This window comes from Ictalurus furcatus, chromosome 11, assembly GCF_023375685.1.
Source record: "Ictalurus furcatus strain D&B chromosome 11, Billie_1.0, whole genome shotgun sequence".
In the NCBI taxonomy this organism is placed as follows: Eukaryota; Metazoa; Chordata; class Actinopteri; order Siluriformes; family Ictaluridae; genus Ictalurus; species Ictalurus furcatus.
This window is the reverse complement of record NC_071265.1, coordinates 19,399,472-19,471,560: the sequence shown is the minus strand read 5'-3', so window position 1 is coordinate 19,471,560 and position 72,089 is coordinate 19,399,472. Positions and strand designations below refer to the sequence as shown.

Here is a 72,089-nt window from a genome sequence, read left to right as displayed (position 1 = left end):
GGGATGGAGGGAGAATCGGTCTAGCAATATAAATATTGGAGCACTAAAAATATTGGAGGGAAAACAAACAAACAGTGAATCGGTAAACATCACAACGGCAGTCTAACATGTATAGTGGCTCACAAAGAAAAAAGTCTGCACTAATACAACGGAAACTAGGGGAGTGTTCTGGACCTTAAAGAGAGAGAGAGCGGGAGAGAGAGAGAGAGAGAGAGAGAGAGAGAGAGCTTGAGATCATATCCCTTGAGACAATAGCTGCTCCAGCCAATCTAATCATGAAGAAAACCCTGATATATACTCTATACCTGCCTAGGCCTGTCACTGAGAGACACGCAGTTAGAGAGAGAGAGAGAGAGAGAGAGAGAGAGAGAGTATATCATCATATCATAGACACATGCTCTCTAACACTTCGATAATAGAATTCTACTCCAATATGCATTTGCGATTTCATCATAAGTACAATCACTGCCGTTTATTTCACATCTCATCAGGTTTACACTGTAATGAAGATGAGCGAGCAGTACCAGAGGGCTGAGATCATTTGGAAGTGAATCAGACCAACACTGCTAAGCAATAACAGGTAGGCCTATACCCCAGCATCCTAATGCTCTCCATTTCCCTCACATTAACAGTTCATAGTCTCACAATTAGCCTAATCTGTATGCCATCTTCAAAACAACTCATATTCTTGACTTTAAGCAATCCAGTTACTTTTATTAAATAACGTTTTGTATGTTGGCTGGTTATGCAACAACTCAGCACCTTACTTTGTTACAAAGATAATATGTACATTCAGGATGGCTCCACATGGACAGCCTAAAGCCTGGGTTTACTGTGGATGGTGCCACTCAGGCACCCTAAACATGGCTGTAGGCATTCTACCTTGGATAGCTTAAAGACTGCAATTCCTAAGAAGGGTTTACACTCAAATCTCCACAATTGAGCAGTTGATAACTTCAGTTTGATACAATAGACTTAAATTTAGAACAATAATGATGCCATACTCAAGTATGGGGGGTATGGTGGCTTAGGGCTGAGCACATTTGCCTCACACCTTCAGGGTTTGGGTGTGCGATTCCCACCTGTGTGTATGGAGTTTGCTTGTTCTCACTGTGCTTCAGGGGTTTCCTCCCCCAGTCCAATAGTGTGTGAATGTGCATGTGTGTGTGTGTGTGTGTGTGTGTGTGATTGTGCCCTGCAACGGATTGGCACCCCAGTCAGGGTGTCCCCTGCCTTGTACACCGAGTTCCCCAGAATACGCTCCAGGCCCTACATCCCTGTGTGGGATAAGAGGTACGAAAAATGGATGGACTCTATAGTATACATTTATAGAAGAGAAATTTTTTATTATTATTTATATATATATATATTATAATTTTATTTTAATCATACAATCCGGTGTCACCCAGAAAAGGATGGGATCCATTCTGAGTCTCTCAATGTTTCTTCCTCATGAAATCTCAGGATATTTTTCCTTGCCACTGTTGCTTGCTCTGGCTTGCTCACTAGAGATAAATGTAATATGAGATTTCTGTAAAGCTGCTTTCTGACGATCTTAATTGTTAAAAATGTTTTAGAAATGAAATTGAATTGAATTCTCTGATATTGTTATTATTGCATTTCCACTGGATGTGAAGGATATGCCCTTCTAAACAGTCTCAAACACCATCACTCATACCTACAAGGTATTTTCCTATTTGTTTAATAATATTTTTTTTTTGTTAAATCTTTTAAAATGTGTTTTGTCTCAGTGTAAATTCTAGTTTTTGTTCCTTTCCTCAATAACATATTGACTAGGCAAATACTATGCATGTTGTTTTATTAGACCTATGCAGGAAAGTCATATAATTTATGGATTATTATTTATCAGCATGAGTTTTAAGTGTAATGATTATGTTACTGTGCATATGAAGGGCTACTGATATACAGGAGCCAGGAGATTGATCACACTACACTCTATATTGGATGTTCAATTTCCACCAGAAAACAAGCATACTTAGGTTTATTGCACATTAAAACCTACAATATTTATCGGCTTGTCGTATGAAATCAATTTAATGCCGAATGATGCACTGCACAGCTGCATACTGGATGTTAATCAGAGGTTTCAGTACAGAAGGACCTTGGGGGTGACATCATAGATGACTTTTGTTGTGATAGTGATAAATAATGCATGTGTGGATGGTATTTTTCTACCGAGAGGCATGGAAGCAGAAGAACAGGATGGAGGCTAGCCTTTCATCTGTTCATCCAGGCGTTTCCATGACAACAGCCCAGTGAACAATAAGCCAGTTTTTATGTGTACCTCCACTCAGGATCCCCAGTGCAGAGACTGAAATGATTGATTAACTAAAGAAAAAAAAAAAACAGAAAATGGACATTTATAATCATAATCATAAATTTATTGATAATTCCATTTTATTCTGACATTTATCCAGAACATAAAAAAAAAGAGAGAAGTGTTCTATGTAAGGAAACCGACGTTTTATGTTATAGATGCACTAAAAGAAATACCATAAGAATAGCATTTGACTTTATACATAGTGTAATTGACCCTACTGGTATAAACTGGTTTCTACTAATAGTTGATAAAATCTCCCAGTTTGGAACAGCTCAGCTGAATTTGATAAAAGAAACCATTAGCAACCATTTCATCTCTGGATAATGAAATTACTTTACTCTGAAAGAGCCTGATGGAATTTCACCTAGTGAAATATTTTGAATTACTAATCCACTGTTTAAGCTAGGATAAAGATCATATTCATTTTCTTTAACCAACATTTCCCCTGTAACAGTCTAAAATGATTTAATGGACTGCAGACACAACAGGGGGGCTCTTTGTGGGCATAAACATAAAAGCCACTGTGGTTTCCCCAGAAGCAGGAGAGTATGATGATGCACTATGATATCATACATAGAATGCAGTGGCTTATGATCTATCAAAATGGAACCTGTTTCTGGAAGAGGACGTGAACTCGGAGTGATCCGTGACGTTAGGAAACGTGGCTTATTAACCCGAACTAGGTCTCTGCTGTGTGTGTCTGCTTACAAAATGATGTGAACATGTCAAACACTGAGACACGACTGCTCCACATTCAATACCAAATCAGGTTAGGAGCCGTTACCATGACAACTTGGTTCATTTCGTTCCTCCGTGCAAAAGCCAGGTAGAGTCTTCCACGTTCTCATCAGCTTCCTCAAACAGAATGGGTGGGGGATACAGGCAGTTTTAAACAGCTTTGCTTTATGAAGTGTTAGAATAAAAGACTAAGAACTTTCACGGATTAGAAGAGATAATGTGTCATAATGTAAAATAATAAAAATGACTGGAAAATACACACAGCATCCACTTTATTAGGAACACCTGTGCACATGCTTATTCATGCAATTATCTAACCAGCCAATCATATTCTCCACAAAATAAACAAATGAGCTGTGGTTCTGTGAGTGGAAATGACTTGTTGATGAGAGCAGTTGAGGAGTTTTTGAAGATTAGAAAAAGGCCAGGCAAGGCTTGAAAATGCAACCTGAAATTGATTTTTTTAAAGTGATTCTTAATTTGTTATTTATCAGGTATTTATGAGTAACTGAATTTACATTGAAGCATGCTGCATTATGTTTTATGTATGTTTGAGCATGTGTTTATATGTTTAGACATGTCCTTTAATGTATCGGTTGTGTATTGTATTAAGCCCTATGCTAATTGCTCCTTGTGGGATTCCAGGAGATCTAAGCACTTTCTGAAATACTCAAACCAGTCTGGCACCAACAGCTATACCATGTAACTGAAATCACAATTTTCCCCCCATTACTGTTTGATGTGAACATAAACTGAGGCCCTGGACCTGTATCTGCATGACTTTATGCATTGTGCTGCTGTCATATGATTGGCTAATTGCATGAATGTGCAGATGTTCCTAATAAAGTGGACAATAAGTGTAAATTATTATACTGTATTAAATCGTAATAAAATATATTATTATTCCAATCAGACCTTTGGTTGTGGCACACCTTGCATTAGGCACATGTACAATATATTTCTGACTGCATTTTTGTTTCTGCCCTCAAACCCCTAACCAGTTGCACCATGTTAAACTGTACATTCGAAATGGTTTATAATATCTATAACCTATTTTTTTTTAAATATATTTTTATTTGTACTTGCTTTGAAAACATTCAAAACCATGTACTGGCTTGAAATTTTATCCTGGCTATGCTTCGTGGACCCCACTTTGAGAACCATCCCTGCTGAAAAAAACAATAGAAACCCTAATGTAATTTGTAATGTCCATAACTGGATTTGTATTGGTTTTAATGGAAAGTGTAATGGTGCCTGTGTGTCTCTACTGGTAATTTGTTGCCTTGTATTGGTGGCATGTTATGTCTAGTGGATACCATTAAGGACCAATAATAGTAATGGTAATGGTTTCAATGGTTAGCTGATGGTTTGTATTTATAGTGGAAACCATTTGAATTCCTGTGACAGTTTCTATTGGTTTTTTTTTTCAGCAGGGATGGCATGCAAAAGCATGAATCATACTGTTTATGTATTATTAATATGTCTGCATCATTTTTCCCTGAATGCAGCAATGTAAAAATGGATTTTAGCCTCTGTCATACGATATCTCTAATTTAGCCCTGTGGAAATCTGTTCATCACCATGATCCCAACAAATGTAAAGGTGTTTTTGGTTTCTATTCCGTTAAATATTGTTTATGTTGCTAATAGGTGAGATGCGAATAAGATACATTTGGGTGCTTTATTAATAAGCCAACATGCTTACAATTGTTTTCACTCATTTACTCACCGTCTGACCGCTATCCTGGTCAGGGTTCTGGTGGATCGGACACTGGATGCTTCATCGCAGGGCACCATGCACACACATTCACATACTCATTCACAACCAATGGCAATCTGGCATAGCCAATCCATCTATCTGCATGTTTTTGGACAGTGGGAGGAAACTGGAGAACCCAGAGGAAACCTGCATGAACCCTGGGAGAACATGCAAAACACTTGCTATAAAATAAAATAATAAAATTAATAATAATTAATTTTAAAAAACCCCATGGCCTGGCTCAGTGTATATCCAATCTTAAGTAATGTTCTTGTTCCTTTTCTATATAGATCACACCATTTAAAAAAAAAAATAAATCCTGGAATACTTTACATGTCCTCTTCTTGCTTACTTTCTTTGAGGACAGCTGAACAGTAAAGCAGGTTATGCAGGGTATATAGGGAAACCCATTAGTAATACAGATGGCAGGAAAGGGCTTCTGTTCTTCTTCAGAGCATCTGTAGCTCTGGTGATCTTTCAAGAATATACTGTTATGGTATCCAACAGACAGAAGAACATTTTTCAAATGAAATAGGTCTATAAAATGGTGCTACTGTTGATATATGGTTTTGTTTTTATGCTTGATTTTTTTTTTTTTTTGCTTTATATCTATATGAAGGCGTTTAGGCAAAAAAAGTAAGTGATGATAAGTAGCAAAGGATTATATGATAGCTCTATAACAAAATCAACTTAAGGAAATACATAAGCAGGAGTCTAATGAATTTCTCTAAGACACACAAACACACATTCATATGCACATATACACTCCATGGTGACTTCGCAGGTGGTTTTTTTATTTTTTAAATTAATTTGTCCATAACATATGCTGCTTACATGTTTGCTTAGTGGAGGTCAAACAGTTTCAGCCCACGCTGATAGAACACCCTGGGGAATTGTAGAATCACAACGGGGAAAAAAATGACTCATTTTTACCCAAAGCTCTGTCACTAAGAGTTTGTGGATGCTGACGCACAATATGACATCATTAGGCATTATTCAAAATCATCCAGCTGATGTAATCAAATATTGCAACACACTGGTGGTATGGTGATAGAGAGCAGGCTATACTATGGATTTTTTAAAAATGATTTTTTAGAAAGATTTGAGCAGCTGGTTGGAAAATTATTTCTATTGGTATTAATATTATTGTTCAAGCAATAGATCAACTGTCCACAGACCACAATGAGAGATTGGGAAAGGGTAGCATAAGGCATTGGAGAGGCTTCCAGCAGGGTAAGACTTGGGCATGGAAAACTTCCAGAGCCTAACACAGGCACATAGAGTCTGTCAAGGGGCCAAGAGTCAGAGTCTCACTGCAGTCTCACACACACCAAACACACACTTCACAGCATGCTACTGACACAGGCCTTTTTCCTCTGTGTCCCACTCTCAGAATTGTCTCAGCCATGTATTAATATATCAACAAAATCTGTACTTCTGTTAAAATCAACCATTTAGTTTAATGTGCTATAAGAAACCTGAACTCATTTCCACACAGTGCAAAACCTAGAAAATTATTTATGTGCAAAATGTTCTGATAGGTGCTTGAGACAGCAGGGATTATGAAATCTAAGATGAAAATCTAAGGTCAACCATTAGAGGTTCTGGGAAGGTGGCTGGAGGTCTGAAGGGACAAGTTGGTGTGTACACCTATGTGTTTATGCAAATGTGAGGAAGTCACAATGTAATAAATGATGGCCCATTAGAGTGTAAAACATGAGTCATTGGTCATCTCTTATGACCTGTCTATGGACCTACACTGATCAGCCATAACATTAAAACCACTGACAGGTCACGTAAATAACATTAATTATCTCGTTACAGTGGCACCTGTTAAGCGGTGGGATATATTCGGCAGCAAGTGAACAGTCAGCTCTCAAACTTGATGTGTTGGAAGCAGGAAAAATGGGCAAGCGTAAGGATCTGAACGACTTTGCCAAGGGCCAAATTGTGATGGCTAGACGACTGGGTCAGAGCGTCTCCAAAACGGCAGGTCTTGTGGGGTGTTCCTGGTATGCAGTGGTTAGTACCTACCAAAAGTGGTCCACGAAAGGACAACCAAAGGTCCAGTGACAATCAAGGCTCACACTGAAAATATGAGCGAAATCTAACATTCACTTCCAGTACATATATTCTAAGAAAACTCAAAACAATACCATATATGTCACAATTATTGGAATCCTTGCATTTAGTACTTTGTGTCCATTAAACAAGAATACTAAGTCCTTTCTTATAATGCTTGAGAGAAAGGAATCCGAGATCACGCCTCAATACAGAATCTCTCCAGATCCTCCAGGATTCTCCTCTTCAGCTCACCCCACATTTTGGGATGGCTGGATAAAAAGTTTGATTCTGTTATCACTGAACTTTTTTTTTATTTAGTTTTTTGTATATGTTTTGGATCCTTGTCCTGCTGGAAAAAAGTGAACTTCAACGTTAGTGAGCTGAGCATTAAATTTACTAATGCTAAAGCTAACGCTTCCATGCCTACAATTTTCATGACAGGAGTCTCAATATCTATGGAGGTTATAAGGTAAATAACAGCCTATATAAATGGTTTTGATGAAAAGGAATAAATAACTATCAGTTTATAGAAGTGGAATCTATTATTTTACTGTTTTATTAGTGGGGAAAAGTGATCAAATGCTAGGTTATGAAAAAATATTTTGTTATTGCTATCTATATAGAAATGATTTTCTAAGTTAGGCTTTCAGTAGGAGATTTTGCAATTTTATCATTGGACCTGGAGCACTGGTCTTGCAAAGAAGGAGTTGAGTGAAAAGTCTCCTTAAAAATTTTTTTTTTATAAATAAACTAAAATAAATAAAAAGCTTCCACAGAAGACTTTTCTAATTTAGCCCTCCTAATTACCAGGGGTTGTGAGAATCACCAGCATACGCTTGTGTGCATGTGCATAGAATAGTGTGACCTTCCAACAGTCAAAAAGTGATATGATACTGTACTTTCAATAAATATTATTTCAACATATCCATCTTTCCCTTTCCTCTTTTTGCAACGTACATATATATGGCAGACCACATATACAATAGGGAGCTCTTGGCTAAACAGAATGCGAATACAGTCAAGAGCTTCAAGTAACCTATCCTCCAAAAGGTGGACATAGGTGGCAATAAACCCCCCATCATCTAGTGTATTTTTCATACATTGCTAGTGCTTCCTTGGAAATGTTCCTTTTGAGCTTTTTCAGCTTTAGCCTTAGCGATCACTCATCATGGTGTTTGTGAGTAAGCTCTATAAACTTACCCTGTGTTGTTTCTCAGTAGGGGTGAATAACCACAGATTTGAGTTCTCCCTCGTCACTATCTCCTCCAAGCATTTCACATTGCTCAAAGTCTAGCTGTGAATATGTGCTGCTGTCGTGGTTGAGCACTTTTCCCTCACCACTTTCACCCTGAGATTGTTAGCTGGACTCCAATGAAGTGCAAAAGATAGGGCTCCCTTCATTCTACTAGGTGGGTTTTCCCTTGGTATTATCTGCTGAGTTTTCCACACTCCCTGCCACCTACTGACTAGTCGGCCTTTGGCTAAGCACTGCTAAAACGGTTGAGTGGGTTTTCCATGCTATACCACGTGTTGTTCACTGCTGAGCCTGCCATGTTAGATAAATTTACTAATACATAACACTGGAGCTGGAGTCAGCTTTTCTCCATTCACGCCTCAGGATCGCCACTGGCTCGGGTTTTCCATCTGTTTTTCCACTGAGTTTCCATGTGTCCTGCTGTCTGACAGACATGTAGCAACATACTACTAATATTTTTGAGTGGTGTTCCTCCACTGTAACTGGTGCTATTCTTGGTTTATTCTGCTAAGCCAATGATCAATACTGTACTTGTGTGGCCAGTTTCTGAATCCCCTGGAAGCCAAAAATAAGTTGACACATTGACCAATATATACAAGTTTGAGAGGTACACTAAAACTGAGCAGGACTGAAGTTCAATGATCAGTCTTCCTCCCCATTCCTCATCTGAGGAGTGCAAGGATACTATGTCTGCAGCCACGTTTAGGTTATTCCAGACTGATATGGCCCTAGCTTGAGTAGGGTGGCCTGGGGTCACTGATTCCTGCATGAAGTCACATGATGCAAATGGCTTCATCGTCAAAACAGAGACTGGCCCACTGAGTGGTACACGTCATCACCATGACCGATAGGCAGGCCAGACACTCATATACTCATAAGTTATCCAGGTTTCATAGAAACACAGTTAAATACTGTATGTGTTACATAACTGCTAGTGAACCAGAGCCTGAAATATGCTGTCCAAACCAGACACCAGCACAGAGCATTCAATTGCCCAACTATTACCAAAAAAAAAAAAAAGTCAGAACCACAGCCAACTGGAGGATGAATAAAATACTTGAGGGACTTGACTGACACTAGTTTAATAGTTTTATCTTGCTAATTTAATCAATTTTTTTTGCTAATTTAATCACTCAACAGTATTAGACTATGAATACCCATCAAATATACACCGATCACACATAACATTAAAACCACTGACAGGTGAAGTGAGTAACATCAATTATCTCATTACAGTGGCACCTGTCACGAGGTGGGATATATTAGGCTGCAAGTGAACAGTCAGTTCTCAAACTTGATGTGTCGGAAGCAAGAAAAATAGGCAAGCATAAGGATCTGAACGACTTTGACAAGGTCTTGTGGGGTGTTCCCGGTATGCAGTGATTAGTACCTATCAAAAGTGGTCCACGAAAGGACAACCGGTGGTCCAGTGACAGGGTCATCGGCATTCAAGGCTCACTGAGCCAGATGGGGAGCGAAGGATAGCCCTTCTGGTCCGATGCCACAGAAGAGCTACTGTAGCACAAATTGCTGAAAAGTTAAATGCTGGCTATGATAGAAAGGTGTCAGAACACACAGTGCATAGCAACTTGTTGTGTATATAGGGCTGTGTAGCCAGACCCCCGTCCACCACCGAAAGCGCCTACAATGGGCACATTAGCATCAGAACTGGACCATAGAGCAATGGAAGAAGGTGGCCTGATCTGATGAAGCACTTTTTTTTTTACATTATGTGGACGGCCGGGTGCGTATGCGTCTCTTACCTTGGGAAGAGATGGCACCAGGATGCACTATGGCAAGACGGCGAAGGCAGTGTGATGCGCTGTCCAATGTTCTGCTGGGAAACCTCGGGTCCTACACAATATTACTCAGGTGGTTTTAATGTTATGGCTGATTCCCTCAGACTAACTCATCTAGATGTTATGAGTGTTATTACGGCATAGACAAAACAGTGTTGTATTTTGTAAACAATGTAGACCTACTGGCTACGATTCTGAAACTGTGTATGATTAATTTAAAATCTTGTCATTTGAATGTTTAATTGACCAAACTTTTACAGAATTGAATAATGCACAATTTACAATGGAGACCATTTTCTCACAGAAATGCACACACACACACACACACACACACACACACACACACGTATATGACCGAGGGCATGTGAAACAGCACAGCAAATTATGATAAGAAGTTAATTAAAATCTTTATTTCATTATATGTGTTACATTCAATACCCAATGTGTTTCTTTAGGACACATATATGATAGGCATAAATACAAACAAGCGTTTTTTTTTTTTTGTGCCTTTCCTAATAGAATAAGATGAGTGAGCAAAACTTCACACCCTTATATTTACATTTAAAGTCCAACTTTATACAAAGTCGATGCCTTCATTATTTACAGAAATGAGAAGAAGGACGGCTCTAACCAACCAAATAAAGGTGCAAGTCCTGTGTGATGGGAAACATAGCTCAGTGAAGTTGGTGTCGTCTAATAGTAAAACGGATTCATCACGTATTCGTCGTTTCATCGGATGAAATTTGGAGTTTTTCTATTGATATAAAAACTGATATCGTGTAGAACGTGTGTGTACGTTAACGTCAAATTTTTTAATGTTCAAGAATGGGATTTATGATTTTCTAGCACAAGACTTGTCCTTTATTACATAAATATGTTTGTCTTTTCTTAAATGGATTGAAATAAAACATGAAAGAAAAAGAAAAAAAAAAAAAAGGCAGGCTAACCTGAATGAGCATCATGGACCAGTACAGTAACGTTTTAACAGTCAATCCTTTCAGTCAAGTTGTCTGTAGTGACGTGTGTTTTAAAGCTACATGTTAAAACACACCAAGGAAGGCAAGATGACACCACACGCATCTCTCAGTGAATAAGAGATGAAACACGATTGGATCAAATAATCTTTTTAATCTAAAAATAAGGAATGAAAAAAAAATATGTCTAAAAAAAAGACCAGTGTTTCTGACATCCAGCAGAAATTGAAAAAGGAAAGAAAGGAGAAAACAAAAAACAAACAAAAAAACATGGCACCTGCATTTAGCAGGTAACTTAAAAATGAAACCAAAAGATAGCCCTTATGACTTTTAATTGTAAATATGTCTGGATTAAGCTGAAGGGAAAAAAAAAAAAAGTGTGAAATTGACAAAACAAACAAACAAACAAAAAAAAACAAGGTCACAAAGTGTATCACAGGATTATGCAGGATGGTAGCAAGTGTCAAATGTCTGGGATGCTGTACTGGAGAGTTCAGTAGTTTGTTGGTGACTTTAAGTCATTTTCCTAACTGTTACATAAATACATAAAATAGAAAGAGCCAAACATTCTTTGAACGGAGTATCAGCATAAGGACTTCTATGAAGTCAGTCAATGGATAAGGAGAGAGAGAGAGAGAGAGAGAGAGAGAGAGAATATGAATGAAGCTGAGGTCAGCATGTTGGAGTGCATGACCATGACCATGTCAATGCATTTGAAAAATGGTAAAACCACCTGAGTTTGAAAAGAAAAGAGAAGTGTTATGCATCAACACAGACTGGCACTAGTGTGTACGTGTGAATGTGTCTGGAGATGAAAAGCCACGGTCACCCTCCATACTCCACTGCTGACACTCACTTTAGTGTTTATTATGAATAATATATTGGAGTAAATGTTTTTGCATCTATGCTTCTTCTTTTCCGCTCTCACATGACGTAAAAAATAAAAACGCGTGAAATACAGTAATGAGAAAACGGAAGAGCATCCTTTCAGGCGTCAGCGTTTGGACCAGCTAGCAAGCTGTCACATGGGCAATGAACATAGCTTTTGACAGCTGAAAGACTATGGCCATTAGGCAATTAAAAAAAAAAAACAGCAACTCTCCACCATGGAAAAAAAAGAGCTTTGTGCTGTATGCGTGTGTGTGTGTGTGTGTGTTTAGGGGTTTAGGCTTGTCTCTCCAACCTCCTGAAACAGTGACGTGTAGAACTCAGGCTCCAGCTGTTTGTTCCGGTAACGGTTAACAATTTCAGCAATTTTCTGTTTTCGCCTCACATGCGGAGGGCTGTACGAGTCGCTGTCCAGTCTCTTTCTCCGACATGCGTTTATCACCGTCTGTCTCACTAGGAAACCTGGCAAAGATGGACAGAGAGGACACCGATATAACAAAGGAGCATGCTAAAAAGTGTATGGCACGGCGTTTGCTTTGTCCTGCCAAGAATTCTAGCCATTCTAGTAAATGCAGCAAATGTAACTGTACACTCATGGCCACTTTAGTAGGAACACCTGTACACGTGCTTATGGATGTGAACTCAGTGATGGTGACCATGGCATGGTGGATTGGTCTTAGTATTTCAGACAGTGCACGGCTGGTTAGGGATGGGCGATATGGAGTTAAAACTATATCACGATATTTTCTGGTATTTATTGCGATAACGATATAAAATATAATGCGTCAATGTTTTGGGCTATAAGTGACAGCTGCATGCAGTCTTATGAGTCTCAGAAACACAAACATTGATCTAAAAGTAAAAGTGATTTTCTGTAACTAAACCAGTTCCAGATTGTAGAGGTAGCTCCTCGTTTAGTGATAAACTCCTCCTCAGCTTCACGTCCACCTTCCGCCGTACTCGTGTTCGCTCTGCACGTGAGCTGCGAATGGGTCTCGCACTGTCACACACAGAACTAGGCTTTATCGTTATTAACGCGGGAGGACTAATTTTTACTGTGGGGAGAATTTTTCACCGGTACATCACAAATGATAAGATATTGCCCATCCCTACTGCTGATCTCCTGGGATTTTACACGCAAAGCAGTTTTCTTTAGCATGTACATAGAATGGTGCAAAAAAACCCACCAAAAATCATCGTGAGCGGTGGAAACGCCAGAGAACGGCCAGACTGGTTGAGGCGGATGGGGTACAACAGCAGAAGAGCACATCAGGTTCCACTCCTGTCAGCCAAGAACAGGAACCGCTGTCTTTTTCCTCAACCCTAGACTATGTTGTGCATGAAAATCCAAGGAGATTAGCAGCTCCTGAAATACTCAAACCTGCACAACTGGCACCAACAACCATGCCTCACAAAGTTACAAGATAACTTTTTTTTACATTTAGTTTTTTTTTTTTAACCCATTCTGAAGTTTGATGTGAAGCTCTTGATGAGCAGGCGTACGGACGTTTCTAATAAAGTGGTCGGAGAGTGTACATGTCAAGCCAAATCAAAGCGCACACGAGCAGAAACCCAAACCCACCCAGTGATCTCCTGCTGACCACCATGTTGTCCACAAGGGGAATGACCATGCTGAACTTTCCCATGGCTCCGTGCAGCTTGATGCGGAACAGGCCAGTCTTCAGTGGGTGGATGAATATGACTGGTACGTCTTTCTCGGATGAGCTGGGCCTGAGACAGAGAGGGAACAAAATCCAAACGTTCCGTATAGAAATCAGACTATATATCAGCGCACATATTTGACCCGTACTGTCAATAGTTAAGAATTCTAAGTAATCTTATGTGGAGTTATTGACCTGGAAGCACTGCTGTTGACTGCACTTTCCACTCCTGTGCTAGTCTCGGCCAGCAACTCAGACACAGGAAAGTTTTCTGCAAAGAGACGGATCAGGCTTGTTTACGAATGTTATGTAAACAAACATCGACTGTGGTAATAAAGGTTTTTTTTTTTAGTATTTCAGAGAAAGCCAGCTGCTTTTATTTCTGTGGTAGGCTCAGCGGTTAAGATGATGGACTACTGCTCGGAAGGTCATGAGTTCAAATCCCAGCACCACCAAGCTGCCCTTGAGCCGGGCATTTAACCCTCAACTGCTCGGATTTATAAATGAGATCAAAGCAAGTCACTCTGCATAAGGGTTTCTGCCAAATGCCATAAATGTAAATGTACTTCTCTGAAGCTGCAGAGGGAATTGAAGTGAACGGAGAAATGAAATATATTTTCCATTTCATTTGATTACCAATTTAGCTGGCATTGTTAAAAGATTACATCGCTGAATTATGCTGCTAAGCAATAATTCACTGGACAATTAGTCTCTGATTTAGTAAAACATCTAGCAAATTCACAACATGTAATTACGCGATTGTTGGATCAGACAGTATGCAGTACATAGATAAGCACGTAACATACAGTTAGTGCATCATAAACAAATCATTCTTACATGATTCCCCATATCAGAATCAATCACAGGTTTTATACAGTTTTATCAAAATGATGCTCTGTTACACATATATATATATATATATATATATTTTTTAATTACCAATGTCATCATAGCGCTCTACCCAGACCACCAGCACCTTAGTCTCTGGACCCAGAGGCGGTATATTCCTTCCTGATGGCAGCTTCTTACTCTTCGCTGTGGGAGACTGGCCAAAAAAAACCCCCCAAAAAACCACAGTGAACAAATTTGAACATAGCTGTTATATTTAGACGATAAAACTTTTCAGGGTTTGACTCTGACATACTGCTCTCAAAGTACGGCTTTTTTATGTGGACGTGTCAAGGGCAAGCATGTAAAGTGAGAATGTGTTTGCTGTAAAGACATTGTGGCTGTGGGATATGCAATCAGCAAGATCTCCATTTCGCTGCAGGACACACTAGAAAATTCTAGCTCCAATTCACATGGCCTCCAGCTCTGAAATTTCTTTCTGTTAATGTTTACCCTGTACCTATTGTCTCTCCTGGAAAATTGAGTAGGTGTGTATATATTATATATATATATATAAATACATAAATACATAAATAAATATATAAATAAGAGAGAGAGAGAAAGAAAGTGAGGGTGAGACAAAGAGACAGAGAGACAACAGAAAGAGAGAGAGATTTTATGTGGATGTGTTTACCCGTTGTGAAGGTCCCATGTTGTCAGAGTGGTTGGGAAAGAGCTCCAGTGTGAGGTTGGGTTGTTTCAGTAGGCTGGGCATCAGCTCCATCTGGGAATCAGAGTCCGCTGTGGGAAAACTGTTCTCAGGTGACTCTGCTACACACACAAACACACAAACAATTCAAATGTCTATCATCAACAATCTTTAGGAAATATAATATATGAATCAATTTTTTTTAAAGCATCAGACATAGGCATGGCAAGAATAACATATGCCTCAGTAAGCAAGGTTGAGCAATATGACAATACTGTATACTATTGATATTGTAAATAATTGTTACAATATACTATAGAGCATTTTTTTCCCACGGTGGAAGAACTTATATTTATTACTGACATGTTTCAACAAGAATATAAAGCCAAATAACAAATGGCATACTGAGTAATGATTTCTGCTACAAAACGTCCGTCACATTGGGAGGGGGGGGGGGGTGGTGGTATGGGGGGAGTAGGTTTGCATTCAAACAAATATGAAGTATTTCAGTAAGAAATATATGTGACAAGTTAGATTAGTCACTTGCAACCTCAAACCTTGGCATGTGACGATGGTTTGTTTATATCTCCATGGTAACAACCTGGGTATGCGCAAGTGTGTGCGTGTGTGAGTGTGTGAGTGTGTGAGAGAGAGCGAGATCACGCATGCTCTGAGTCAAATCACGTAAGAAAACATCACATTTTTTTTTTAATGCATAAGTAATGGATGCGTTGCTTTAAATATAAAAAAGTAGTGTAATTACTTACTTTAGCTATCAGTCATGCAGTAATGTAAACATGCTTTTTCTGTGTGTGTGTGTGTGTGTGTGTGTGAGTGTGTGTGAGGTACAGAGAGAAATCGGGCGAGAATCCTTGTACTCCTCATAACAAGGAGCCCCTCCTCTTACTCCCCACATAAGCTGACATTAAAGTGCACCGATTATGGTTTTTCAAATATTACCTTTCATGTGGTGTGTTATGGAGCTGTTTGTGAATGTAAAAAGTCTGCAAAGTTTCAAAAATCAAAGCGCACGACAAACGGAGTTATTGACTCCCGAAAGAAGGAAGCGATTCTGAACAGCTGAAACGAGTCGTTAGTGATTCCAGACTTTACTTCCTGTACTAACCTACGTAGGTTTGTAATAAAAAGCCCCGCCTCTGGTCTTCATCGGCTGCCCGAGAACAGACGGAGCCGAAACTCGTTATAGTAGTGGGCGTTTCCTTTTTGAACACGCTGACAGCGGACCAAGCACAACAGACTCGGACGACTGACCAATCAGAGCACATTATGCTCTCTGAAAGGAGGCATTTAGAACGGATCATTGAATGAGTCGTTTGTGATACTGGGGGGAAAAAGGTAATGCTGCAATTCAAATTATGAGCACATTAAAGTGTTTTTTGGCCTTGGATGCCAAATAATAGGTGCGCTTTAAGCAGGTTTAAGAAAATATTGAAAACCCATCTTTTTAAAATAGCTTATACGGATAAATTTGATCTAGCTTTTTTCAATAGGGTGTAGAGTCAATTATTGTTTGTTTTATATTGATTGTCTTATGTAGACAATCAATACTGTATTGTATTAGGTCTGTAGTTTTGTATTTTAACTCTAGTTCCTGTTTAGGTAGCGCTTTGGGTATGAGAAAAGCGTGTAATAAATAAAATGTATTATTATTATTATTATGTAATTGGTTTATCTTAATACTATGTGAACTGATCACGCTCACATAATTCAATCTAATCACTTAATTAATTAATGAACGTTTAAATTAAGTTTAGCGCATAAGCAACGAAATCACGTTTTGATGAGAAACGTAATATTTTTGAGGTAAACCATACGTAGTATTTTTTTTTTTTTTTTTTAAATCTAACCGACCACATATTCCTTTTTTTTTTTTTTACTCAGCGTAATTAACGTAGGGTCTTAGACAACTAGGCTTCCACCCTTAATGCTCCCATGCAGAGTAACCCACCTTTTCTATCATTTTTATTTCATTGCAAGGACAAAATAATGCAAGATACAGTGATATAAATAATAATGCACATCTTTCTAAAGTTGAATCAAATATAATACGGGGTAGTAGTACTACATTAAACAGTACATGTAAAAGTAAGCACAGGGCACAGTCTCGACATTTACTACTCGGCTTGACTTCATTCTAAACAACAAACGCCTACATGGGCTTTTGAGAACTAAATGTGGTTCTGTTAATATGATTCGTTTTTAATTTACAGGAAATACATGTTACTGCCGTAACTGCAGCGGTACCCGCTGATTCTGGTTGAGTACGATCTGTATATATTGTGATGCAGATCATGTATCACAGAAATGCCTTGTAGAATCGTGATATAATATTTATGTCATATCGCTCACCCCTACTAGTAAGAAAAGAATCCAGTGCCAAATTTGTCAGTGTCTCATCTGTTTAATGGATAAAAACTAGACTTACTATTAGCCATCATACAACTGCATATCTTGTCTAGCAACTATTGGGTTGATTGCACAAAAACTTTGAGGTGATCGTTCTGTTTAAGCGCAGTTACAGTCAGCTACAGACTTCTGTAGAGGTTTACCTGAGGAGTCACTGAGTGAGGGCACCACAAAGGCGATTTCTGTGAGAGCATCAGCGTAGTAGAGCACCCTCTTTTCACCGTTAAAAATTCCTCCTCCCGTCTCTCCCACAGCTACAAACTCATCTGTGAAACCAGCAGGAAAAGAGAAAAGAAACCGTTTCATTCGTCCGCGTTCCACTGAACCTAAAACTGAACCTGTGAATTGTCTCATGAAACCAGTGTAAAGTCAATGGTCACTACTGAAGAGAAAATGATACCTGACTACCATTAAGATATTGACAGCATTACACAATGTGCAGTCTAATGCAGACTGTGTGTGTAATGAAGCATGTGTACCTGGTGTGTCTGTGCCATTGGATGTGTTGATAGTCCAACTGGTATACACACTCCCAGTCCAGCCTGGGTGTTGCCCTACTTCGACTGGCCAGCCAAGAGACAACAGCAGCTCCAGAAAATGTGGCTGCACGCTTGCTGAGGACTCCACATTCCTCAGGATCTACACACACACACACACACACACACACACACACACAGCAGATCCTTAAAACAATCTTGATCGATACACACCAATACAATCCTCATATATAGTGCACAGAGGCTGCTCATACCTCTTGGCTACTCTTCTGGCCTGCCCTCATATAGAAGATGAATACTGTGTCACACGGTCGGCACGGCAACAAGTCCAGATAGCCAATGTCATCAAAGAAGCCTGATGTAGCCGAGTCCAGAGCGATGAGGTGAGGAGGCAAACGACTATTACTTGGCTCCTGAGAAAGAGAAAGAAAACAGGCACATATTGATTGCTGCACATGAGATTACGGCTGGTCCGACGCGCACCACATTCGCTAGGTTTTGCGTGAATCCGTATCGTTCTCTCCTTCACTAAGAATTCCTATGACGTTATTCAACAATTCCGCCAGAATAAACACATGAAATATTTAGCACTCGGCCAAAGCTGTAAAAGGCAAAGGAGGGTGATGAGGAAATGGTAAAAAGGATAAAGAAATACAAATAAATAAATAGATAATAAGTAAATACCTAAAGGATGAATAAATAGACACGTATGAGTATACTGTAAGGAACACATGACGATGCGTAAATGACAGAATACGGTGACATATAAATGAGATCATGCTGTATAAATGAGGGAATCCACCTAAAATAATATCTGTAGTTAAGAAGGGCGGAGTTTTCTATTACCTTGAGCGCCTCTAGTGACAGGAAGCCGAAATGTGAGAGAAAGAGGCGAGCGGTCTGGAACTCCTGAGCTGGAGGGGGAGGTCTGCAATCAGTAAGCGGGTCAGGGAAGGGTTTATTCCTCCACAGGTCCTCCGTGTAGTGCTCCAGACTGGTCTCATATTCCATCTGCTTTACCATCACACCACGCAGCTTATCGTGCTGCTGTTCCAGCTGCCACACAGACACACACAACTTGATCAGCTTCCACATACACTTAATTGTTTTACGAGACAGTAATTATTGTTATAATCTCCATCCCTCTATAATATAAACATAAGCACAAATGAAAGCATCCATGAACTGAATAAAACAAGGACGAGTGAGTTTACTTAAGAGTTAAGTTCCTATTTTACTGAAAATCGAAAATTAAGAGTTTTTAGTAGATTTGGTTGTCAGTGTCCCAAAAATAAAAGCGAAACAAGTACTCGTGCACATAGAATGTACAAAATGTTCACTGGTGCACAAACACAGCACCATGTGTCATGACTCGGTATGCTGAACTGTGACAGTGAACCACATACCCACAGATACAAGCTCAAACTCACACAAGCATCCGAGTGCTTCAAGGCCGAAGTACGTGATATTAAGGACTCCTGTCAGTGAAAACAGATTGCACCTCTTTCCTGACTTGTTTACCTTACTTTATAGAGACACAAATGCGTACCAAACATCTTCCATATCAGCCAAGAAGACCTTTCTCACCTCCTTATCTACTATATCATGAAGGTCTGGAATGCTCAGATCAGCTTTGACAAACGGAATCTTGTCCACCTCTTCTGGGAACGGCCTGTGTTTGACACTAAACCGAATCCCGACGTCATTTTTGGGGGTTGGCCGACCCTCTGGAACAAAAACCTGCTGTAGGAGACAGACAATATGGGAAAACAACCAATCAAATAATGGGTATTGGTACTAGATGCTTCTACTGCAATGTGGTCTTCATAGATACAAACTCTCACATTACATTCAGTGCGTTTGTGCTCTGATATGGTTGTTTGTGCTATAGATTACCTTCTGATTGGCCCTGGCTCCTCGAGGCTGGTGGAACAGTTGCATTGTCCAGGCATGGCGACCACACATGCCTCGAACCAGCATTGTGACAGATGGACAGGGGTCTGGATAAAGAGACACAAAACATGTGTAGAAAATGCCTTGGTTGCATAAATGTCCACATGGGCAATGAATATGTAAATAGCAAATGAGTACTAGTGAACACTGCATACAACTATGCTAAACAAAAACAAAATAAAAAAAAAAGTCAAAGCGCAATAAAATGTCACAGGAATATACACTTAATGATCCAAAACCACAATGTATGCAAATATCTTATAGGATGCTGAGATTCATTGGTGTATTTTGCAACAGATATGTTTGGAATAAAGTCATCATTCACCATCTAAAGGACACAGTGCCTAAAACATTGTGTGGCTGCATCTTGTTATGGAGGAGCTTCTATTCAGCTGAGAGAGAGGCTCTGTTTCAAGCAGAGGTCAAATACAGAGCTTGAAATACCAGTATTCTTTGGCACAGGACCTTCGGCCCTCTAGCAAAACGTTTACATTAAAGAAGAAATTCATTTTGTTACTTGAAAATGATTCAAAACACATATCCAAGTGAGCCAAGGAATGGTTTAGGAAAAAATGGTTTTGGAAAAGCAAGATCAAACTCACTCAACTTTCTAAGATGTATTAGTTAAAAGAAGTGAATACATATGCAAAAGACAACGGAAATATAATTGTATGAATAGAATTAGCTTAATTTTAAATATAGTATTTTGTAAGCATTATTGCAGGTACTTACAGTCATGTGAAAAAAGAAAAAAAAAAACCCTTGGAAATTGTTGGCTTTTTTGGACAAGCAAACATTTGATCATCTTTGAAACAGTACCTATTAATAAAGTTGATATACAGTGCCCTCCACTAATATTGGCACCCTCGGGAAATATGAGCAAAGAAGGCTGTGAAAATTTGTCTTTATTGTTTAACCTTTTGATATTTTTCTTAAAAAAAAAAAAATCACAAATACTCTACTCTCATGGATATCAAACAATTGCAAACACAACACAGTTTTATAATATATGTATAAATTAAAAAAAAAAATTGTACACCTGGGTGACTAGGAAGACGAAATTGTTCAAACATAACTTCCTGTTTCATAGGGGTATAAATATGAGGTATCAAATAACAATGGGTTAGACCAAGGAATATAGCTGTGATGTGTGGCAAAAGGTTGTTGAGCTTCACAAAATGGGAAGTGGCTATAAGAAAATAGCACAAGCATTGAAAATGCCCATTTCCACAATCAGGGCAATAATTAAGAAGTTCCAGTCAACTGGAAATGTTATGAATCAACCTGGAAGAGGACGTGTGTCTATATTGTCTCAATGCAATGTGAAGAGGATGGCTCGAGTGACCAAAATATCTCCAAGGATCCAAGTTGCGTCTTGGGGTCAAAAAATCTCCGAAACTACACTCCGAAGTCACCTACATCACCACAAGTTGTTTGGAAGGGTTTTAAGAAAAAAGCCTCTACTCTCATCCAAAAACAAACTCAAGCATCTTCAGTTTGCCAGTTCCTACTGGAACTTCAAATGGGATTGGGTTCTATGGTCAGATGAAACCAAAATAGAGCTCTTTGGCAACAAACACCAGAGGTGGTTTTGGTGCACACAGAGAGGTAGCCATATGGAAAAGTACCTCATGCCCACAGTTAAATATGGTGGTGGCTCTTTAATGTTTTGGGGCTGTTTTTCTACCAGAGGACCTGAATATTTTGTTAGGATACACGGCATCATGGACTCTATCAAATATCAACAGATATTAAATGTAAACCTGACTGCCTCTGCCAGAAAGCTTAAAATGGGCCGTGGTCGGATCTTCCAGCAGGACAAAGATCCAAAAAATACATCAAAATCAACACAAAAATGGTTTCCTGACCACAAAATTAAGGTCCTGCCATGGCCATCCCAATCCCCTGACTTGAAACCCATAGAAAACCTGTGGGGTGAACTGAAGAGGAGAGTCCACCAGCCTGGACCTCGAAATTTGAAGGATCTGGAAACATTCTGTATGGAGGAATGGTCTCAGACCCCTTTCCCTGTATTCTCCAACCTTATCAGGCATTACAGAAGGTAGCACAAAGTATTGACAAAAATGGTGCCAATAACTGTTGTACACCTATATTTAACTAAGATATTTTTTATAAACCTATGTTTTGTTTGCAATTGTTTGATATTCATGAGAGCAGAGTATTTTTGTGAATTTCTTGAACAAAATAGCAAAAGGTTAAACAATAAAGACAATTTTTCACAGACTTCTTTGCTCATTTTTACCAAGGGTGCCAATATTAATGGAGGGCACTGTACCTGAACAAAACCACAAGGAAAATTAGCCTTTTCAATAATTTATTCAACAGAAATAAAAATAGATGTGATGTTCTTCAGTGGAAAATATAAGTACACCACTGGCCTCAGAAGCTAGTATTGCCCCCTTTAGCAGAAATAACTTCTTGTAGGCTTTTTGCTTAATCGTCCACCGGTCTCTTACATCGACTTGCTGGAATTTTTGACCACTCCTCCATGCAATATTCTTTCAGTTGCAAGATGTTTGAGGGTGTTCTTGCATGTACTGCCCATTTCAAATCCCCCTACAACATTTCAACGGGATTCAAATCCGGGCTTTACTAGGCCATTCCATAACCCTCCATTTCTTTGTGGATTTGCTAGTGTGCTTAGGATCATCATCCTGTTGAAAGGTCCACTTCAACTTTCAGACTGATGGCCTCACATGATCCTCAAGAACTCTTTGATGATGCAGAATTCATAGTTGAATCAGTGAATACAAGCTGTCCAGTCCCTGAGGCAGTGAAGCAACCCCAAACCATAACATTTCCACCACCGTGCTTCACAGTTGGTATGAGGTGCTTCTCTTGAAAAGCTGTCTTTGGTCCACGCCAAACATGTCTGCTGTTACTGTGGCCAAACAACTCAATCTTTGATTCGTCTGTCAAGAGCACATTATTCCAAAAGGCCGGGTCTTTGCCTATATGCTCATTGGCAAACTGTACTCTTGCTCTAATGTTCTTTTTAGAAAGCAAAGGCTTTTTCCTGGCACTCCTCCCACGCAGGTCAGATTTGTGCAATCTCTTAATGATTGTAGAAGCATGCACTTTGACACCAACAGTTGCAAGACTTACTAGCAGATCCAGTGATGAAATTTTGGGATTCTTGGAGACTTATTCTTGCATCAGACAGTCTGCTCTTCGGCTGAATTTGCTGGGATGGCCAGTCCTGGACAGTCGTTTGAAATCTGCACCATTTGTAGATGATTTTCCTTATAGTGGAATGAAGTATTTCAAATAATTTGGAGATCTTTTTAAATCCCTTGCCAGGCATTCACACCCATTTTTCTGAAGGCCTTATAGAACTTTTTAGATCTTGGCATGATGACACCACACATCTCAATAACAAAGGGAAAACCAGACACTAGATATGAGAGGAGTATACATCTATACTAATCACTGGCACCCAATCTTTGAACACCTGATTCTAATTTCATGGATTTTTCTTTTGTGAACATTACTACAAAATGTACATTTTATGTGCCATTTGATAGAATACATCACCTTTATTAACAGGCACTGTTTCAAAGAGGATCAAATGTCCAGAAAAACCAAACCCCTATTCCATGGGGTGTACTTGTTTTTTCACTTGATTGTACATTTCTTAAACCTTCAGCGAGTATTTGGATTTGTTTATTGACTTAAGATGGATGTACAAGGAAATTCAATTGGTGCACCAAAAAAATTTAATTTACGGAAAAGCCGTTTAATACGTCATTGAAAATTCCATTATAAATACGAGTAACTCACTCTGTTCATTGCCGAGGGACTGCTCCAGCATGGCCAGTATGACCGAATTGTCAAGGACAAAGTATCTGAAGTTACTGTGAGACGTGGACATCAGCCGAGAGTATTTAATCAGCGTCTCCTCATTCAGCAGACTGCAGGTGGAGGAAGGGCCACTTGGAGATGGGAATGCCCCCAACACCTGCATTATACTTGAAGAGAAGAACACAGGAGTGACTGGCATGTCAAACTAAAAGAGGTTTAATTTGCGATAGCTGCACCTCGTAATAATAGTGATTAAATCAGTTCAGTAATTTTTCCATTCTAAATCAGCAAACTTCCATTAAGCGGAAAAATAATGGTCCACTTGCTTAAATAAACAAATTAAAAAACTTAGCGTTAGGGGTTAGTCACTATGACAACTAACCATGACAATGTGGCTTCGGCTGCGTCCTTCACCCTCATGGAGGCAGGATTATGTTCTTTGTCGCCCTTATACCTCACTTCCTGTTCTCCTGTCTTGGACTTGCTACCCGAGATGCCAAGTTCAACAATCTCCAACACTTCTATCAAGCAATCCTGCAAAATAAACAGAAAGAGACACAAACTCAACATATAAATAGCGAAAGAACACACATACATACATACAAACCAATACTCATCACACTGATATAACCTTCGCTTGCCATATTATGACTGCGTACCTTTTCATTGAGCATGTCAGGATGCTCTGTGAGCCACACGCAGAGGCACTGGAAGGCAGCGACAATCATGGAGTGCAGGTCTCTGGAGTGGTGTGGAGCAGGTCGACTGCACTGGTACACAATGTAACTACAAACTGAACTCACGGCTCGTTTCCGGTCCGAAGACTCCACACTTGCCTTCACCTAATGAAAGAAACAGTTTTAAGAAATGTCTGAAGATTTTTAAGCAGGTTGTGCTACCTCTCTTGGCCATCATAGCAGAACTCATTCCTCTTCTATAATGCCTGAGATTGTATAATGCCATAACACAGCAAGTCATTAATGCAGAATCTCTCCAGATGCACTCTAGAATGAGTCCTCTCTTGTGAAGTCTCCTTTTTAGGTCAATGTCAAGTTTATTTATATAGCACCATTAAAAACAACATAGGTTGATCAAAAGTGCTTTACAACAATAATTACAAAAGTGAAAATAGAAATAAAAATAATATCAATAGAAAACGTAATATTCGAACTGTTTTTACATAACAATCATATCAATTTAAAGCTCTTTATGGCTGGTCAAATGCCAACCCCCCCCCCCCCCCCCCAAAAAAAAAGTTAAAATAGGAGCTGTTCTAATATGTAGAGGGAGGATATTCCAAAGCTTAGGGCCAGCCACAGTGAAAGCTTCCAGCTAGGTCTGGGAACTGTTAGTAGTGCTTGATCACATGACCTGAGAGTTTTAGAGGGATTATAAAAGGACAGAAGCTCTGTAAGGTATGAAGGAGCTAGATTGTTAAGAGATTTGTAAAGTAGTAGGGGTGCTTTGAAATCATTTCTGTAGTGCGCTGGTCGCCAATGTAGTGAAGCAAGAACAAGGGTAATGTGTTTGCGCTTCCGTGGACATGTCAGGAGCCTGGACTAATTGTAATGGGGCCATAGATATCTGAATAATACCAGTGTAGAGAGGACTGCAGTAAACAAGATGAGAAGAGATACAAGCATGGGACACTTTTTGAAGAGCCTTAAAAGTTAGAAAAGACTTGACCTTAGCTAAAAGCCTAAGTTGAAGAAAAAAAACCTGATCTTAAAACCCGCATTAATCTTCTCGTCGAGAAATTTTAACGTGCGGCTTAATATAGGATGCAAATTGATCCAAGTTAGGTATTCAATTTGATGTTGTAGACGCCAGACCAAAAATAGCGATCTCAGGCTTATTCTCATTCAAGTGTAGGAAATCTGAAGACAGCCATGACGTTAGTTCTCTAAAGCAAATCAAAAGTAGTTCACTTTAGCTGTTTCACTCTTTTTCGGTGGGGTTTAAGATCAGGGCACTGGGATGGCCATGTCAAAAAAACTTGATTCTGTGATCACTGAGCACTTTTGTATTGTCTTGCTGGAAGATCCAATGACAATCCAGTTGTAGCTTCTTGGCAGAGGTAGCCATGTAAAATTCTCTGGTACGTTATGGAGTCCATGATGCCAGGTATACCAAAAAGGTTCTTAGGCCACTCATCCTCTACCATACTTAACAGCGGGGATTTAGTTCTTTTCTGCATAACCCGTCCTTTTTACACCAAACCCACCGCTAGTGTTCTATTTCTGTTCATCTAACCAAAAAATCAGTTCCAATCAAAGTTCAAAGTAGCATCTTTGTGAACTCCATGCACTTTTCTTTTCCTAAAATTTTTCGTCAGATGAAAGTAATGGCTTTATTATAGCATGCCTTCCAAATAGTCTCTTCGTGTGGCTGTGGCATCTAATTAATTTGGAGATTTTGGTTGCCCCAAATTTTGCAAATCTCCAACCACGTTCCTTAGAAGAAATGTTTGCCTCTCTAATTGTCTTCCTCTCTCATAAGTTTATAACAGCTCTGGTTGTTTTAAACCTCTTAATTATCACCCTAACATAATCACCCTAATCTTCCCCATGTTAATGTATGACTAAATTGGCCTCTGAGTCACCTCATATTTATACCACAGTGAAACAGGAAGCCATAGACGTGTTTAAGAGTTCTTAAACACTCAACCAAACTTAAAGTAAAATATAAACACGAACACATCTGGATTTGTTAAATGAACATCCTTTTTGAGAAGGGTTTTTATTTCCTCAGAGTAAAATTTTCTTCAATTATAGGTCAGATTTCTCTCACATTTTATCGGAGATTACGCTAATTAACCACAATGTTCTTCATAACCTTTTTAAACCCCTTTTTTTTTTTTTTTAAACACCAGTCTACCAGGTGTTGTGCTGGATGAGAAATCTGTTGGCATGCCCTGCTTAACTGAACATCTGTGTTTCACCACCTTGGAGAGCTCCACTTCTGAGCAAGGCCTCAGCATTGAAGCCAAGAGTAGAAGTAAGTCTTAATTAAAAAAGGAATAAGACAGGTCGCCTGCAGTGCCTAGGCTTTATTGCCAAACCTTGAGTATATAAAAAAAAACCATCAGCTTGAGGCTGAAGGAAGTCTAAGCACTAAGTAAGTAAGTAAGAAAGACAGCACTGTACAGTACTAATGGACCTCTTTCTGTTCATCTTCAATAAGTAATATCCCCTTCCACAAACAATTTTATCCCCATAAAGCAATCATATTAGGGGGCAGAGGTGGCTTAGTGGTTAAGGCTTTGGGTTACTGATCAGAAGGTCGGGGGTGAAAGCCCTGGCGCTGCCAAGCTGCCACTGTTGGGCCCTTGAGTAAGGCCCTTAACCTCTTTGCTCCAGGGGCGCCGTATCATGGCTGACCTTCGCTCTGACCCCAACTTCCAGGCATGCTGGGGTATGCGAAGAAAAGAATTTCACTGTGCTGTGACCAATAAAGACACATTATCATTATTACAAAAGGATTGCGTGTACCTTCGCGAGGCCGGCAAGCAGCTCCAGGGCAGCAAGTGAGATGCTCATGTCAGGCCTCCACTGTGAGTTGAGTCTCTGAGTGACCAGGTGGATGCTTCGGATCAGCAGGCCGGCTGCCGTGTCTGTGTGGAGAGCTGGGATATAAACACACAGCATGCCACAGAGAGCGGGTTAGTCACACACACACACAAGCCAAGCAAAGCAAAGCACTGACACACAGCCAGCAGCCACACGGAACAAGAAAAGTAATGTCAAACACACAAACGCACAAATGCACACGAGCATATATGCATGCACGTTAACTTACACTACTGCTGCGCTTATTACAAAACACTGATTTCTTCTCTTTCACAAAAACGTCCGTCCTCTAAATAACAAGGTGCATTCGATCAATTCTAAAACCATGCATCTAAACATACCCCGAAACACAACGCTGTACATTACACGGTTGTAATTCTTAGGTTTAATTATCCTGCTACATGGAGCATCCAAATAATGACCAACAAACGTGTTGGCACCATGCACTATGATGTCTATGATGATGACATGCCTTGATAAGAAAAAAACGTCACACAGCAATTTAAACAGTTTGCAACACACAGACAAACTTGGATGAAAACAAGGCTGCTGAGACAGACGCTTTATGGGAAATTCCTTATGCTAGACCCATTTTTAACTGCTAAATCTTTTTATCATTTTTGTGGATTTGCAGACAAATTTCCTAAAACGCATCAGCACTGAGTGCCCCTCTGGACTTACCATAGTCTCGCAGAAGGGCCTGGGCAGGTCTCTCGCTGTCTGGAGTAGTGGCCTCAGAGCTGCCGGCACTTGAATTACTGATGCCACTATTATTGCGACTGTGGCTCTTAGCCAAAGAATGACTGCTGTCCACGCTTCCCTGAACATGGCAAGAGGAGAGAAGGCAATGCTCCACTAACAATTTCTCCTGTTGTTGAGTTTTGTATTTTTTTTTTTTTTTAATAATTAACTCCAGAATTATTGGCACACATAATTCGCTAGTCAGTACACATTAACTCAATTTCATAAAGATTGCCAATAATTCTGGAGTTGACTATTTGACTATAATGCCACTGAAGACAGTGTACAAAGCCATGAATGTTCATCAAATTACAGTACAGAAAAAAAAAAAAAATCATATTCAACGTACCACTTCGGTTTGGGCTCCTATAGACTCCAAAAGTGCAGAGTCTTGAACAATATTCAGCATTGCAGCTGTGGACAGAATGCAATATAAGAAAATCAACCCTCGACGCACAAGATGCTGGCGAGAGATCCATCAAACTGACGCACTGTATAAAGTGGTGCGATATATGTTTAAGATCAAATAACCAAACCTAGTATCATCTGTGTATTGAGTGGATCGGTCTCTGTTTGCAGGGCACCGATCAAGATATTGACCAATCGCAGCTTCAGTGAAAGGAAGGACACCGGCTTGTCATGAATCGAACCGTCATCGTTGCTGAATTTCCCTTCCAAAAGAACCTGAATTACAAAAAAAATATCTGATCAGTTCGTTACTTCAGTCACAGTGATTATGGAATTGCTGAGATTCAAGTATGAAGTGTTTACCTCCGATTTAACGTTGCCAAAATGGTGAGGCAGGGGCAGCATGGATAGCAGTATGTTAATGGAAGCTCGTCTCAGTTCAGTGGGGTTGACATAGGATTTAAATTTGGTCAATTCGCTGCAAGATGGAAGGTGGGGGTGAAAAAAATAACAGGTCTCTCAAAACACTTACATTGATGCATGCTTCTATAATAAATGAAGGACAGATAATTATGCTAAACAAACTAAGGCTGTGTCCTCATTGATCCAGGGAGATCAGAACACCGATTTCATTTTCATTTTAAAAACCCTCTCCGTCTACACTGGCGGTTTCAAATGTTTTCCAAACGTTTCTCGTCCAAACTGAACCGTCTGAAAACGCTCACAGCCCTATACTGCGTGTGCGTAAAGACAAAATAAGAAGCTTTGGCCTGCGTCATTTATGTCAGGCGTTTATTTAAAAATGCAACCTGGAGGTTGTATAAAGTGACTTTAAGTAATCTTTAACAAAGATATCAAACTGGAGAGCAGGCACAACATCATCCACCATCTTGTTTGTTTTAAGTTGAATGGATCACATAACTAAATATACGTCATAGTTTTTGAATATCTCTGTTTTCTCAGTAAACACTATGACGTGAAAACAGCAGTTTCGAATTTGTCCACTTGGGAAAATGTTTTCGAAAAGCCCAGTTTCGCTGGACAAAAACGGCGTGTCGGTTTATGCGGAGTAACGTGGGCGTGGCCTAAGAGTACTTTCACGAGGTCTGTTAACTGGCATATCTCCACAATCCTGAACTAGCAGAGTAGCTATAGCGGTGCACCAGATTAAGGTGTTGGATATGCTTCGGTTAGTGTGTGTTTGGTGCACTTACTTCAGAGAACTTGGAAATGAATGTAGGAAAATGGAAGTATTTAGGAAACTTATTAAAAATGTACTTGAAGAAAAATACAGCTTAAGTGTGTTGTAGAAATCGGTTTTTGAGCAGCTTAAAAACCATGAATGTGTCTAAATTGCAACTGCTACGATTTCCAATGATGGAAATGTCTTGAATTTGTGATGAGATGTTATTACGCCTAATAACATTAAAGGGCACATGAATAACATTAATGTTAATGAAGATTTGCATTCTACTGCTGATTTTCTTTCATTAAGACATTAATAGGAAATCCTTCTTGGATGCATAACATTTTTTAAAAACATTTTTTTAGATATTGAGATAATATGTGAATATTACATAAATTCATTTGAAAATATTTAATAACTGCTGCCCTACAGAATAGAAAGACAAAAGGGGCCTGCAGCACAGGCCTCATGTAGCTCCTCACCGGTCAGGTAAAATAATTTCCAGTGCAGATATAAAGTACGGAACCACTACGTTGATCCCTTTCAGATCAGAGCAGAACAGAGCTGAGGAGTTCAAGATAATACTGGCCAGAACTGGCCTACAGATGAAGTCAGAAATTTGAAGGCCTTGGATGAGGACCATGTAGAACCTGTTATGAACAGAGAACAGAAATCCTTTCAGAGAAATAAGCAAATGATCTCCAAAACAAAACTTCTTTTCAATGTTTACATTATGCTTAGAAGTAGAAGTGATCTAAGAATAAGAGTTTGTCTGTCAGATATCTATGGAAAATTGCAGTGTAGTACACAATGCTCTCAAAGAAACCAGACGTTTCAGACAAAAATCTGTAAACCGGTGGGGCTAGGAACTATGATTTGTCCAGCACTGTTTGCTCACACCTGAAACACCCCATCACAGGAAACAGTAGACTATAGGGCAGAAAATAGACTGATTATCATACTAGCAATGCAATTTACAGTCTCCTCCGAAAGTATTGGAACGACAAGGCTGATTCATTTGTTTGTGCTGTACACCAAAGACATTTGGGTTTAAGATCAAAAGATGGATATGGGACGAGAGTCTAGGATTTGAGCTTTTACTCCCTGGTGTTTACATCTAGATGTGTTAAACAACATAAAGCATAGAACCTTTTGTATCAGACCACCCAATTTTTAGGTAAGCAAAATTATCTGAACAGATAAGACTTGAAGTTAACTAAAGTAAAGAACACTTAATATTTGGTTGCAAATCCCTTGCTTATAATAACTGCATAAAGTCTGCGACTTGTTGGTTTCTTCTTTTGTGATGTTGTTCCAGACTTTTACCACAGCCTCTTTCAGCTGTTTGTTTCAGGGTTTTCTCCCTTCAGTTTCCTCTTCAGGAGGTGAAATGCTGCTCAATAGGGTTATGGTTTGGTGATTGAAACTGCCAGTCTAAAACCTTCCACTTTTCCCCTTGATGAAGTCCTTTGTTGAGTTGGCAGTGTGTTTTGGATCATTGTCTTGCTGCATGATAAAGTTCCTCCTGATTAATTTGGATGCATTTCTCTGTAAACTGGCAGACAAAATGTTCCTGTAAACTTCTGAATTTATTCTGCTGCTACCATCATGAGTTACTTGATTATATAAGTAACTCATACATAAAGATTAGTGAACCTGCTCCAGAAGCAGTCATGTAAGCCCAAGCCATGACACTACCAACATCATTTTTCACAGATGAGCTTGTATGTTTTGGATCATGAGCAGGTCCTTTCCTTCTCCACACTTTGGCCTTTCCATCACTTTTGCAGAGGATAATCTTGGCTCCAGAACTTTTGTGGCTGATTTCTGTATTTCTTTTTAAATTCTAATCTAGCCTTCCGATTCTTACATGCTGATGAGTGTTTTGCATCTTGTGATATGGCCTCTATATATCTGCCCTAAATGTCTTCTTTGAACGCTGGATGGTGAGACCTTCACCCCTGCCCTGTGAAGGTTGTTGATGTCACTGACTGTTGTTTTGGGGGTTTTCTTCACAGCTCTCACAATGTTTCTGTCATCAGCTGTTGTTGTTTTTGGCCGTGGCCGACCCATTCAGTCTCTGTTACTCAAGACACCCAAATTGTATTGGCTATACCCAATGCTTGTGCATTGGCTCTGGTAGATTTTCCCTCTTTTCTCAGCTTCAAAATGGCTTGCTTTTCTCCCATAGACAGCTCTCTGATCTTCATGTTGGTTTATCGTTTTTAACAAAAAATGCAGTCTTCACAGGTGAAACTGAAGGCTAAAACCAAGAGTAGATGTTCAGAGATATTTATTGCTTAAACAATCTATCGAACAGGACACACTTGGGTAACAAGAAACATCCGACAGTCACATGTTCCAAAATATCTGCTGGCCTACAAATTGGGTGGTCTGATACAAAATGTGCTATGTTCTATGTCGTTTAACACATATAGATATAAATACTAGGGAAAAAAAGCTGAAATATTGATCTCAAACCCAAATATCTTCAGTCTACAGCAAAAACAAATGAATTGGCCTTGCTGTTCCAATAGTTTCAGAGGGGAACGTACATCAAAGCTTAAAGCTAAACTGATGCCATTAAAACACTTTCATGCAAACCCCATAATTCCTCTACCTGGATAGGTAGACAGGTAGAATTTCCTCTCCAGTTTTTTTGCTGCAGAAGATTCTGCACAGTGTTCCGCAGGCCTCGGCTCGACCAGACTCATAATTATCCGGAAACTCATTGGCATCAAACATAGGGTTCGACACCATGGTGTCGGTGGACATCTGAGAACCTTTTCTCCTTAATTCAACTCCAGCCTGAGTAGCAAGGGCTGAGAGAAAGAGGGAGAGAGGAAGAAAGGCCAAATTTAAGTGACAGCTTTTTTTTTTTACACAAATTAAAACTGGTCTTAACAGGGATTACAGACAAAGAGAACCAAAAAATATCGTATCCTGCAACTACAATGCAGGCTACACTGCATTATAATATAGTCGTATTAATATTCTAAAACTAATATTCATGTACCTATTCTATATTTTACAGAATATTTCCATGTATGAATCCTGTCCCAGTTCAAATGTCAGTTATACTGGATATTATTTTTCATTTGGTGTTTTATCAACTCTGGTATAGAACTACTTTACTGGCACATTAAATAATGCTATGCTATTATAATCTACAAACAACGGCTTGTTTAAACCATGCACAGTTCTTGTACAATAATGGTTCTGGATCTTTGGGGGGGAAATCTGATGCAGAAAGAAAAAAAAAAAAAACAACAAAAAAAAAAGGAAAGAAAAGACAAGCTCTCCTGGTCAGCCTCCCTGTTATTGAACACAGCAGTTCAGAGTTTGCAAATAAATAAATAAAGAAAGAAAGAAAGAAAGAAATCACTGTCAAATCACTGTTGGTCAGCACCTCTTAATAACACAATAAAAGGCACACTATGGCAGAAACAAACTGCACACACATCCACAACATGCAGGAACGTCCATACAAAACGTAACAGTAACTGAAAATTCATATAAGAGTAAAATGAAAAGCTACAAAAACAAAAAACACCAGGCGTAACTAAAGACAATGTTGGTTGTTGTGTTTCTTTGGAGGAGATTGGTTAGTAGAGGTCCTTTAGGTGGATGATATGGGCAACAACACGTTGTGCGATCGTATGTTTAGTTACATCCAAAAAGAAAATAATAATAGTAATACAAAATAAATAAATAAAGGATCAATCACAACAAACATTCTCAGGCCTTCGCTGGTGCTTTGACCATCTGATTATCATTACATACAGGGAAATTACAGAATATTTGTTGCACTTGAGCCTATGACATTTGGGCAGCAGTCAATAAATTTCCCGGACCCCTAATACCAGACTCAAGCAATGTATGATCAAATCTCTTGACCCAAGAAAACAATACTGCAACAACAACAAAACATAAAAAAAAAAAAGTGACAATGTCAAAGCAAAAGAAACAAAGTCAAAAGAAAATGAACCAAATAATTGCAACTGGTAAAGCTTGTGTTCCTACTTACAAGATTTATAAGAAAGAAGAATTTGGAAAAATGTTGCTGCAAGATAACAGAGATAAAAATGGAAACAAATCAAAGAACAGCAGTAATAGAGATCCAGAAACTATGAAGAATGTCAATATGGGTTTTTGTTTCGTTTCGTGTCTTCGTATGCTTAGATAGTACTAGAGCTAAGGAGGCTAGAACAAGATACTGAATTTCAGTTAGTTATTCACCATGCATGTACAGAAACGGAACGGAAAGGAAACAAGCAAACACATGGACAGTTAGCCACAATTCAATCTTACATTCAGCTCAGAATATCGTATTAATGACTTCCAGGAAAATACTAGCTTAGTTGATATATTAGCTAGCTTAATTGATGTATTGATTTTTGTAGTTGTTGTTTCTTCTTTTTTAAAATGACATTTTTTTATACAACTTTTCAAATGTAAATGATCCAATTTCAGTTCCACATGCACGTGATACACTTCTGAAGCAGTTTCCAAGACTTCTGACTTTTTTCCATTGTATGGTCACCTTGATTCTGAATCCAGCTGCATTTTTTATTTAAACACACTATGATTAAGAGAGACACGTAAATTTAATATGCAGTCCTTAAGGACCATGCTGGTGTTAGATTACATCATCAATTAAATACTATTACTTCTACTACTACCACTAATAATAATAATAATATCTAAAAGCGCTTGTGCAAAAAAACTATGAAACCATTCATTTAGCAATAATGTGAAATCTAAAAACATCAATCAGTCATGATAGTGATTCATGGTAGTGACTTTTTAACTTGATGAAACACTATATAAAATTTTGTTAAAGAATTTTATTAACAGACAGGAATAAAGTATTTTTGCTTTTTTTTCCCCCCTCCAGAATTGGTCATTCACAAATATCCACCCACCAAGTGTTTCCTCCAAGACATGCGAAGCCAGCTTTTCAAACTGCTGCTCATGTTGCATCACAGGGCAGTGTAACACACTCAGAGGAAAGCGTTATCTGCCTCTTCCAGATACATGAGCGAACAAACGCTGTGATTGGTTAGTGTCACTCTTGATTGACAGGCCAAAGAAAGCAACGCCATCCCCCTCCCACCCAGTCAATATTTCTATCCTGGGCTTCTGGTCAGGGATGGATGAAGCATCTTCTTGATTGTAACTTGCGACCCCCTAATGAATGCCACCAAATAAACTGTTATCTAAAAATAGGCGTGTTATAATCACATCATTTTTCTATACATTTCGCATGAGACACCAAATATCGGTAGGGCAATATTAATAAATACAAATACAAGCGTTTTCATAAAGGACACTAAACAAATTCTTAAACATAAAAAATCAGAAATATTTGGGGAGACATTTAAAAAAAAATGCCCCAACCACTCATCTGGAACCAAATAGTCAGATTTTTCCTCCCTTGTTCGGTAAAGGTTACTAACATTTTCCCCATCGATAACATTACGATACTACAGCACAGTATTTCACTACAGGATACACTGAGCTGATAAATGCTGGAACTGCTTCATAACATTAGCGCTACCTTAATGGCACATATGATCGACTCCAAATGCGGTACAATCTTGCAGGTAGGAATAGCCTGTTTTGTATAAGTAAAAGAACGGAAATAAAACAGGAAGGGGGATAATGAGAAAAGAAAGGAAAAACAAGTGACAGCAATAGGGTTTGACAGTATTAGAGATCCAATCCCAGTAAACACCTTACCAGTCACACTGCTTTCTCTGCTGAGGCCGGAGTGAAGTTTGCAGTGGACGAGTGCAGCATCGAACAGCCACTGGCCAAAAAGGTTCAGCACGCTGTTGACTTTTGGTCTGGTGGGAGCTGGCAGCGGTCGCGGCTCTGAGCTTGTCTGATTGGGACTGGACAGAGGAGAGGTGGAGGACGGCTGGTGCAACACTTTGGACTGGCCAGTCTGGAAAGCCAAGCACCGATCCACGTAGAATGTATTATACATATATTAAACATTTATACAACCGTTAGTTCTGGTCTACTAATCTGATTGGACAAGAGGTGTTCCAAGAGTGCTGATATTTAGTATAACAGCGCTGATACATCTCACTTTTTGACTGTGTTCACTACATAATATTCCAGTTCTAGCAAGAGTTTGTTACATTGAAACGGTCACTACACTTACTATGGGCTCACAGGGAGTCAGTCTGTGTGTTGGCATGGCAACACCCTGCACTCTATATTCATATCTGTGGCTTTATTCTTTGGGAACAAGTATTATTGATGGAGCAAAAATGAACGAAATATCTGCCCATACCGTGTCTGAAAAGTCAGTTACTTGATATTCATAAAACTGTTGCATAAAAGCAAAATCATACTCGCAATCGTGGTGCTGTACCGCGTTAGCTCCCTGCGGCCGAATCGAAGCTGTGTTGATATGCGGTACAACAGCGCTCTTGCTCACGTGATGCTGCTTCAATGAAAGTTTAAGAAACGTCTAAACGGCGGATTCACAGTATTTGCAATGTTTCTTTGATGGAACGTACCGCAGAGGCTTTGCTGGTGGTTTTATTTACTGTTGTTGGTCTGTGTCTGCGGCTGTGAGGGGGTGTGGTGTTGGTGGTGGTCGGGGGTGGTGGCATGCTTAGACGATTAACAGGGGTGGGTGGCGCGCTGTCTGAGCGGGGTCTGGATATACCTGCAGGGTAAAAAAATAAATAAATAAAATCCATACACAAAACAGAAAGTGAAACAAGAAAAGATACGGTAAACCAAGACGAGGACAAAAGTTACGACACCATTTCAGCGATCGTGCCTTACTATGAAAAATTATGAAAAGGCACATAATGACACAACAGCCAATAAAGGTTGGATCAAACACCAGGTGGTTCCAGATTTGCTCACTTGGTTTCCAGCTGGTGAGTTCAAATAATTAATCATTCAGCACACAGTAATCAAAGGCAGGTGCTACATAATACATCAATTAAAAAAAAACCCTAATAAAATTGATGCTATAGGCAGCCATGATGCTGAAAGGTAAGTAATGATTGGGTGAGTATAGCAGATTCGACAATGATTAAGCATCCACTCTGCAAAGATGTCCTTCTGAACACGTTGCAAAACTGTACAAAAATTACCTGTTTTGCAAAATAGTGCAGCATAGTGCACAGAACATTACAAAGAACACAGTGGAGTAAGACTGGAGAGCATCATTTCTGAGCCATAAAATTGGTTTTGGTTCCCTACGCCCTCTGAAACATCCATCATATAGCTAGGCTGCGGGTTTCCGGAATAGGACTTTCATTTGAACTGATGCCAACCCTTTATTTTCCCCACATTTTGTAATGCATCCATGATTTTTTATTTTTTTTGCATGCACTCTTTCAACCAGCCAATCAGACTCCAAGTCCCACGTGATTTGTCAGGAGCATGGGTTAAAAAAAATATATATATATATATTTTTAAACGAATACCATAAGTTGGTAGCCTGTCTCGAAACACAGCAACACCTGAGGACAAATAGGATTAAAATGCTGACATAACAAAACAGGAGCATATACGCAGGCGCACACACACCCCTTTGAGTTTTGGGGGGGGAAAGAAGCATACAGCTTTTATATAAAGTCAGGACTATGTGAAAATCATACTGCTCATGACAAAGGTAGGTTACCGGGGTTTTTACCCCTAGTTTTCCTATATATAGACGGGATGCACATATGCTTACACACACTCACACACATACATACACACACATACACATACACACAAAATAGAGGGTATGCACATGACGTCACGGTAGGTGGAACTCGCCGCAGTCACGCCCACTGAGTGGCAAAAAGACTGAGCGGCAGCATTAGTGTACAGAGTGTATTCCGTGAAAACACAGAAAAAGACGCATCTAAAACGGGAAAAATCTGTTGTGAGATCGATTGTGCTAACAGATTCAACAAGAATTCAGAGCGATCTTTTTACCGAGTCCCAAAAAAATAATTTGTTCTTTTTTTTTTTTTTTTTACAAAAGAGAGTAGTGTAAGTTCTTTTGGCATGTGCTATTCATGTTGTACAATGATGAATCATTTGCTCCATATGTCTTTTTAAAGTGCACCGATTATGGTTTTTCAAATATTACCTTTCATGTGGTGTGTTATGGAGCTGCTTGTGAATGTAAAAAGTCTGCAAAGTTTCAAAAATCAAAGCGCACGACAAACGGAGTTATTGACTCCCGAAAGAAGGAAGCGATTCTGAACAGCTGAAACGAGTCGTTAGTGATTCCAGACTTTACTTCCTGTACTAACCTACGTAGGTTTGTAATAAAAAGCCCCGCCTCTGATCTTCATCGGCTGCTCGAGAACAGACGGAGCTGAAACTCGTTATAGTAGTGGGCGTTTCCTTTTTGAAACACGCCGACAGCAATAGACGAATCCCAACAGACTGGGACATCTGACCAATCAGAGCAGAGTATGCTCTCTGAAAGGAGGAGTTTGGAATGAATCCTTTAGAATGGATCATTGAACGAGTCGTTTGTGACACTGGAGGGGAAAAAAGTAATGGTGCAATTTAAATTATGTGATTATAAAGTGTTTTTTGACCTTGGATGCATGTAAATCTATAGTATGAGACCATAATAGGTGCGCTTTAAACGCTGCCTATTTCCATAGATGAATAATGGGGGCTCAGCCATTCTCTGTCTGTGTTTTACCTTCACAAATATATAACGCTAGTAAGTGGAAGCAGTGTTCGCTACAAACAAACTAGGACTAGTTAGCTTACGGTTTACCAGATAAAATTATAGAATAAAATAAAAATATTTGTACATACAACCAGAATGTTTATTGGTGTTCTTATCACTTTAAATTCTCCAACATATCTCACCTTAAAGTAGGACCAAGCGTCAAGGCTTTTAGATGCCTTCGGGCTTTGCTTAGTGTACTTCCCCGGCATTGAAATCAGGTACATACAAATGTCGGGAAAACCGACTTCTGGCCACATGCCAATGTCCACGGACCACAGGTTCTTGGGCAAGTTGTAAAGGTCACTATCGAGTCCAACTGCCTTTAATTTAAGCTGATAATCATTAGTTATACTAGCGTTTTCGCAGCTTCCCCCATTAAAACCAGACATTTTGCTGGATGTTTTCCCGCTCTACCTGGCTGAGGGGGCGTGTTCCGGCGGGAAAGTGACGTCAATGCATACCCTCTATTGCAGGCCAATGTTTCTAATCCCTGAAACACTACAGTCTCCAAGACATGCAAGGATACATTCATTGATGCCTCAATACAACCTCAAAGCCCATCTACACACTACTGCACCCCCCTCCCCCCACCCCAAAAAAACCCCCCAAAAAACAATCAGCGGTGATGTATGTCTAACCCCGTACTTGGTTAGTCACTAGTTGATTAGGTTGGTCATGTTTTTAATACCTAGAGAGGGAAGTCTGTCTCGAATATATCTCCTAGACTGTGTTGGTCCTGAGAAAAAGAAAGACATGAGTTCCACTGATGCACGGTGATACACACTGCACCCCCACACACAAGACCATGAAGTGACTAATCCAAAGCATTAAGCAATTAGTAATTACACCTACAGAGCACATACTGGCAATTAGCCTGAAAAGTAAAGCATATAGTCCTGCGTGGAAAGTGGAGTAAACCTGAAAGTTTTTAGAAGATCGCTATTGATAGCTGGTTGAAATATACCCCTGTCTGATTGTACGTGTCAAGTGTAGCATGCAGTAGTGACAAGCTTTAAGAACAGACACTATGTCTATATACATTGAACACAGGGGTCCTGGCGTCACTGTTGGTAATCAGCATTCTTACTTGTTCTGCAGTTAGTCAAACCAGCCAGTCCTAACCAAATAAACTGAATTAAGTCACTGAGTTCTAATTTGAATAATATATGTGCAGGAAAAGAGTCATTTTTACAGCTAACCGTGATATTAGTAAACCCCTATTGCCCCAGATTTACATGAAGGGAGTGGGAACAGAAGGTGCGCTTTCACTGAGTACCATAAGAGGGCAGAGTTTCATGACTGGTGTTTTTCTTAAAAACTGCCACACCTAGAAGAGGAAACAGAATTGTACTTTGGGACAAATCATAATTATGAAGATGTAAACTACGACAGAACTACACATTTTTAAAAAATAATAATAATCATCAAAAATCACAATGCTCATATTGTTAAGACAATATGATTTTCTTAAACGGGTAAACGTGTTGGTTTTTTTGGAGTGATACATTCGGAGCGTAACATCGTATAAATACTATAAATATTTTGTATTAGATTTATCTATTATGAATATAAATACTAATAATGTTTAATATTACAGATGCATCAATACCAATTGTTAGAGCAAGTACGAGTACGAGGACATGTTTACTGGAACTTGCAGATACTGATACTAATAAGGTACTAATTTTAGTAAGTATTAATCAAGCAGGGATGTCACAGAACATTTTATTTAGCTCTGTTTATGTTTCCCCAGTTTGCATAGTGGCCTTTAGGTTACTAGGCGCATCGTTTATAACGTTAGTTAGCTGATTTTACATGAACTGCATCAGCTAGCTAAATATTATTTACATTTAATTGAGTCAGGCTACTATTTTGTTCGGCTTCAGAAATGCACTTCTGTACAGTAAAGTACGTTTCATCACCTTCATTGTGTCCAAATCCCTCGTTGTCAATGACGGCATTGGCTGCTGTTCTGTGCTGCTTAGCAGTGAACTCCTCATGCTGATGTTTAATTTATTACGGCTTCGGCAGGAACAGCACACTGATTTGAAAGCGAAGTATAGTCGCTGGAAATGCATGAGTCTCAAGGCTTGCAGAACTAAAGTACTCTCAGAACTCGTACTCTCACGCCTGACAGTTTCTTCTCTGAGTGCATTGCTTAGATTGCGGTCATTACGGTGGCATATAGTCGTGTGAAAAAATAAGCACTCCCCATGGAAATGGTTGGCTTTTTAGACAAGCAAATATTTAATCATCTGTGAAACAATGCCTATTTATAAAGTTGAAAATTAGGTTTTTGAATCATTTATTCAACAGAAATATCAATAGTGATATTCTTCTGCGGAAAAAGTAAGCACACCATTGGCCTCAGAAGATAGTGTTGCTGCCTTTAGCAGAAATAACTTTTTGTAGGCATTATGCATAATTGTCCAACAGGCTTGCTGGAATTTTTGACCACTCTTCCATGCAATATTCTTTCAGTTGCAAGATGTTTGAGGGTTTTCTTGCATGTACTGCACGTTTCAAATCCCTCCACAACATTTGAATGGGATTCAAATACGGGTTTTGACTAGGCCATTCCATAACACTCCATCCATTTCTTCTTTTTGAGTCATTCCTTGGTGGATTTGCTAGTGTGCTTAGGATCATTATCCTGTTGAAAGGTCCACTTTCAGTTCAACTTCAACTTACGGACAGATTTCAAGTGCTCTTTGATATGATGCAGAATTCATAGTTGAATCAATGAATGAAAGCTGTCCAGTCCCTGATGCAGCGAAGCAACCCCAAACCATAACATTTCCACCACCGTGCTTCACAGTTGGGATGAGGTGCTTCTCCTGAAAAGTTGTCTTTCGTCTGCATCAAACATGTCTGCTGTTACTGTGGCCAAACAACTCAATCTTTGATTCGTCTGTCAAGAGCACATTATTCCAAAAGGCCGGGTCTTTGCCTATATGCTCATCTGCAAACTTGCAAAGGCTTTTTCCTGGCACGCCTCCCATGCAGGTCAAATTTTTGCAATCTCTTTCTGATTGTAGAAGCATGCACTTTGACACCAACAGTTGCAAGACTTACTAGCAGATCCTGTGATGAAAGTTTGGGATTCTTGGAGACTTCTTTTTGCATCAGATGGTCTGCTCTTGGGTTAAATTTGCTGGGATGGCCAGACCTGGACAAATTGGCAGTCGTTTCAAATCTGCGCCATTTGTAGATGATTTTCCTTACAGTGGAATGATGTATTACAAATAATTTGAAGATCTTTTAAAATCCCTTTCCAGACTCATAGGCATCCATAACTTTTTTCTGAAGGCCTTATAGAACTCTTTAGATCTTGGCATGATGACACCCCACACCTCAATAACAAAGGGAACACCAGACACTGGATATGAGAGGAGTATAAATAAAACCAGTTCCACCTGCACTCCCTAAGCAGGTTCTAATCACTGGAACCCAATCTTGAACACCTGATTCTAATTTTATGTATTTGAAAGTGTGATAAATGTAGGGGTGTACTTACTTTTTCCATGTGACTGATTTTTGTTAATTTAAATTGTGAAAATTACTAATGTGTCATCTGATAGAGTGTGTCACCTTTATTAATAGGCACTGTTTCAAATAGGATCAAATGTTTGCTTGTGCAAATATGTCCAAAAAGCCAACAATTTCCATGGGGTGTACTTATTTTTTCACATGACCGTACATACAGATTGCCATTTGTCGTCTCTTTATTAGTGCAACGTACACTAGGCTTACGTCACACTATCACCTGCAATCGGATATTCGTATTCTCAAATCGTACAAGTCCGAGAATGTGACCGATACCCGATATCAATATTGGTATTGATGCATCACTACATAAAATAATAGGCACCAAAAAGCACAAGAATGCTCATGTTTCACTATCAAGTTCAAATGGTTTAACAGAATTTCAACCGATCTTACCTAGGAAAGCATCCACCAGGCAGCTGATGCCCCTCATGGCTCTAAAGAAGATCTGAGGCAGCTGTTTGAGACAGGGGTGCTGGATCACCTCCTGAGGCACACTGCTCACACCTAGCAGCTGCTCCTGGAACTTGGGAGTGGAGCTCACAATCACAGGGTTACTCAAATCCACTGGATTACTGAAGGGAAAGAAAGACAAAAAATGTTATTATAATTATGAACTCGAGATTTTTTTAAAAAAATTTACGTTTCTGAATAAAATGTAGAAATTAGAGGTCGACTGATTGATCGGTTTTACTATTGGTTAACGGCAAAAATGCACACCAATAGTTTTTCCCGGTTGTGTCTGTTGTGGGAAGGGGTGAAAAGGGTTTGCTGTCATTATACAAAAAAAGTTTTTGAAAAGGGTTTGCTGTCATTAGTACGAGAGCATGAATTTTGTTGTGTTATTTGAAGTGTTTTTTACATTAATTTTGGACATCTCTATTTTTATTTAGAGTGGTACCTTTTGGATATATATTTTTTTCATATACATACATATATATATATATATATTTTTTTTTAAGTACAGTACATTTTCATGGTACTGAAAAAAAAAATGGTATTGAAAGTTTGCTCTCCCCATCCGATTTAATCGGCTAACGGAAAAAATAATCAGCCAACTAGACGATTATGAAAATAATCATTAGTTGCAGCCCTAATTGGAGTTAATTTGGTAAATGTCCAGGATCTGAGGCACATTATCAGTTCTGTAGCATGTCCCTGCAGGAAATCCCAACTAAATACAGATGTTTTATACTGTTTTTTAAAATAATAATAATAAATAAATAAACAAATAAACAAACAAACAAATAAAAATTTTAACCTCTAAAATAACTGCTGCAAAACCTTTTTGGAAGCATGTGTGTCTGACCTACGCTTTTCATCAATTCCCTCTGCAGGCCTCTCCTCCCTCCACCACAATCCCCTAAAGAAGTCATCACTTTCATTAAGGAGAGGTTTAACAGCATCTGCCAATCTTTTCCCTCACCTCAACTCCCATATTAGTCCATATTTCCCTTATTCCCTAACTCTGTAACATGATTTCCTCCTGGTTTTCCAGACTATATTCCGTACTTACAAATAAACTGTATCTTCCACCCGATTCATGCAACTTTACCAAATGATGATCAGTGGCTCATACACTGCAGGGACTGTACCAACTCCCAACAAGACGGAGTGCCTGGTACTTGTTATGAAAACCCCCACATTATACCATTCTGGCTTTAGCTGCCTGTCTTGATTTCCTATCAAAAACCCTTAAACATGTCGTCTTGCCTAACCGGTCGTGATCCTGAAATTGGTTTAAGGTGAGAAAGAGGTGCATCAAATCAGCACACTTCCCAAAAACTGCCCTTACTGTATATATGTTATATAGGACAAACTCGTTTCAATCCTCATCCTTCTTGACCTCTCATTAACCAAGTTAACAACAATATCCACTTATCTTGGAATCACTGACTCGGAGACATGCTCAGATTAGATATAGCCTGTGCACTGGTGTTCCACAAGGCACAATGATCGGTCCTCATCCCTTTTCCTTTCATACTAGTTCTTTAAACTATGAAGTATCTTCCCATGGTTCCTCATAAACACAATAACATTCAACTCATGCTTTGCTTTCTTTACCTGAAGTTGCTACACGTATCTCAGAATGTCTGGCAGAGACATCTCATCATGGATGGCAAGACTGAGCTGCTATAGTGCATGCTCACATAATCACAGCATCCAAAAAAAAAAAACTTAGAAGTAGTATTGGACAATCAGATATTCTTCTCAGCTTAATGTATGCTGAAACTTTATCTGATTGTGCAGACTTATCCTGTACACACAGATTTGATCATTTCTCTACACGAATTCCACTCTGGTGCTTGTTCAGAGACCTGGCTCAAAAACCGATTTCCTCGAAACACAGACTGAAATTAGTAATGGAAACGTGTACTCTGTATATTAATCTATTTCTATACCAGCACTGACTCACATTTAAGGCAATGCCCTAGCACAGTTTTTCCCAACCGGGGTGCCGTCTGATAAGAAAAATTATATTTAAAAATTATATTTAAAAATAATAATAACAAGAATTCCCTACCCCACGACCCCCCTCGCTGACCTGTCAGCAGCATGTCAACATCAGTATGTGCTTTATCCTAATAATTAGCGTGTGATTATGCGTGTGTAGTGCAAAAGAATATGGACAGATTTCTTAAAAGAAAATCTCCAGATGCTTCTGGACCATCAACTTCATTCACATGTAGCTAACGCTGTCTAGCATCAGTGTTTGTGTAGGGTGCAACAAATTTTTTCGAATTTTCAAAGGGTGCCGTGACTGAATAAAGGTCGGGAAACGCTGCCCTAGCATATAGTTTACAGCTTATACCATTATGCTACTCTGACAATGGCCTGGGGGGATGATTGAAACATAGGGGTGGTAATCTGTAACGTGCGGCTAAATACCTAAGCATGTGTAGGAAGCGATACCAAGTCTGGGCTACACAGTCGTTGTCCATTTCCGTAGGTATGAGATTGGCATCCTCCTCTGGCACTTTAAAAGGAGGGAAGGATGGTCCATATGTGAACCTCAGCAGTCTGTAAATTAAACAGATCAATGACATACATTATACAGCTCTTTCCTGTAATCAAACATGTTCCTCATTTGCACATATCGAAACCATAAAGTCTGCGCGCCTCCAGAAGGGAAATCTGAGAAAACTACATTTAAAGATATTGTGCATTTCATTCAAATTCCACCAAAAGACAACACCACACCGACTGTCTAAAAGCAATAATATTACCAATACTTGAATATTACCGATATTAGCACTATGTCTACGTCTATCTTCATCCCTTTATTCAGATAATATAGACTGGCAGGCTATTCAGAGGTCTCACACATGCACTGGTCATTCCGTATTTAATTATATCATCGTCTTTATATTATCTCAGCTTAACCGGCTTTTAAAGTCCCCATGAAATCAAAATGGATGTTTTGTGCCTTTTAGTACGAATATGTCAGCCTTAAGGTTATCTATAAGCTAGTGTGCTCCAAAACAATGACAAAACTCACATTTAGAAGAGATATGCATTCAAAACTTAAAGGCTCTCTCTACAACCAATACAGATCAACAATTTTGATGACATCATTCTGCACCTCAGCTTCTCAGCACATTTTCTGTCCAGTCAAATGCTCTCTAGAATCTGAAGTGTCCCGCCTCCAACAGTATAAAAATCCAACTGTTAAGGGATGTGAGGTAAGCTATACTCTATTGGCTATTAAAAAGAGGGCGGAGCCACTCAATATGCCCCGGCCCCGACTTCTTGATTTCAGACGTCAAAACGCTGCGCGTTTCTGGGCACTTCACTGGGATTTTAATGAAATTATCCAAAATTATAATAACCTGTTTTAACTATCCTGAGCTGCCAGTCTATAGCAAGCGAACACCCAACCTATGCCTACGTTTGCAATCGTATTTTATGGGAAAGTTATTAGTGATGTTTACAATGAGCATGATTAATGATTTTGATCCAGGGCTGACATTGACTACGTTTACATGGACAGCAGTAATCTAATTATTGACCTTATTCTGGATAAGACAATATTCTGATTAAGGTGTTCACATTTTCGCTTTTATAATATTCTTTCATGTTCCCGTTTTACATGTTATAGAACATAGATCGATTAACGGCACACGCCATTACGTCCCCACGTCACGCCATCCGACGTTCCCTCCAGAATTTCACATATCGACATACAGTCCGTCTTCTTTCATTTTTTATTTTACGAAAGCTTCAAGTGCAGTTAAATATTTGTCATGCTATACGTGCAAATAGACGACTGCTTGAAGCCGTGGGCTGCGTCCTAAACCGCGTACTTACATACAATACAGTAGCCGAAATACATGTATTTCTCCTACTGTATATTAGGTAAATACGCGGTTTCGGACGCAGCCGTGCTCTCTTGTTTGCCGAAAAACGGTTGAGCACTGCCGTGTGTGAACATGTCCTGTCGCAAAATGCGGTGAAATCTCCCACATGATGTTAATAATGTGATTAAGGTGTGTACATGTCTGTAATGCACCTCAATAACGCGACTAAAACAGGAATACTCCACGTCTTAATTCCATTTGTGTTTACTTCGAGTATGTCTTTAGTCAGATCACGGTGATCAATAATCGCTGTTTACATGGTAGCTTCTTAATCAGAGTATCGTCTTGATAACGGAATATCGTTTTCCATGTAAACGTACTGATTGTCAGTTTATTAGATACTGCCCGGCAATACAAGTAGCAATTAAACAGTATTTCGTTGATTTCCTCTTGTCTTTTAGCATCAGCACTACTGGTAGTTATATAGAAGTCAGCTAATTCACTTCGGTAATTTTATCTAGTTCATCTAGATGCAAATTCTGAGTAAATGTTTCAGCTGTGCAGCATCTAAACGATATAAAGCTCAATTAAAAATAAAATTAGGTGTATATATATATATATATATATATATATATATATATATATATATATATATATATATATATAAATAAATAGGTATATATACACACACACACACACATATATATATATATATATATATTTATATATATATATATATATATATATATATATATATAAATAAATAGGTATATATACACACACACACACACACACATATATATATATATATATATATATATATATAAATTCAGTTCCAGAGGCAGGTTTTCTCAGACTGCCACATACATGTGCTGCGACTGAGTGAATTGTTATATCTCTAGTACTAATTCACATCAAGTCATGTAGAACTGCACCTGGAGGTGAGAGCAGCAATGACTTTGCTCCACTGCTCCACCACAGGGGGGTGGTGTCTCCAATTTGCTAACATCTCTCTTGCTGTCTTCCAGTATGGTGGTGTTGGGAAGCAGCGTGTGCAGGCCAGGAACCAAACTTCAAACAGTACACTGATCAATTTCTCAGCCAGCTTCTCAGCTATGCCACCTACAGGGGACAAGTACAGGGGGCTTGTAAACACTAAATGAGCATGTAGTATTGGCTAAACGATTTAACTTGTTCATAGTACGATCAAGCATGACAAGAGGTCATGTGGAAAAACTTCCAGTAACACAGAGCAGAGGTTGTACAGCACTGATTTGGAATTAAGAAAGAAAAGAAAAAAGACTGAAATGTGCTAGGCATGTGTTTTACAATGTTGGCATGGCTACAAACCTCCTACAGTGGGTGGGGCGAGCAGCGTGTCATTGATACGAAGCAGGAAGAGAAGCAGCACCTCCCACGTCTCTCTGGCCATACAGGCGGAGTCACGGGCGAGTTTCTGCACTGCAGACAGCACCTGCTGACACAGCTTGAAGTGCATCAGGCTGAAGTGCTCAGGCCTGTGACAGACACACACACATACACAGAGAAGTGATTAACATTTGCATCACATATTGGTGTGCGTGCATGTGTGCAGCAAATTACATAGAGCAGGGTGAAATCGTTATAGATTATAACATAACTTGCGGATTTATTTGTTTGTTAAAATTAAGCATCACAGTGCTGAGTACCGGCTGACATACAAAACTGATCACTGGACTGTGTTCAGTCAGGCTTACATTTGCATAGATTAAAAGCACAAAATATATGTCAGTAGGATTGGACTGGAAAAATACGTTAAATACTAATCACTATCACTAGTCAAAGGCACAAGAGAAAGTAAGACAGTATTACACGGCAATAAAATGCAGGAATGACTTATTTCGTAATTATGGCTGGTTTGGGGAAAAACAACAACAGGCTTACAACAAATGCAAAAAAAAAAGGTCTGGAGATCATTTGCATGTAATGCTTAGATATGTTTTGTTTGCAAACAAAACGTACCTGTTTATTCAGTCAGTGAGTTTGGCAGACGCCCTTATCCAGAGCGACTTACATATATCTCATACAAATGAGCAGTTGAGGGTTAAGGGCCTTGCTCAAGGGCCCCAGCACTGGCAGCTTGGTGGTGCTGGAATACAAACTCACGAACTTCACACAGTGAATGAGTAGGTTCAGCTTTTACGTAGGTTTGCGTCTGTGTTTAAACATCCACGAATTGTGTAAGTATATGCCTTCCAGTATATTGTGTGTACGTCGAACCTGGTCCATGCTAGAGGTTGACCGACAGCGGATTAAACCGATACTGATAACTAAGTTGTGCGGTGCCTGTCGATAACCGATTAATCGACCGATAGTTTTAAAAAATGATACTGAATGAAAACATATAACACTCAAAGTGAAATATTGCTCAACTTTATAACAAAAATATACAGTACTGACCGTACCATGAAAATGTACTGTACTTCTTAAAATAAAATAAATCTATAAATATGAATATATATATATTAAATATTAATAACTATTAAAGTAAATAAAAGATATATGTCCAAACTGAACCAAAACAGTTACATTCCAAATAACAAATAAAAATAGAGACTTATAAAATGAATGGAAAAAAAACTAAACACTATGTAAATATTGCAACAAAATTTGTCAGTTTTTATTTCACCTCTAGAGGCCGCTCTCGTACTGTATAATGACGACGAACCCTTCTTAGCCAATCACGTGATTGACGCAACTGGAAAAACCTTCGTGGATTTTTGCCGATAGTTCCAGCGATCAAACTGATAAATCGGTTGACCTCTAGTTCATGTCCCTTGTGTAATTCAATCCTGAATCAGTAAATCACAAGACAGACTGCGCAAATTGCACTTGATCATTAGTAGGTCACCTGATAACGTATGCAAGCTACCGCATGTCCGTGCTAGAAACTCAACGACTTACCCGACTTAGGAAAACTGTGCGAGTCTGAATGAATAAATGAACTGACTCCAGTCACTGGAAATACTCATAACATTCAAATGTACTAAAAGCTTACGTGAAAATTAAATGACTTTTTATAATTGATCTTGCTAGTAAAGACGAACTCAATTATACAAACTATACAGCCTCAATATACAGTCCATCACATTCCTGCATTCGATCGATCACGCACATTATTACCTTGGCAGGAAGAGGTTGTAAAGATGTTTGAGGATAGTTTGGACATAAAGGTTGGGCTCTTTGATGATGGGTTGGGGTATGGAGTCTCGTGGTGACACCAGTGCCATGATCCAGTCCGTGTAGACATCCACGCACAGCTTGACTGTATCTCCATCCGATGGAAGAGTCAGACCGTAACATATTACCTCCATAGTCCATTTCACCTAAAGACGACCACGAGGTCATGAGAAAGATTAGAGACAATTGTTTCCACAAGCAATTGATCAAACTAGTCAAAAAATGGTAACAGCAAGTTAAACGTTAAATGATGTTTAATGGCCATCATGTGTCCCAGCTCTGCAATGTAGAAATTTATTATTATTATTAAAAAGGTGCACTGAATTGAAACGTCAATTTTAAAAAAAACGTCAGTAGTTTAATCTACTGTCTACATATACTGACTAGTGACAAGTCAGATCAAGCTACCTAGGTATCCGTTATATAAATCATAGTTCTATACAGTATATGTCTAAAGAAAATTTTAAAAATAATTTACCAAACATCTTTGACCGATGACTTCTAAAAGACCATTATTTCTCCAATATTTTACCAGGCTCCCAAATCACCTTAGAAACTCTATGAATATAAATAAATAAATAAATAAATAAATAAATAAAAATTATATATAAACGATATCATTTCGACTTAAAATATGAAAGCTTGTCAGGTGAGGAAGGGAAACCATTTTCACCAGAAGCACCTTTAATGGGAACGTACAAATCAGGGTGAGCTAGCTAGCTAGCTAGCCGATGGGCTATAAAAATGAACATAACAGTTGACCATACTGTGTCAAATTTCTGTAAAAGCAATATCACACTCACAATCATGTGATTATGCTGAAGCAAACTGCTCATATTCGGTATAACCGCACTCGTGCAATTATGCTTAATTAAACTGTGAAATGAAAGTGCTTCTACTGTAATATTTTTTTTTTTTTGGGGGGGGACATTTAAACATATTGCTGAAGCAACAAAGTAACAAAAGAGGAAACAACAGACATGACTACTGCTCTCCTTAATAACTGAACAGTCACCGCCGACTGTTTCTAGCCAAGATGTTTACCTCCTTTTCATTATGTCTCTAGACATTTCAAAACATTTGAACACCGTTTAGATCAGTGGTCACCAACCCTGTTCCCCAAGATCCACCTTCCTGAAGACTTTCCCTGCATCCCAACTGGCATACCTTTTTTAATGAAGAAAAAGTACATACTCTTGAGTGTGTTTTAAAAGAGTATGCAAATAATGGGATGTACTGACACGTGAAGTAACGGAAGAGAACACCGTCACTGTAAACAAACTCCTCGCTGCATTTCTGCTTTTCTTCAACCGTTATTCCTTAAATAATTTATACTATAGAATTCAATTGAATTCAATTTCCACTTTTCATTTATACCTCTCTAAAACACATCCTTGAATTCGGGCGAAGCACACCGCCACACAACTCCTCCGCCCTTACGCAAGGAGTTGTGGGAAATATTAGCTAAAAAGAAAAGTGTCCACAGAGCCACACTTCAAAAATTTACCAGAAATGGTAGACCACCCAGTCACCTTTGGGATACTCAACATACTGTGATGGGACATACTAATTCTAATCTCGGATACTATTTAGTACGAGTAGTATGCCAATTGGGATTCAGGGCTAAGCTCGAACCATAATCGTGCCCACCTGTCCATCTAATCATTGCCTTAAGACAGTGCTTCTCAAACTGGGGGGTGCAGAGAGATCGGAAGGGGGGCGCAAATTGTTTTCAAGAAGAGAAAAAAAAAACCATACAGGGCATCAAATACAATGTGCATAAATGGAAAAACCCAACGTTCCCTCTCCCTCTGTATTTTCTTTTTTCTGGGGAGAGGCGGAGCTTAGCCTGCATTTTATCTAGCTGTCAGTGCAGACCAGTGTTAAGATAAGATAATACTTTATTAATTCCCAGATGGAGAAATTAGAGACCAAGTGTTGCCAACTTAGACACTTTCAGACCCCTTTAGTGACTTTTCTTTTTTTGCAAAAAAAAAAAAGCGCCTAGTGACAAATCTAGCAACTTTTTGGACAAACCTTAGCAACTTTCCAAATGTCTCCAGTACTGTCCTGCAAGTGTGAGGTCTTGCTTTCCCGCTGCACTCTCACATCTCTCTGCGTCTGCTCTGTTCAGTGAGGGGCTGAGAGCCGGAGATTTAAAAATGTCATGGATAACGAGACGCACCCTTCGTCCTGACTGACATCATTCATATGCAAATGTTTTTAAAATGCAAGATGAATGGAATGCAACATGTTTTACATGTAAAATAGTCCATGTTATTACAGCCTAGTTCTCTTGTTCAAAGTAGTTCTAGTGTTCAGAAACATTTTTGATCATTCATGTTCCATACCTGTCCGTTATATAATTTTATAAGTCATAAAATTTATTTTTAAAAAATCATAAAAGTTATGAAAAGTAATTAAAAAAAGTACAAAAACACAAAAGCAAAAAAAAAATCTATCAATCTATCTTTCAAAACAGATTATAGATTAGGTTGTAATTTTATATCTTCAGTGAACGGAGGCGAAACCAATCAGACAGGGTTTACAGGAAAATACTCGTGTCTTATTGGCTGACATTTGTCAATTCTGCCAAACGCTAACTCACACAGTCAGTGTGAGGAAAAATGGATATATACCATTTTTTAAAATTTATTTTTAAACCAGTAAAGGGGTTTAAAGTGAAACATCCTCTGATACTGAGCAGGAAAACAAGGTGTGTAAATGTATATGAGTTCCAGTTTACGTGAACATGATATTTGCAGAGTATAAGGAATGATAATGTACTCTGCATGGCCCTGTAGCAGCTAAACCCATACAGTGATAGCTTAGTTGTGTCTCCCCTTGCCTAACGGCACCAAACTAGCCAAGTTAGAAAAGTTTTATATTTTATCAGTCTGATAGTCCTACAAACAGTGTTAACACGCGAGGCAAGTTTTATTACAAATCCAACTTCTTCTAATCATGTCATACATTGATGTGCTCTAAAATTACTGAAAGAACTATGAGTTTCACTTTGCAGTGTATTTACCCAACACCGGTAATTAGACTAGAGACTAGGGTTATACATCATCGCAACTAATTAACTGTCCTAGGGTAATAATATAAAGCATTGTTACTCATTGCCAACAAATGACCTTGTGTGTGCACGACTCAAACTAAATTCTGTCTCAGAAACGCCCTCTATAAGATCAGTGTGATGAACATCCATTGCAGTGACAGAGAGCTTTAATACATGAACTTAATGTGGCACCGTCGCGATTGGAGAAATGACTGCAACAATCATATAATAAAAGAAAACTAGCTCTATGTTCTCCATTGTAAAGATCTTGGGCAACTTTTGGACAAATAATGCGCATGCTACACTGGATACAAATCATGAAAGTTGCTTATGATACAAAGTCCTTTTCTTTTTACAAATAATGGGTCCACAGCAGTGGTTTTCAACCTGTGCTCCACAGCTAGAGTGGAAGCTGTTTAGGCCTTTTGCCTGTTTTCACTGATTACCAATGTCAACAACTGTCTAACCGTATTTTAACAGACCTGATGTGGGCCCCCAGTAGCTTCTGCGGTTGCTTGTGAGGGCTGCAAGCTGTGAAACGTCGAGGACCTCAAATCTATATTAACAGTTATACCCTAAGATTTATAGCGCCACTTCTATAGCTTTCTTTAACCAAATTTTAATGAGGAAAATATGATGTCAACGTGATCGTAACGGAAGGTGATCTGTGGTAAAATACCAAAAAGTACCTGACCTAAAAACAGTGCCTACAAAGAAAAAGCACCAAAAGTACATTCCTGGCACTGACTCGCATTATCCAAATAGGCTGAGGCCTGTGTGGAAGCTCGGGGGTGGAGACAATCGATAAAGATCAGATCCAGACAGAGACCGAAGGGAAATCACAGGATATCCTTCTACTGTTATCAGCCTGCACAGAAGCCTGCAGGAACCGCAAATACAATAAAACAGATGGGGAAGTTAAAACTCCACAACATGGAAGTGAAACACACACACACACACACACACACACACACACAATACTAGACTTAAGGGTCAGAGTTTGCAATACCACACACCTCACAATAAAAAACCCACAGAAATAAAAGGAAGTGCTTCAAGCGCTCACGTTAACACTGATACATGACTAAAGAATCTGCTTAACATCAGCAGGCGCAACAAGGGCAATGAGTCTCTTATGCATACCCTATGAACATTTCCAAGGCAAAATTATGTAAATACACCACACAAAGGTTTCATCCTGACTGGATGCCAAATGCCTTTAGCAAAACAGATCCAGCGTGGCCTTTAGTGTTAGTGTTTGTGACTATAAACTGCACAATAGACAGTCCTATGTGTTAAGGTTAAAGGTCTACAATAACAGCAGCCTTTAACAAAATATTAAAATGATCTGCATGTCATGAGCAATTCCCAACACTGTACAAAAGATCTACAAATGAAAAAGTGACAAATTACAGGAAAGCTGTAACACAACGTTGGTAAGGTGTTTACATGCCAGACAGCTTCAGTGCCAGTGTACCGGGGTATAAATTGTACAAGTTCCTGGAGCTGTACTGGAAAAATGAGCACCACTTTTGCACAAAGACGCAGTCCTCTACAAAAGTATTGGAACCGCAAGGGTGTCCAATTCGTCTGTTGACGCTATACACTGAAGACTTTTGAGTTTTAGATTAGTAGAATTTCAGCTTTCGTTTGTTTATATTTACATCTCGGTGTGTTCAACACCTTTTTTGTCAAACCACTCAATTTTTAGGTGCGCAAAAGTGTTGAAAAAGATAGTCTTAAAGAAAATTTTGCTTGTTTTAGGGGGTTTTTCCCTTCCGTCTCCTCTTTGTATTTCAATCTGGTTTTCTGATTCTTACTGTTGATGCGGGATACATTCAACCCTGCCCTGTGGAGGCTGTTGGCGATGTCACTGACTCTTGTTTTCAGGTTTTTCTTCACAGCTCTCACAATCTTTCCGTCATCAACTGCTGCTGTTTTCCTCGGCTGACCCATCCGGTGTCTCTTACTCAAGATACCCAAATTGTTGTACTGGCTATGCCTAATGTTTGTGGTAGATTTTCCCATTTTTTTCTTAGCTTCAAAACGGCTTGCTTTTCTCCCACAGACAGCTCTCTAGGCCTAATGCTGGTTTATCCTTTTTAACAACAGTCTTCACAGGTGAAACGCACAGTTCAAAGCAAGTGTAAACAATCGATCTAACAGTGCACTCCTGGGCAACAAGAAACACAAAGATGTTTAACACATCTAGATGTAAATATCAGGACATGAAAGCTGAAATTCTGATCCATCGTCTCATGTTCATCTTGTGATCGCAACAACAAAAGAATTGACCTTACCCTTCCGATACTTTCGCAAAGGACCCTATATAACAGATACCAGTTTCTCTTAAATTTGTCACCCATCTGCACATGCTACGTAGATCATTTAAGATCAAACGGCGCAGGCCGATCTTTATCCCAGTCAAGACAATATTAATATACTGTGTGGAAGGTGTTACAATTGCAGCACGTGGAAATATAACGGCACGGTTAGCGTTTTTGTCCAAATTGTACAGATGACTTCAATTATCATCTAAGCAAAATAAAACCTACACTGAATGTCAGCTTGGTTCTGTTTCACTTCCTCAGCTGTGAGGAAGGCAGCTATTTGCCTTGACAAAACAATGGGCTATAGTCCAGCTGCTTGAATGTTATCTGAGAGAACTGACAAAATCACAGGACAAATTCTGATTAATTGAGGCATGTCAGCTGACAGTCTGTTAACAATGAAAAGAACCCAGACATGATTTCATGCTAGAGCTAAGCCTGCAGCAATTAGTCGACACAATCTATAACTAACAATAACACAATAATGTAAGAGTTGTATAGACATCTGTTCCTGGGTAGAATGTAATACAATAGTGAAAACTTTGGGGGCTGAAACAACACTGCTACTCCTGCACCGGAGACGGCCCAATTAACAGCGACCAATCACAACGGACTGGGACGACTGACCAGTCAGATCAGAGTATGCTCTGTGAAAGAGGAGTTTAGAATGAATCCTTTAGAACGGATCATTGAACGAGTCGTTTGTGACACTGGGGGAAAAACGGTAATGCAATTTAAATTATGAGCACATTAAAGTGTTTTTTGGCCTTGGGTGCATGTAAATCTATTGTATGAGACCTTTAAAACAAAACTAGGCACGTTTCAAAACCATAATAGGTGCACTTTAACTTTTTTATTTTATTTTAAAAACACTCTAATCATTTCTGTCTTTAGAAATCAGAAAATATTTATTTGTAATCTTAACTTTTAATATTGAAAAATGGTAAATGGTCTGCACTTATATAGCGCTTTTATCCAAAGCGCTTTACACTGTGTCTCATTCACCCATTCACTCACACTCATACACCAATGGCAGCAGAGCTGCCATGCAAGGCGCTAACTTGCCATCGGGAGTAACTTGGGGTTCAGTGTCTTGCCCAAGGACACTTCGGTATGTGGAGTCATGTGGGCTGGGAATCGAACCGCCAACCCTACGATTAGTGGACAACCCGCTCTACCACCTGATCCACAGCCACCCCCTAAAAAATATTTATTGTAATCAGAAGATACTGAAATTCACCTCGTGACCCCTTGAGATCATTCTCAGACACCCCCAGTTTGAGAACCACTGGTTAAAATAGAGATAGTGATCCAATTAAATTCTCAATTTTCTTGTGTTTTAATTTAAAGAATTCCTTATTTTGTCATTTAAATTAGGTTTTGTTTTGGGAACAATCTCTACATTAGCCCTAGTAGAGAAAGTCATTAGAGTAACAAGATGTGAAAGGTTTAGTTTGAAATGACGTCATAGAAATGGGAAAAAACAACAAGACGATAAACAAACACCAAACGATATTTGTTAGTCTCTCATTTATAATCCGATTAGTCACTTATTTGTCAACAGGTTTACAGAAATAATCAAATAAAAATTCTAAGTTAGAGCAGCACGTTCTCAATGAGCCTAATAAGTTATAAATATGTGTTTAATCATTTACGCCAACTCTTTTCTATGGTTGTTGGGTGTGTTGTGATCAGTTTAAATACATGGTATTTTTACACACACCCACACACCCACACACACACACACACACACACAGAAACACAGTCCCAGCATACCTCTTTATCTGTCTTGAGGAGACACTCGGAGGCAGGAGCTCCCAGGGTGGCACCCAGTGGGCGCACCACCGCATTGGCAACGTCACGGCCCACAGTGGCCGGGTACGAGTGCAGGACGCTGACGTGACCCTGATCGCTCTGCACCACCAGGTGCAAAGACCTCCATTCCGAGTACATGGCTGAGACTTCTACTGCATCCAGCTGTGCTCTGAGAACACAGGGAACACCAAAATACAATTAGGTGACCATCTCATCAAACAGCTGCAGAATGACACAATAATTCCCAATTCACGAACAACAGGAACTGGCTGAAATTCTGGTCTAAATGCCACGTTTAACTGGAACTCGACCTGGACAAATGTAGACGCTAGGATATGAACTCTTTCTGTCATTTAACACCGCATGCAGAGAAAAACAAGCAGAGAATTACAACGTGTGGACAAGATGGTCTATATGTTTCTGTGCTGTTCACCTGACAAGTCCAGGCCATGAATCTGAACTGCAGCACCATTCATTACACCAAGGGTTTCCCGTGGTTATGCAAAATATATATTTTATTTATATATATATATATATATATATATATATATATATATATATATATATATATATATATATATATATACACACACACACACACACACACGTATACATAATATATTATATATACACACACACACACACACATATATACATATTATATATATATATATATACATACATATATATGTATATATATTAGATTATTACTAAAATATATATATATATATATATATATATATATAGTAATATATATTATTATATATTATATATATAGTAAAATATTATTACTATATATATATATATTTTAGATTAGTCCACAAGACAAGATAATAGCTGAATTTATAAAAATTACCCAGTTCAAAAGTTTACATACCCTTGATTCTGAATACAGTGTGTCATTACCTGGATGATCCGCAACTGTTTTTTTTTGTTTTGTGATAGTTGTTCATGAGTCCTTTATTTGTCCTGAGCAGTTAAACTGTCCACTGTTCTTCAGAAAAATTTCTTTTCTTTTCCAGCAATTTGTGCATATTTGACCCTGTTCCAACAGTGACTATATGATGTTGAGATCCATCTTTTTACACTGAGGACAACTGAGGGACTCGTACACAACTAGTACATAAGGTGCAAACATTCACTGATGCTCAAGAAGATAACACGATACATTAAGATCCGGGGGGATGTAAACATTTGAACAGGATGATTGGTGTAAATTGTTATTATTTTGTTTAAAGACATTTTTATTTAGTACTGCCCTTCAGACGCTAAATAAGATAATTACATGTCTCCCAGAAGACAAAATACTAACAATTTACACCGATCATCCTGTTCAAAGGTTTACGTATCCCTGGAGATTATATATATATATATATATATATATATATATATATATATATATATATATATATATATATATATATATATATATATATATATATATACACACATATATACACACACACACACACACACACACACACACATATAGCACCTTCATCTGCAATATAAACCGTAGGTTTTAATTACCAAATAATAATGAATAAGCAATAACCCAGAGTGTCTTAAAAGTACTACGGAATACATAGAGCTCAATCATAAACACACAAGTTCATGTAACTGCTGGTCAGGATCGCAGTGGAACCTGAGCCAATACTGGGAACACCGTGCATGAAGTGTGAACACAACCTGGATGGGATCCCAGTGCATCACAAGTAACACCACACACACACACACACACACACACACATATATACATATATACATATATACATATATACACATATATATATATATATATATATATATATATATATATATATATATATATATATATATATATATATATTCGATCACACTCATTTCACACACACACACTCATTCACAAATATGGAGCAATTCAATGTAGCCAATCCACCAACTGGCTTGTTTTTGCCAAGTGAGAGGTAACATGAAAACCCAGAGGAAACCCACTCATGTAAAAACTCCACACAGACAGAAACCTGAGTTCAGGACTGAACCAGGGACTGCAGAGCTGTGAAGCAGCAAAGCCACTCGCTGCAGTGAGTAAAAACACACTATCGAGGCACACAGTAAGACAGCAGTCAGAGCCATGTTCTTTAGAGAGTTGCCATAAAAGAACTTTCCCGTTCATGATTTAGTCATTTTGCCGATGCCACACTAAGCTGAATAATCATTAACATTTCAACGTTGAACAATACCACAGTAAACTCTTTGACTGCACATATTTCTGTCATGACTACACAGGTGAGGTTCAGAGGGAGGAGGGGTGTAGCGTATATAAAAACACTCGAATGACACAACTGACACTTTCCAGGCTGCTTCCAGACTCTCTTTTCTCCTCTCCTTGCTGTGAACGTAAACAGACTGTAGTAAAACTCATCTTCACGAGCTGTGAGGTTAAGCAGAATGGAATAATATGTTTAAAGTGAAGTAACAAGAATGTTACAGGGACACGTAGCTGTAGACTGCTCCTTCATCTTGTACATGCCGCGGCCGTCCAGGAAAACGAGGAAGCTCTGTTTGACGCTGCTCGTGCAAAATATAGAAAATATAAAAAACCCCAACAGGATTAAGGATGGAAACGCTACAGCTGGCTCCTTAACCCAGCTTCAGTTCCCAATGAACTGATTAGAGGGCCGTGACTTATATTATATGACGTATATTGACTTGTTTCCGTTTGAAACAGGAAGTCAGCTTGATGGCGTGTTGAAGTGCTTGACTAACTGACTAAAGCCATTAGAGGTCGACCCATCGCGGATTTCACCGATACTGATAACTGAAGTCGGGCGGTACCTGCCGATAACCGATTAATCGACCGATAGTTTTTAATATTGATACTGAATGAAAACATATAACACTCAAAGTAAAATAACGCTGAACTTTATTCCAAAAATAAACAGTACCATGAAGATCTACTGTGCTTTTCTAAATGAAATAAATCTATTTATTAACTATTAATAAATATCAAAGTAAAGAAAAGATATACGTCCAAACTGAACCAAAACATAACACTCCAAATAACACAACAAAATCTGTCAGCGATAGTTTTTATTTCACCTCTAGATGTTGCTCTCGTACCGTATAATGACAGCGGAGTCTTCACAACTGCGCAGTCGGTGTGGGTTTTTGCATGTAACCGATAGTTCCGGCAAATAGTTAACGTGATGATAAATCTTCAAACCCGATCACTCAAGCCAAAAGTGTTCGAGATATGCCACACCCCCGGCTGAATCTCAAGCCTCTGGGAGTGATGTGTTGTTCATGAATGATTCGCTCATTTTGAATGGATCTTTAATATGGCTCGGGAACAGCAAGTAGTCTCAGAGAGTGATTCGTTCATTTCATCCCCATAGGTTCTGTACTGGAAACAGAAATGATTAGTTCACCTCTCGAGTCTTCAGGGTTCGAGTCGTTCGCTCTTCTGGTGACCGCTGCATAGGCAATGCTCCATGCAGTACCTGAAACGGGATGAACGAACAAGTCGGACCCAAAGATTCGAGACGTGAACTAATCATTTCTGTTTCCGGGGAACAGACGTGATAAATGTGACGTGACCAAACGACTGAACGACTCGGATCAGGAGGTGAGGTGAACTAACAGACTGCATAGCTTGAAGACCCAGCTAAGCAATTAATTAATCATTGCTGTTTCTCATAATTCGGCCTTGGCTGCATTAGCCTATAGTTTATTTTATAGTTTATTAAGTACTACATGTGTTAGGGAATTTAACATGTAACATTTTAATTATATTCTGCTGAAATGAACGAAATGGCTTGAAAAAAGATTCATTCATTTTGCTGAACGAGATTCAATGATCCGAACTTGCCATCACTAGCCTCTGGTATACTTTGTTCATTTTTTTCCCTACGTGTATGCTAGCGTGTGCGCACAGTCGTATGCGTAGCCTTTCAAAGTATACTCCGTATACACATGTATACGTATACAGGTGGTCGACGCATGCACGTTACGACAACTTGCACTACTGTTTCTGGCCTAGAGTCAGTTCAGAGCAGAAAAGCAGGTCTTCTGGTGTGAAGGACGACAACGAAGACGAATCACAACACCACGAAGAACAATGCTCGGGCAATCTCACCACGATTAGCACCCATATACAAATCCTTTTACTCTTTAAGGCTAGGATTAGACAAAAGCGGGTACTTTCTAACCTGCACTTGTTTCCGTCTCTTCCGTTTCTTTTCTTCGACTACCTTGAGAATCAACGATCCTGCATCACTGTTGCCACCTTGTGGAACAACTAAATAATGCAGAAGTATTAAATGCACATGTGCAGCTTGAGAAAATCAGGCTCTGCGCGGACAGTACGCGTGTACTCTTCTGATTTGTGTCTAGCTAAAAATTGAATCATACGTTCTGCTTAAACAAATCTGACAGCTGCTTAGCTAAACACGGAGAACTGTGAGAAGACTTTAGCAAGATGTTTTTCTGTCAACTACAGAGGATTTCTCAGCACCACCTTCACCGCGGCCTGTTTCAGAGGGGGGACTATTTGCAGAGGGTCCGTGGGAAAGTTTTTAAAATGTTTAAATAATATTACGTATATATAATTTGTTAAATGCATAAAAATATTCAAATATACCATACACACATCAAATGTCAGAACAATGTAAGATATGTTTTAAAATGAACCAATTTGGTCATTCGCGTGTGTTCACAAATATCCCGTTAGCGGAGCTGACGATCGTTCATTGATGGATTTATTTTAAATTTATTTACAAATAAAATGATAATTTGCAAAAACCTATGAGTGGTAGACAAGTTCAAGTGTCGCATTGATGGATAAAATAAACAAAAGATCATTCAGAGAGTCAAATTATATGTCACACCAACAATAAAATGTAAAAAATTAAATCTTGAAATGTTTTGAGTCAATTTTAACTGTCCAATGTTAATATTATTAATGTTAAACATTAATAAGATAAAAGAACATATATAGAAATGACTGTTTAAATATATAGCCTAAAACAGTGGTTTTTAAATTGGGGGCCACCAGGGGGCACCCGGGGGGGCCTCAACAATTTGGTGTGCCCATCCCTCCAACTAGTATGTTTTCGCTTTCTCACTCTCAGACAACTACACACACAATCAATTTGTAATGTAAAGATGTAAGATGTAACTATTAATAAAAAAGGGGAATATTTTCAGAGGTCTGTATTTTAATGTGTTTTAAAGACATCTTGCATCAGGGGGGCCTCGGTCAAATGTTAATGCCATTTGGGGGGCCTTGCCCTGGAAAAGTTTGGGAACCCCTGGCCTAAAGTTGTCATGGAGTGTGGGGCTCCATGTAGATTGTTCGAAATATGCTAGGGGTCCATAGCTCACAGAAGACTGAGCACCACTGGTCTTGATGACAAGATGCCATGTGTTTTTGGATTTATTCTGTACATGCAGCAGACATACCAGCACTTAACAAGGCCCAAATCTGAAAAGTTCAGAAGACGCACAGGCGAAAACGCAACGAGATTTCGATGTTTGCTGCAAACAGTCACTACTTCAGAGCAAGACCTACTACATATACTTACTACAGGGCATTTCATTGGCTATATAAAAGACTAGTACATGATGAATCATCAAAAAAAAACAAAAACCTGCTTTCCAGGAAGTGACGAACCATAAAATTAAAATGAGGATAGCCCTCAAACTAATTTACTGAGTTATACCATCGTATTTGGTGTCCATAACACTAAGGGACACTTTAAAACACTGTCACTGCAGGTGTGACTTCCGTAGCCACAGCTCAGCTAGCTCCAACGGAAAAGGGGCTGTTACGTCTCAAACAGCACTCTGTCCTACTATATAACACACTAAAACACTACGACGCAGATTTGGACACACTATTTACCAGTGTCCTGTGTGATTTGGGACACAGCCTCGCTGAGACAGGAAGCTAATCACGACAACACCATTATCTCTCCTATTTCCTCAGCGCGTTCAAACCAAAAGCGTTTCCCCTCAAACAAACAAACCTGTTAAATACTTTCCACAATGGAAAGTGAGTTATATAACAATAACAACAATAATAAACAACAACAACACAAGCGTGTTTTATTAGGATGAAATCCATCTAAACAAACATTAGCTTGAGCTAAACTGGTGGTTGTTATTGTTATCGAGCTGTTTTAACTCCTGAAATGAAACCTCGGGGATCCGTGATGACTATCAGCACATTAAACACTCGGTTTCTCCCCACATTAGCTAGTTTATTTCAAATGGGAGGACTTCTGGTACCAGTATTAGCTAGTAGCTAGCACCTAGCACAAGAGCCTAGCCTTGTTTGACGGATCATTCAGATTCTCTGACAGTTCAAGCTCCAGCCTGCGTTTCGACACGACTTGTACTCTGAATAAACGGTTTGTTTGCGGCATGCAGGAAACATTTTTTTTCGTCTTACAAAAAGAAAGAAAACATGAGCAGCTCGGTGACAAGGTGAACTCGATTGGGATCTTCAACACTGTTAGCTTAGCCAGCTACATCGGTTATGTTATTGTAGGCCGCAATGCGGGACAATCCTGCAGGGATAGAAATCTATATGTGTGTATATATATACATACAAAGCCTGCTGGCGGACTAACTAACAAGAAGAGCGAGAAGCTATCATTACCTGCTTCCGATGTCATAGCACGCATTCGTGTCTTTTCAATGGATCGGGCAAGACGAAGAGGAGAAACTTTGCAGCATCTTTGTCACTAGCTAGATTACATCCATGGCTGTGCAGCGCAGACGTTTGGCAACAGAGCGATCACCACCAGGGGGCGCTGCACGGAGCTCAGCAACTAGGGAGGGAGGCCTGAGAAACAGGAACCGAGGCTGCATTCCAAATAGCTTACTAGTCACTATAAAGGCGCACTGAATAGTGCACAATTTTAAAACATCCTCAGTAGTGCACTTTTATGTCTGATAGGATGCTGTTTAGGATTCAACCCTCGTCCATTAGTACGACTATCAGCGTATTACTAATCATTTAGTAGTAACCTTTTACTGTCGAAAATGCATGAAATGCTCAAGAACAGTTTTTCTTAACCATTTTGTACCCAGGGAGCCCTTTAAGTACAATATACCTTCCATGGACTCCCTCAATACAGACTTATTTCATGAATATTATTTAAATATGGACAATAATATTTTGTCGGTTTATTAGCGCCATATATTCGCCTGTCTGTGTACGCGTTTGGTCCAAGTTGACCTTATTTACAAACAGGCTTGTTTTTGAGTTGTTGAAGTTTGTCTTAATCCCATTCAGGTCAATTGACCAGTATATAACAGATAAATAATCGAGGAACTCAATAATAAATGTAATAATGACTGGTGGGGTGTCATGTCTACACCTGTTACAACCAAAAAACAAACAATTGTTGTCCTGCTGGAAGCTCCACCCATGTCTCATCATCATCCTGGTGGATGGCAGCAGATTCTTCTCAAGAATCTTTCGGTAAAGAGCTCCATTCATCGTTCCTTCAATTATATGAAGTCTGCCAGTACCATGCGATGAAAAACAGCCTCACACCATGATGCGTCCACCTCCAAACTTCACTGTTGTATAGTGTTCTTAGAGTGATGTGCAGTGCCATTTCTTCTCCAAACATGGTGTGTAGTATGACAGCCAAAAAGTTCAATTTTGTTCTCATCTGACCAGACTACACTCTCCCAGTATTTCATAGGCTTGTCCAAATGTGTTGTAGCAAACTTTAAATGAGCTTTGATGTGCCTTTTCTTTAGAAATGGAGTCTTGCAGGGTGAGCGTGCATAGAGGCAACGGCGGTGGTGTGCACTGCCTATAGTTTTCTCTGTGACAATGGCACCTGCTACCTCCAAGTGTTTCTGGAGCTCTTTCCAGGTGGTCCTTGGTTCTTGGGCTTCTATTCTAACTATTCTTCTGACTCCCTGGTCAGAAATCTTGCAAGGAGCTCCTTTGCGTGGCCGATTGATGATGGAGTGATGTTGCTTCCACTTGCGGATAATGGCCCCAATGGTCTACTGGAAGATTCAGAAGTTTTGAAATATGTCTGTATTTGATTCCATCAATATGTTTTGCAACAATAAGGTTGCGAAGGTCTTGGGAGTGCTCTTTGCTTTTACCCATCATGAGATGTTTCTTGTGTGACACCTTGGTAACAAAAAGCCTTTTTATAGACCATCAATTTACTAACCCAGCTGATATTAATTTGCACGGATAGGGGGTATAATTATTTATGGATTTCAGCTGGTTCCTTGCCTTACCATGCCTTGGTGAACTGATTTTTCTTAATGTGTTCAATACTTTTTTCCTGTGTCATTCCACTTTATTCCACATAAATTTATTTATGGACTTTAATGCTGTGAATTCTTTATATTTCCAGATTTCTTGAGTTAATACTGATGTGTGGTGAAAATTTCATGTGAATAGCCCCATTGGAAATATATTTACTGATTTTTTTTATTTTTTTTATTTTTATTTTTTGATGCGTTCAATACTTATTTCCCCCACTGTAACTAAGGGAAAGGTTGCTGGAAGACGGCGGTGTTTATTGCAAATGCTGTAATAAATAAATAAAAGGCCTCAGCATGCATGCACATATGCATAAGGAGGTATCTGGGTGGTTCCCTCAGCCCCTGGTAGTTTAACACATACTGTACACACAACTTGCAAAAACCTCACACTCTTATGCCAGAATCAAGTACTCCAGTCAAAAGCATATACTCCCATACTAGTCAATTGTATAATTGCACACAATAACATAGCTGGTTAAGGCTACCATTGGTAGGATCAAAAACAGTACCTATAAAAGTATTGCACCAATCAACAAAGAATCATGTTTAAACCTATTCAAATAAGTTAATCTACAACTGGGCTTTAATGGGCGTCATGCTGATGTTCCTGCACAGATCTGCCATCATCAGTATTGCAACCGTTACCATGGCAACTCTATTTTCATTCATATAAGTATTGCATGGCAGGACTATTTTTCACAGCTAGCAAAAGAAAACAGTTTAGTTGGTGAATAATGCATGTTAGTTTGAGAATCAACTATTCTGGTGGTTTTAACGAATCCAAGTAAATCCAGTCCTCATATTATTTTGGTTATAAAGAGGCAATTGTAGAATAAACACATGCTTGAGCAATATAAGCAAACTGTTTCTCACCTCTGTGGTCCGAGGTTCTGACAGAAAAACCAAAGAATATGTTTTGCTTGATTTTTAAGAGATGGACTCATGCAAATTATTTGGAACTCATACTGTTAATGTTGTGACACTATTACTAATATCTACTTATTTACTTCCAACTTCAAACTTGATCATTTTAGTAACATTTTCTAACCCATTCTGTGGTTAGCATAATAATTATGTAGGAAACATAATTAGCAAGTTGCTCAGGAAGAAAATACATGCTACTGAATGTGTCTATTATTAAAAAAAAAAAAAAAAAAAAAAAAAGTAAAGCCCTCTGTTGTTTATTTTTTTCAGACTGGTAGTGCATTTGAATTCTGACTCCAAAAAAAGGAGAAAATGTATCTAATGCAATATAACTGAGATAACTTAGAATGTAATATTGGCAATAGTAATCTTACACAAGTGATGGCACCCCAACTTGTGTGTGTGTGTGTGTGTGTGTGTGTGTGTGTGTGTGTGTGTGTCACTCTTACTATTGTTTCTTGTCAGCCTGTCTCTAGACTTGGTCAGGCCACACAGCCTCATCCACATTACATGCAATCTTAGCTCTTACCGCTTTATCCTTTTCAGGTTCATGGGAAACCTGGAGCCTATCCCTGGGAGCATCGGGCACAAGGCGGGGTACACCCTGGACAGGGTGCCAATCCATCGCAGGGCACAATCACATACACACTCACACACCCATTCATACACTACAGACACTTTGGACATGCCATGAAATCACTCATGTATTCTTGTAAAAAAAAAAAAAAAAAAAAATCTTCCACTAGTGTGTGGTGAATAACTCCTGTAGGTTTGAGGAATGAGGAGTATGCTGGCAGAAACAGACTGCAGAATGTATGATTGTCAGTAAACCACTCATGCTCCCCAGCAGCAGAGTAAAAACTGACATTATCCCAAATAACAGTGTGACTGCTTTGGCTGCACTCACTCCCTCTGCTCTTGAAGGACATTATTATGAAGATAGCCGAAGAAAGCTAGTAGATGTGCAGTGTTGTATTGGTCCAGGGTAACAAGGCACAATAGCTCATGGCAGTATACTGTGATATTTCCTTCATGAGACATCCACAGTGACCCAGTGGCCTATAACGCTCTACCCCCATTTCTTCCTTTTGGTCATGGTAAACCCAGCTTCATCAATGAAGTTGTACTCTCTGTACAATGAAGGTGTATCCCTGGCATCAAGCTTGAAATCTGCCTACCAAAAATATGCAATTACATATACAATGTAATAGGATTGTGTAGGATTGCAGTAAATCATACATACTATAGCAATTCATCATATAACACACAGTACCACACTATACTGTACATTGCTATCTCGGGCTTACTTACACATTCCAACTTTTCCAAATTGTGGTTCTTATGGTTGGTAACATTTTCTGTATTAATTTCCAGTGGATCCCAATAGACATGTTTCACTGACACTCTGTTACAGTGAAGCAATGTGGTCAGCATTTGTATTACTGATCTGCTCAATTTCTTTAATTTAACGATAAATTAGATTTCATTCAATTGACAATAACCATGGCCTGACTCTAGAATGTTGTTGTCTCTCATGTCTACAAAACACAGACGTATTTTCATTAAGGGTCATGGGTGGATCAGTGATTAAGGTACATGTACTGGCCTGCTAATCAGAGACTGTGAGTCCAAAACCCAGCACCACCAAGCTTCCACTGTTGAGCCCTTGATCAAGGCACACACACCCTCTGTTCCAGGGGTGCTGTATCACTTTGCTGTATTTTTGTATATGAATTTGAAGCCTGGTTTTCTTTCTTTCCCTTTCATACAGGAAAACAGAATATAGAACCCAAGGGCATGTCATGTATAACAATACTTTATTGTATTTCACATAATACAGTATGTAAAAAAAAATACAAACAAGAAGTACAACAGGGCAGAAAGCTGAGTCCACTTCAGTTTTACAGTACTGTAGTGCAATGAACAGTTTTTGTCTGAAACTCTGCATTCTGAAGCAGCTCAAATCTAGGTCTTTGCCCAGATTTACTCAGGAACATACCATAGACAAGGACATGGATGAATAGAGTAGAGAGAAATGTTCTCCTTCTTCTTTTTCTTCCTCTTTGGTTTCTACATCCTCTTTTGTGTGCTTGTTCTTCTGTCTCAGTATGTGAACACATTTGTGGCCCTATTCAACTATCCTGAGAGTCTGACTGGACTTTAAGTCAGTTTAGTTGTTGCGTGATTGTCTAATAAAAACTGGGTGTTAATTTGAGGATTTGAGTTAATCACACTGAATAGCTGAGTGAACTCAGTCTTTACCTCCTGTCTTTTATTTGCTGGCTGACATTGTGGCTTGGGATGCTTTGCTCATTGGATTATTAATATAGAAACACTTTCTGAAGTTCACTGATTTATATTATACAAACACAGTCATACCAGAATGGGCTCTAGAAGCATACGCTGTATGCTTCTTCTAAAATTAATCAGAGATGTAATCTGCAGAAGGATATGCTAACTTGTGCTTTGGCTTAGATTTCCCAAGTGTTGTATTTGACAGACTGCCACTATAGACTAATCAAATCAGTAAATACAGTATTTTAGCTGTTTAACAAATGCATGAAATGAACTTATGTTTAAAAGGTGTAGTGCTTTTACATCAATTTATTGTCTAATGTATGAAAATGACAGCCTATAGGTGCTGAAGAAACTGGATATTACATGCGTCCATTTATGCATTTGGCCTGTAATTCCATCCATCCATCCATCTTCTACCGCTTACTCCTTTTCAGGGTCGCGGGGGAACCTGGAGCCTATCCCAGGGAGCATCGGGCACAAGGCGGCGTACACCCTGGACAGGGTGCCAGTCCATCGCAGGGCACAATCACATACACATTCACACACCCATTCATACACTACGGACACTTTGGACATGCCAATCAGCCTATCATGCAGGTCTTTGGGAGGAAACCGGAGTACCCGGAGGAAACCCCCGCAGCACGGGGAGAACATGCAAACTCCACACACACATGGCCTCGGCGCGACTCGAACCCCGGACCCTGGAGGTGTGAGGCGAACGTGCTAACCACTACGCCCTGGCCTGTAATTAATATGTCTAAATATGGTTTGAAGAGGGTATTTACTGGTACTAGTACCCCAAAACAAAGCCATAGTTTGCTGATCTATAACAAACGCAGGTACAAAGCAAATCATTGATGCAACTGGTGCAACCATATGGCTGCAGGGCCATCATATTTATTGGTTTGAATATCTTTAAGGTAGACATTTCTACCACTTCTAAGCACATCGATGTGCTTTACTGTTTACGAAATCAAGTCAATCATTCATGTCTTTTGCCAAGGTCCACAAAACTCCTGTCAGAATATTGAATACTACAAGAACTTAGTGAGACACATTCTGTTGTAAAAATAAATAAATAAATAAATAAATAAAAAGCTTCAAATTTAGCATTTTGAATGTTCACTGGTTTCAACACAGCCCCAGAAGCACTGAGCTTACACAGCTGATGAAGGACTTTTGTCTGAGACCTTCTGTTTCACTGGACATAATTGGACACGAATTGACACCATTTCCGTGGTTAAATTATACAGTTTGAATCAAAATGCAAAACACCAAAAGTAAAAGTTTGCTTTACAATCTGGACAGCATAAAAGTGTTAGGAATCCCAAAACCAGTAGATGGCAGCACATCCACATTGAATACAGTGATAACGCAAACACAATCAAGTACAACACTGTATACCATGGTGTATTAAAGAGAGAGAGAGAGAGAGAGAGAGAGAGAGAGAGAGTGTTAAAAAGAGAAAAGAGTCTGCTCTTCTTCACTTTCCTTTCTAAACTTAGGAGAGCTTGCTCTGCTGCTTTCTCTATCCTTATAATAGGAAAGTACTCCATTTCAGGAGTTTTCTCTATAGGGATTGAGTTGGTCTACAGGTAGGTTACGCAGATATAAATGTACTTGTCAGCAGAACAATTATGCTTCCTTCACATCTTAAATGCTGAGCAGAAAGGCTTGATTGCAATCTGATGATGAGCTTGTCATTTTGCTCACAAAGGAACATTTGTCATCAGATGTTAATAACCTTCACATCTTCATTCCCACTGTATTTGTGTTCTCAGTCTTTAAGGACAAAAATCATCGTTTTATGATATCAGCTTGTGGCTTTATGTAGAACAGGCTGAAGCCTAGTACAAAAAGATGCAGGCACGCACACATTCACGCACACACACTAAAGAAAAAAAATGAAGAAACAGCAGTTTACTGTGCAAAAGAAGAACCTTATCTCAATGCCAAAACTTTTTTTTCTCTGTATCACTTTGTTGCTGATTGCTTAATAACACAATACTGATTGAAAGTGATTGCATATTCCAAAGGAATGCGTAGGAGGCGTATGTGTGTGTGTGCGCGTGCGTGCGCGCGCGCGTGTGTATGTGTGTGTGTGTGTGTGCGCGCGCGCGCGGCGTGCATGAGTGTTTCCGGCATGTATTCGTCCTGGTATTGACAACAGAATGTTTAACAAATGTCTCCTAAATAATTTTATTTTATTTCATTTACAAGATCTCAGGGTGGAACATCTAAAACACACACACACACACACACACACACACACACTTCCACCACTGCCATCACTTGTGTAAGATTACTACTTGTCTACATTGCATTGTTAGTTATCTCAGTTATATTGCATTAGATACATGTTCTACATTTTATGAAGTCAGAAGTCAAATGCACTACCAGTCTGACAAAAATAAACAACAGAGGGCTACAAATAAATAAATAAATAAATAAATAATAGACACATTCAGTAGCATGTATTTTTTTCCTGAGCAACTTGCTAATTATGTTTCCTACATAATTATTATGCTAACCACAGAATGGGTTAGTAAAATGTTACTAAAATGATCAAGTTTGAAATTGGAAGTAAATAAGTAGATATTAGTAATAGTGTCACAACATTAACAGTACGAGTTCCAAATAACTTGCATGAGTCCATCTCTTAAAAATCAAGCAAAACATATTCTTTGGTTTTTCTGTCAGAACCTCGGACCACAGAGGTGAGGAACGGTTTGCTTATATTGCTCAAGCATGTGTTTATTCTACAATTGCCTCTTTATAACCAAAATAATATGAGGACTGGATTTACTTGGATTCTTTAGAATCACAAGAATACTTGATTTTCATCCTTTCTGCCTTAGCTTGGTGAATAAAAGACTGCAGTGCTGATTTCAGACCATGTCCCACACTGAAACAACAGTATCCTTTATTTATTCCCAGTAACCACCCTGTGGAGTGGCGCTTGTCGTTCTCTAATTACCCGTGTTGTCTCAAAGCTTCTGTTGTTGTTTTCGAAGCGCTAAGAGGGTCAGGCACGACTTTTAGTGAGAACTAAGATAGTTGATCACAAAGGCCATGAATAATACAACACTACGCTGTCTCAGAGACTAAATCAAGTAGAATAGGACTTGAATAAGTCCAGTCAAAATCAAATTGCTGTTTATAGCATTCCAATTTAGAGATAAACCATGTGTGCTGCATTTGTAAACAGCTTAGTTCAGAGTCGCCATTATGCTGTTCTTCTTATTACTTGATTACTAATGCACTCTTGCATTAGTAATACGCATCTAACTGCTTTTATCAGCCAATTTCATTATTTAAAAGGTGGCCTACCATAAGATGTTTTAATGTTATTGTGCATTGCTAATAAAGTATGAAAGCACTTTATGAAATAGCTCTAAGTGTATTTTGAAGAATCAGTGTTAAGCCTCTCATTAAGAGCTTTGGAAATCTTCAGTACTGAAAGTGTTTGGTGGGAACTGTGAAGCAAGAGCAGTGTTTGCATTTTACTCAGCAGATAGTTACACACGTGAAGGCCGCGGGTTTTCAGCACTGAAACATTATGAAACTGCTTCGTTTCGCCCACACCACCGCATGCTCTCTTTCTTTCTCTCTCTGACCTGTCTTTAAACCAGCCATTTCTCACAAAGCACCAGCTTTTTTTTCATAATATCTGTTGCATTTACTTGTCTCCTTTTTACTACAGCAGGCATTTTTTTCTTCTGCAACCACATCTAAATGTCACGCCAGCAGTGGAAACTCAGTCTCTCCATGTGTGATGATGGACTGTCCAAATGCTTGTGTCTCTCCCTATTCTCCAGAAATGAAACTTGTCTGCTATTACAAAGTGATAATTTCTTGGTAAATATTACAGGGGGTTACACAACAGTTTAGTAATCACTTTGCAACAAACACACACACACACGCACACACACACACACACACACACACACACACACACACACACATATATAT

The 72,089-nt window shown here is 39.0% G+C and overlaps 1 protein-coding gene across 7 annotated transcripts; it reads right to left on the bottom strand.

Annotated features, from left to right (window-relative positions):
• Positions 1-11,551: 11,551 nt before the first annotated feature.
• On the bottom strand, positions 11,552-63,551 carry ralgapb (Ral GTPase activating protein non-catalytic subunit beta). 7 transcript variants are annotated; one of them, XM_053635992.1, is made up of 32 exons: positions 63,250-63,551; positions 56,568-56,775; positions 49,344-49,546; positions 47,532-47,698; positions 47,117-47,303; positions 44,773-44,904; positions 42,280-42,458; positions 39,614-39,664; positions 39,026-39,073; positions 36,152-36,303; positions 35,361-35,568; positions 32,239-32,440; positions 30,101-30,268; positions 28,796-28,910; positions 28,561-28,708; positions 28,374-28,438; positions 27,965-28,103; positions 27,206-27,339; positions 24,374-24,556; positions 24,097-24,248; positions 23,694-23,881; positions 19,836-19,939; positions 19,527-19,679; positions 18,786-18,995; positions 18,194-18,352; positions 17,922-18,081; positions 17,586-17,708; positions 15,001-15,137; positions 14,418-14,523; positions 13,674-13,749; positions 13,400-13,548; positions 11,552-12,279 (listed from the first exon to the last, which is right to left on the bottom strand). In XM_053635992.1, the coding sequence occupies exons 2-32, from the start codon at positions 56,742-56,744 to the stop codon at positions 12,086-12,088; spliced, it is 4,569 nt and encodes a 1,522-aa protein (XP_053491967.1). In that variant the 5' UTR covers positions 56,745-56,775; positions 63,250-63,551; the 3' UTR covers positions 11,552-12,085. The 7 variants fall into 7 exon arrangements, with proteins under 7 accessions (XP_053491967.1, XP_053491968.1, XP_053491969.1 ...); XM_053635993.1 differs by having other exon boundaries at positions 19,527-19,682; positions 27,206-27,327; XM_053635994.1 differs by having other exon boundaries at positions 27,206-27,327.
• Between the last annotated feature and the right edge of the window lie 8,538 nt (positions 63,552-72,089).

What these genes read in the sequence shown, in the direction of transcription:
- ralgapb (XM_053635991.1), bottom strand. Translation starts at nt 56,744, where the DNA reads ATGTACTCGGAATGGAGGTCTTTGCACCTGGTGGTGCAGAGCGATCAG. An exon ending in GAAATTATTTTACCTGACCG is followed by an intron (nt 28,911 to 30,100) that starts GTGAGGAGCTAC and finishes TCCATCTTGCAG; the next exon opens with CGAATTGACCAAATTTAAAT. An exon ending in CAATACACAGATGATACTAG is followed by an intron (nt 28,439 to 28,560) that starts GTTTGGTTATTT and finishes TTCTGTCCACAG; the next exon opens with CTGCAATGCTGAATATTGTT.